The 72,089-nt window shown below is 41.2% G+C and overlaps 1 protein-coding gene across 10 annotated transcripts; it reads right to left on the bottom strand.

The window, feature by feature from the left end:
• Positions 1-23,469: 23,469 nt before the first annotated feature.
• phldb2b (pleckstrin homology-like domain, family B, member 2b) lies at positions 23,470-66,818 on the bottom strand. Of its 10 annotated transcripts, XM_051940443.1 has the most exons (27): positions 66,486-66,818; positions 63,149-63,205; positions 59,237-59,293; positions 58,950-59,073; positions 57,074-57,172; positions 56,457-56,540; positions 49,311-49,430; positions 44,866-45,050; positions 42,925-44,154; positions 39,385-39,762; positions 38,194-38,358; positions 37,837-37,974; positions 36,382-36,510; positions 34,642-34,797; positions 34,352-34,462; positions 34,143-34,217; positions 33,970-34,035; positions 33,433-33,573; positions 33,080-33,280; positions 31,964-32,107; positions 31,763-31,862; positions 30,368-30,518; positions 27,810-27,900; positions 27,486-27,632; positions 26,805-27,024; positions 26,605-26,690; positions 23,470-26,473 (listed from the first exon to the last, which is right to left on the bottom strand). In XM_051940443.1, exons 3-27 carry the CDS (start codon positions 59,282-59,284, stop codon positions 26,333-26,335), a joined length of 4,530 nt encoding a protein of 1,509 aa, XP_051796403.1. In that variant the 5' UTR covers positions 59,285-59,293; positions 63,149-63,205; positions 66,486-66,818; the 3' UTR covers positions 23,470-26,332. The 10 variants fall into 10 exon arrangements, with proteins under 10 accessions (XP_051796403.1, XP_022054607.2, XP_022054608.2 ...); XM_022198915.2 differs by lacking the exon at positions 63,149-63,205; XM_022198916.2 differs by lacking the exon at positions 63,149-63,205 and having other exon boundaries at positions 38,194-38,355.
• Positions 66,819-72,089: the final 5,271 nt, after the last annotated feature.

The following is a 72,089-nucleotide window of genomic DNA, read 5'->3' as shown; positions in this document are numbered from 1 at the left end:
AAGTCAGAGAAAATAGCTTTACAGAAATGAATACAAACATCCTATGTTTACGTAAAGGTGCCTACAATTTGTTTCATCCACCTCTTTGGCACTTTCACACATGATAAAAAAACTAATAAATATTAAATTACCTTGTGAAAGACAAGTTTCTCAACTGCATCAGAGGCGCTGATTTTTAGAGACTTCGGTCCCCCTGGTGATGGCGGAAGGAGATATAACAGCAACAAAAGGGAGGCCATCTCTCTGTCATAAGCTATGGACAAAGAACAGACAAGAATGAATTAACTGCAAATATTCAGAAATGTATTCTTTGAATTCTTTAAGTTTTTCAGTTAAAATGAGATCAGAATAAAGAGCATTTTCCTGTAGAGAGCATGTGAATGCTGAAGGCTGAATACCACTGCTGCAGCAATGATTAAAAGCATAAAGCTGTAAAAAGAATGGTTTGTAAAGGGCTAAAAGCAATTACAATGTTGAAAAGACTGAAGAAAATTTTGAAAATCCTACATGTTTAGAGTTGAAATGTGCTGCAATAAATTGTAAACTGACAGCTAAAGGAAGTTCGCGGTGAAGCAATACCTAAGAGACTTAATACATGCCCCTAATAATCTGATTTAAAACACCTGCCCTCAAGTGTTGCCATGGTGATTTTAATTATTTAGATTTTATTATCATCAACTAACAACTGACCTTAAGCATTCACATTAACTAGCAGGCAGTATACTTCATAATCTTGTAAGTCATTCACCTTTTTTTTCTTATTCATATAAAAAATAATTTGATTTACACAGAACAAAAAAAATTCAGTTGAAAAAAATCCTTTGGTCTTTATTAATAGAGTATTGGACTGTAACTGCTTATAGCAAATTCTATAGAGCAAAACTCACGTGTTGCCTCATCACTTCCTGGTGGACTCTCTGCTGACTGCACCAACTGACGCAGCTCTGGTGTTGAGGTGAGCTGCTTGGCCTCTTTGATGACGTTACACCTGAAGACCGGATCCCATTTCTGAAGCAGCCTGGTGGATACCTCTTCATCAAACAGGAGAGTGAAGTCTTGATTCACCTATGAGAAAGAAAATATACTACTATCACATTCAGCACAAAATTCCAAGTCATTCTCAACATACCACTGGATACTTACCAATCCTTTTGTATTCAGGAATCTTGGGAAGATGGACAGGATATCAAGACTTTTGTCAGGGTCATTGATACGTTTCTGACGATGCTGAGAGGTCTCTCTCATCTTTTGGAGAATTAAGGAAGTGTCTGTTGCATGGTTGAGCAAAGAGATGGCCTGCTGGCAAGCATCTCTGTCAAGCTGCTTCTCAACAACAATGGATCTTTGCAAATTAGGGCCCCCCGAAGAAAAGAACCCAACACACACTTTAAAGAAATTAAGTCCTAATTGCAGATCAGACAGTCCATTCAAAGTCTCCAATATTGTCAGGCTTGATCAGAAATGACCGCAAAATAAATGTTAGGATGGTAGTTAACGATTTGACCCGTTTGAAGGGGGGATACAGATTTTTGCAGGCAGGCCAGAGATGGTCTGAAATAATTTGTACCCCCCTGTAACTTAGGATAGAAATGAGCTAGTCCATTCAAAGTCTCCAATATTGTCAGGCTTGATCAGAAATGACCACAAAATAAATGTTATGATGGTAGTTAACGATTTGACCCGTTTGAAGGGGGGATACAGATTTTTGCAGGCCAGAGATGGTCTGAAATAATTTGTTACCCCCCCCGTAACTTAGGATAGAAATGAGCTAGTCCATTCAAAGTCTCCAGTATTATCAGGCTTGATCAGAAATGACCACAAAATAAATGTTATGATGGTAGTTAACGATTTGACCCGTTTGAAGGGGGGATACAGATTTTTGCAGGCAGGCCAGATATGGTCTGAAATAATTTGTACCCCCCCTGTAACTTAGGATAGAAATGAGCTAGTCCATTCAAAGTCTCCAGTATTATCAGGCTTGATCAGAAATGACCACAAAATAAATGTTATGATTGTAGTTAATGATTTGACCATTCTGAAGGGGGGTACAGATTTTTGCAGGCAAGATATGGTCTGAAATAATTTGTACCCCCCTTGTATCTTAGGATCAAATAGAGTTTACCTGTGCAAACTCTCCATTGTTTTAGGCTTTATTAGAAATGACCATGAAATAACCATAAAAATGGTTCTGAGGGTAGTTCATGGTTTGACATGGCCAAGCAGGAAGAGGGACACAGTTTTTGCAGGTTAAAAAATATGGTTGTAATTATCTGCATCCCCTTCAATAATTTTTCTGTGAGCCTGAATTGAACTGTGGTTAATCTGCATATTCTGATGAAAAACAAAACATAGCAAATGAAACATAGCTAATGAACTGCACCAATAATTTTTTTTTTTCATTTTTCATTTTCAGGGGTGGTAAAAATGCACATCAAACGGTTGCCAGGTTTATATATGCAAAGAAAACGTGGAATTAGAAATACCATTGACAAGGCTGTCTTTAATTTCTTATGAATAACATTTCCAGTGAAAAATGCAGTCGTAATAGTGCGAGTAATATACTAAAATGCAGCAGTGATATTATTATTATTATTATTATTATTATTATTATTATTATTATTATTATTATTACCATTGTGCTGGCAGAGCTTTAAAGTTAGTGTTCAAACTGTGTCTCAAAAAATACAATTGTTTACAAGCTTGTGTTTGGAGTTGTCTTACTTTTAGGTCGAGTCCTCACGTTTTTCATGGATACGTGCTATTATTTTGAAAGTGTGGACACAACTTCCGGATGATCGTACATTGCAGTAGCAGGCTAATCGAAGAAAAAGTATCCCAAAGAGCAGTCAAAGCTCAGCGTATGACCATGGTATGAAGAGAGATAAAGCATTACTTGTGAAGAGTATAGATCCTTTGGAAGAGCTTTTCTTCACGGCGCTACACAGTGTAATAAATGACGACAGTTCGACAACTTCAAGAATTTCAAAAAACGGACTTGTTTATTTTGATAGATACATTTTGTACTCTCAAACAAAACAAAACTGAAATAAGATAACACTCACTCATCCATACAACAATATGCATAATAGTATTTGCCATTTTATACCGTAAAATTCCATCCTTATAGCGCTTGACGTGCGCGCTCCCGTGGACAGGGGATACACTTCCTATCGGGGTATGAGTACCTTGGCACAACACCGGCGGTGACGTTCGATGATGACCTTTTCGCAATGACATCAGAATCTGGGACACGTGACCACACCTTCCTTAGCAACGCACGCCGCCATTAAAAGAGGGGGACACAAAGTCCGAAGCAACCGTGATTTGACCGCCGAAACCACGCGGTTTTGACCCGGAGAAAAATGTCTGGTGATTATTTCGGAAATCTTGAGCCAAAAGCCAAGCTACGGTATAAAGAAAAAATAAAACTGGTTGGTTTGCAGTCATGTCCGTACCAAATTGCACTGGGATCATGGGAAAACGAACCTACTACGTGGCCAGATCTTCAATGGCACTCCATTTACTAGTACCTTATCAACAGCCCAGGCATCCACACAATGGAGAAGATGAAGACTTATAAAAGCCTGGACTCATACGTTTTCTTTGAGGTATGCTTATATTTATATGTTTTTGTGCATACAGGTCAATGTCAGAATGATAAATGCCTTGTAAGATACGGCTACACCAGCTCCGCTATGCTAAGCTAATGTTAAGCTAACGGGGTGAGCCATTACACCTTTTAATTTCAAGTGGAAGTAGTGTATGTATATTAGTTAGATGTGCATTATCAAAACTAGGAGTCAGATACCTGTAAATGAGCTCTACCCACCCTAGGCCCAAGGGTATGAGGTGCTAACAATAATGAGGACAATGCTGCTGATTACAGCATAGTAGTTAGCAGAACGAAAGGGAGGAGAGAAGGTTTAAAAATAGCAGTGTGAGTAGAAAGACCCCTGACTTTTTGTGGGAAGCACAGCTAGCACTAGCCTAAGCTAGGTAGCTAGCCCTCAACATTTCAGATAATTATAGACATCATAAGCTGCAGTCAATTCTAGCCATTTCCAGTACAAAAAATCGCTAATATTGTATTTGTAAATAAAAATATGACGAGGAATACAGGGAATATTGGACGCGCATCATGAGGTGCATTTTCCTTGAAAACGACCTATTCGTGGATTATATACCGACTTCAAGACATGTTTTGGACAAAATATGTTACTGGCTTGTTTCGTCTGGATGTCCAAGGTTGGATTATGGCCGTTTTTTGTGGAATATTTTCATCTCTGTGGAATAATGAACCCGGAAATGTGAGTCGCGCTGTGTGCGTTGAAGCCGAGTATAGAGAACAGATGGATGGATATTCGTTGTTTGTCGGACAAATGTGTTTATATTACCCGCTGTGGTAATCACATCTGAAAGTGGTTTATACCGGCGGATTCATGAGAATCTAAGCTTTCCATCGGCGTATAGTGTTTGTATAATCGCGTTTGCAGTTTCAGACACTTAGCAAATTGCTTATGCAGATCTCAAAGTGTACCGCGGGCGGGACACTGAAGCGCAACGGGTTTTAAGCTTATTAATTAATAATTTCAGAAAATCAGTTAAGGGGTAATACTTTCATGAAACACAACATACCATTGACGAAATGCTGACTGCAAACATAGGACCATTTTGACTGTGGGCTCCATGTGGTTCCATCATTGTTAATCCGCCTCAATGCTTTGAGCCATAAAGTCATTTTCTGGCCCGTTCCAGTCGGAATTCTGTAAAAGAAAATGTTCTTGTTGCTCCATGAGTGAGAACTACAGCCAAAAACAGTGCAGGTTTTGGGCATATCTGCTTTTGGTCGTTAAAATCGGGTGGGAAAGGTGGGAAAGTACTGGTTGTCAAGGCAATAGCATACCCCTCTTAAAATGGCGGAATCGCGTTGCTAGGGGCGGTGACCGGCGGTGACGTTCGATGATGATGTTTCGGAAAAAGGTCTATTCTAAAACATCTACAGGTTGTTATTGTTACTATGGAGATGGTAAAATGATTTTGTTCAAAGGTAAACAACATTGCTATGGATTCTATGTTTTTATTTGGTGACTTGAGCATCATCAGCCATTTTGAGACTGAACTCAGAGAGAGAGCAGGTTAGCATTCAGCTGACTGATCAAGAAAAAAGGAAAACCAGGACAACCTACAGGACTACGGGACTTCTTCATACTGCCAAGACATGGACAAGGTAAGAATATTAATCACTGATAACATTTAAATGTATTTCATTTATTTTGTTCTGTTTAAGATTTCAACTTGTTTGTATGCTATCTGCTCGTTAGCATAGACTGTAATGCTTGTTGGCCAACTTATTAGTGTTAGCTAGCTAAAATATAAAATTAGCCTCCCTGAGTCCAAAATGCACATTTATGTGTAATTATTATTATATAATTATTATTTTTTTATTCACTTTTCTTTAATAATTAAGATACAGTCCTCAATAATGTTTTTTTTTAATTTAAGATATGTAGTAGCATTAATCACATTTCAAATAGTCTCTTTTGCTGTCTGATTTTTTAAAAAATTATTCTGTTGAATTTAATCTAGATAATACAGTGCTTAAAAAGTTTTTTTTAATTGTTTAAGGTATTTTGTAACATTAATCACATTTCAAATGATCCCTTTTGCTATGTTGTTTTATTCTGTTGTCTTTAATGATTAAGATATAGTCCTCAATATTGTTGTTTTTTTTTAATTTTTTTAAGGTACTTTGTTTCATTAATCACAATCCAACCTGTCATTTTTACTACCTTTTTTAAAAATTATTATTCTGATGTCTTTAATATTTAAAATATAGTTCTCAAAAATCTTTTTTTTTTTGGAGTATTTAATGTATTTTGTGGCATTAACAGCATTTCAAATTGTCAGTTCTGTTATGTTTTTTGTTATTCTGTAGTCTTTAATATTTAAGATATAGTTCTCAATGTTATTTTTAAAAGTTTTTGTAAAAGTTTTTTGTGGCATTCATCACATTTCAAATGGTCTCTTTTGCTATCTCTGTTTTAATTCTGTTGACTTAAAACTTTAAAATATAGTCCTCCATGATGTAAAATTTCAAAATTATTTTTGGCAGTAATCACATTTCAAATAGTCTCTTTTGCTGTCATATTTTTTCTTTTATTCTGTTGACTTTAATCTTTATAGTATAGTCCTCAATAATGTTATTTTTTAAAAGTTTGCACAGTTATTTTGGACCATTAATCACATGTCAAATTGTCCGTCCTGCGATGCTTTTTTAAATTATGTCTTTATTAATTAAGATATCGTCCTCAATAATGTTATTTTTTGAAGTTTTGAAGGTTACCCCAGTGTTTATCACATTTCAAACTCTTTGTTTTGCTGTCTGAATTTTTAATTCTGTTGAATTTAATCTTTATAATATAGTCCTTAAAAATGTTGTTTTTAAAACATGTTTTAAGTTATTTTGCAGCATTTATCACATTTCAGATTGTCTCCTTTGCTATAGCTGTTATTATTCTGTTGACTTTAATCTTTAAAATATAGTCCTCAATAATGTTAAATTTTAAAAGTGTGTAAGCTATTTGTTTAAGCTATTTTGTGGCAGTAATCACATGCCAAATTTGTCTCTTTTGCTGTCTGATTTTTTTTATTCTATTGACTTTAATTTTTTTTTAAAGTTTTTTGTTGCCTCAGTTATATTTCAAATTCATGCTTTTACTAGCTGATTTTTTTTTTCATCTGTCAACTTTAATCTTTACAATGTAGTCCTCAATAATAATATTGTTTTGATGTTGTATTTTTAAAATTATTTTGGACCATTAATCACATGTCAAATTGTCCATTTTGCTATGTTTTTTTTAATTCTGTTGTCTTTAATAATTAAGATATAGTCCTCAATAATGTCATTTTTAAAGCTTTTCTGAAAATTATTTGTGGCATTAATCCCATGCTGGCTTGTTCCTTTTATTATGTTTTTTCATATCTAAGATATTGTACTCAATGTTTTTTTTTTCAAAATTTTTAAGGTATTGTGTAATGTATTGTAATCACATTTCTACTCATTTTACTAGCTGTTTTTTTGTCTGTTGAACTCAATTTTTATTATAATATAGTCTTTAATATTGTTTTTTTAAGTTATTTTGCAACATTCATCACAGTTCACTCAGAATGTAGGACTACAGTCACTTTCTGACAAGTGATGAAGTGCATTACATTATTTGAATTGATGATGTAAAGCTTTTTAAACAGGTAAAAAAAAAATGGACTGGTTCAAATTTAAGGCACAGGGCAGATCAAACAATGCAGAGACATCGCCTAAGGACAGCCGCAAAAGAGAAGACTTCTTTCTCACCGTTTTACTCAGATAAAAGCAGTTGTGTATGTATATGAACTGGGTAATCAGTTTATAACAGATTTACTCTTTTAACTCAACACCCTAACAGAAAATGATCAATAATCACAGTCGTGTTTTTTTTTCTACATCATGTTTAATAACAGAGTTGTAAAAAAGTGTGAAATCAAAAATATGCAATACCAACTTGTTGAAACAGAAAATGTTTTAAATGCCACAGAAATCCTTGTGAAGCACCACCTGCTGTCATGGTTTGATCTGAGCATTTTGCTCCCCAGATATGTGTTGTTTAATGATGTAATTTGAATGTCGTTATGTTTCAGGGTTGTTTTAATGGCATTGAAGGTTTTTGTTTTGAAAATTAACACATTTTTTTCTGATAAACTGTCTCCCTCTGTAGCTGAGACAGACCGGTGACCTGTCCAGGGCGAACCCTCGCCCTGAGTCAGCTGAGATGGGCTCCAGCCCCCCACGATCCAACAGAGGATTGAGTGGTTTATAGATTATTCATAGATGGATGGAATTCTTAATTATTTCAAGAAAAATGCACAAGTTTTTGCTGACTATTAAATAGTAAAACATGGAATGCATTGCTATTATATTTAGATTGAATTTAGTAATGTAACAGATTTGTAGAATATCTTTTTCATTTTAATCTAATACATCTAATGTATACATTTTTTTGACAAACAAACCTTGAAATGAAATGACAAATTTCCTCCAATTTCTCCCTTTCTTCCTCTCTCACCAGCGGAAGCGAGACAGCAGCCCAGCAGCCCACCAGGAGCCTCCAGCCAAGCGGCCCTGCACCACCTCTGGCTCTCAGCCTCACCCTCCAGAGCCTCAGATAAGTGTCACCCCCCCACCATACACCTCATACTCAGAGTCAGACTATTATTCTGATTCTGGTGTAGAGGGAGATGTGGATACTGACTCTGACTCTGATTTCCAGGACGAGAGGCGCTCCAGCTCCCCGATGTCCATCTCTGCCGAGCAAGCCTCCGCCCCAGGAGAGGTCAGTAGCACGCTGAAATGTCTACTTTGAGAGAAGTGAATTTTGTCAAGTTAGTCTATAGTCATTTTTAAAAATACAGGAAAGGGCTATTTGAAGAGTGCAATCAGGCTTTTTGAGAGCACAGTGTGTTACAGTCACAACTCGATGGTGTCAGGGACGTTTGCAAGTCATCATAAACGTGTGTAAAATGTAAAATGTATTCAGGAGCACATGCGGAAATAAGAAGTGCTACAAAATTCAGACCAAGCTGCCTCAGTTACGATGTTGTGTTCACTGATCCGAACCAGTGTTCCCGCCAAAACTGCCCCAAGAATTCGGCTCAAACCCTTTCCATCTTGTACACACTCTGCCTCCGTTTGCCAGTTTGGATGAAGGAACCGAAAGAGTGTCTTTTAAAATACCAAACCTTAAGTGGGAGTAGATTATAAAGCCCTCCAGCGCTCAGTCTGTATTGATGCAGGTTTTCTGAGCACACTCTTCACAAATACAGCGCCTGTTGTTTCCCACAATGGAGGTCCTCCTCTTCATGATTTCAGATTCATGATATGTGTTTGAAAGCAGCATCTGTGGAGTAATGATTTGTTAGAATCGGTTATTTTGATACTTAAAGAGCCGGTGAGTCTTTCTGTGTCTTTAACACAGCAGCCACAGACTGAGAAAAGTGTCACCTAAAAATATTCTTCTCCAAGTAAAATGGTGAATTTATGAACAGTTTACAAGTTGATCTACAGTAAAATAACGTCATCTTATTTGTTCTCTGTATTGTTTTATCTTCATCTACCACCAGTCTGAAGCAAAAATAATTAGACAAAATAGTGTAGCGTTTGTATTGAAATAGATTTTGATTGCACATTGTTTGATACATTTTCAGTGGGCTCCTAAAGGTTTTTGCTTATTTTTCAACTTCGTAACACTTGTGCTCATTAAGGAAAAAATCCCTGACAACAAACTGTCCCTCACAGGAACCTCCAGGCCAGCCAGGGACGAGCTCCGGACCTGAGCCACCCCCCCCTGGTGTGCAGGATGACAGCCTTCCGGTGGTCAGTATTCCACGCTGAACACTCTTCTGAAAATGTTTCTGCACAGTGAACTGATTTCTGTGAAGGTTTTTAAAATGCGGGAAATAACAGGTTAAAGCACAGCAGTTAACAACGAGCTCCGTGGATGTTTTTATTGCCTCAAGAAAATATGGGTCATGATGTTTCTGCTATAAAAGTGACACCACGACCTCTCTCCATACAAATGACACATTTTTCAGTGTGAAGCAGCTGAACCTGTTTCTTCATTTGACCTCTCTGCTCATCTCTCCACAGGATCCGATCAGCCTGTTCAGCCACGGAGGTGTTCGGGTCGAGGAGACAGGAAGCCTGCCCATCGTGCACGTCCCGTCTCATTTTACACCCGCCCAGGCTGCTGAGGTAATGTCATTGGTTTGGACGCTTTGGACTACTTCTCCTTTTAGACATGAGGTGTAGCTTTTTTTCAGTGTCTAGTTGGTCAAGTATAGTGCACTTAGTGGCATATTCCATCGCCACACACCTTTTACTGTTAGTTTATAGCACTTTCTTCCCCTCTCTTTTAGAAATTGCATGTAGAAGTTGTAATGATAAGTTTAGAATCTGTCATGTTAAGGATAGCTCTTAGTTTTCCTCCTTTGAAAAAAACAAAAAAGACCAAAAAAAATCTTTACACTGTAGAAACTGTAATGATAAGGTTAGGACTCTATGAGTTAAGCATTTCTGAATCTTTCTGCACAGCTCTTTATTTTCCTCATTTCAAAAAAAAAAAAAAAAAAAAGACCAAAAAAAAATCTTTACTCTATAGAAACACTAATGATAAGGTTAGGACTCTATCAGTTAAAGATTTCTGAATCTTGCTGCACAGCTCTTTATTTTCCTCCTTTAAAAAAAAGACCAAAAAAAAACCCGTTATAGAAACACTAATGATAAGGTTAGGACTCTCTAAGTTAAGGATTTCTGAATCTTTCTGTGCAGCTCTTCATTTTCCTCCTTTCAAAAAACAAAAAAGAACCAAAAAAACACTACTCTATAGAAACACGAATGATAAGGTTAGGACTCTGCAAGTTAAGGAGTTCTAAATCTTTCTGTGCAGCTCTTTCTTTTCCTGCTTTTAAAATAACCAGTTTGAAAGTTTGAAAACAGATGGAAAGAGCTTGAAGAGGGTCTTCAGAAATGTTCCATTCAAATCCATTTAAAGCTGTGTTTAGTTTTATTATACTGACTGAAGCACAGAAGGAGGAATTCTTCCATAATCCTCATTTCTAATATTCATTTTACTGTTTCCATCTCCATTTAAGATGTGGTGAGAAATTAAATTTAAAAATAAGAATTCATAGACCACTTTATATTGTTACTGTTATGTTTGCATGGAACATTTCAAAAGGGTCAGGGTTCTTCTGCTGCTCCACTGAACATCTAACATGATGGATTGATTGCTTTTTCCATGTGTGTGGCTACACCTGTAGCACATTTAGGGATGGTTGTGTTTTTAGTTTTCGGACCCAGCACAGCTCTAGAAAATTTGAAGTTGTTCACTAAAATATCTGTTTGATGCAAACAGTCATTTCACCTATTTATGAGCCATTTCTTTGTAAAATGTACATGCAAACTTTGTGCAAAAAAATCTGCAAATGTTTGAGGTTCAGTGCAGCAGCAGAGACGGGGTAGGGTGGACCCTCTTCAAGCCCTTTATATCTGAGGAGATTGTAAAAGCAGGATAGACTTTAGGAGGGTCTTCAGGAAATGCTCCATCCAAATCACTTTTTCATTGTTAGTATCGTATTTCTTCAAATGACATTTACAATATCTGATTGATTTTTAACATGTAAACAATGAGAGTCATATTAGGATGGAGCATTTCCAAAGGGTCGAGGTTAGGGAGGGTCAGACCCTCCTAAAGTCTTTATCCTCTTTTACAAATGTTTCTGTTTGATAACATTATTGTTAAGTGTTTTCTGTCAGTTGTACATGTTACTGTAAATTTTCAAAGAAAAGCCATCCAAATTTTGTGATGAAGAAAAATGTTTAAGATGTCGCCCATTCATGGCACGTTTTGAAAAACATATTTAGATAACAGGAGTATAAAAGCAGGAGATGACTTTAGGAGGGTCTTCAGGAAATGCTCCATCCAAATAATTTTTCATTGTTAGTATCGTATTTCTTCAAATGACATTTGCAATATGTGATTGATTTTTAACATGCAAACAATGAGAGTCATATTAGGATGGAGCATTTCCAAAGGGTTGAGGTTAGGGAGGGTCAGACCCTCCTAAAGTCTTTATCCTCTTTTACAAATGTTTCTGTTTGACATTATTTTTCATAATAAGTCTTTTCTTAAGTTGATTGTAATTTTTGGTGTAAAATCTTCAAAGAAAAAACATATAAATACTTCAGGCAAAAAAACAAAAAAAAACGACAAATGTTTACGATGTTGCTTAGTAATGATAGTTTTAAAATGATTTTTTCTGTGCCTCTTTCACAATTTAAGAAAAGAACATATTCAGATAACAGGAGTGTAAATTCAAGAGATGACTTTAGGAGGGTCTTCAGGAAATGCTCCATCCAAATCACTTTTTCATTGTTATTGTTGTGATTCTTGAAATTACATTTTCAACAAGTAATCTATTTTTAACATGTAAACAATGAGAGTCATATTAGGATGGAGGATTTCCAAAGGGTTGAGGTTAGGGAGGGTCAGACCCTCCTAAAGTGTTTATCCTCTTTTACTCCTGTTACCGTTACTGAGTGATCTACAGAAAATTACAAACAAGTGTTCAGTTTAAATAGTTTCTGTAAACATTTGTAGACACTGAGGAATATTTTGAACAAAACTTTTCCTCCAGAATATCTGACTAACATGAATAATTGTAGGTACTCCAACACTTTTGTTTAGATGTCCTACAAAAAGTCATTTTACATCATTATTTTAAAATGTCTTTTAATGATGGAAAGAGCTTGAAGAGGGTCTTCAGAAATGTTCCATTCAAATCCATTTAAAGCTGTGTTTAGTTTTATTATACTGACTGAAGCACAGAAGGAGAAATTCTTCCATAATCCTCATTTCTAATATTCATTTTACTGTTTCCATCTCCATTTAAGATGTGATCAGAAATTAAATTTAAAAATAAGAATTCATAGACCACTTTATATTGTTACTGTTATGTTTGCATGGAACATTTCAAAAGGGTCAGGGTTCTTCTGCTGCTCCACTGAACATCTAACATGATGGATTGATTGCTTTTTCCATGTGTGTGGCTACACCTGTAGCACATTTAGGGATGGTTGTGTTTTTAGTTTTCGGACCCAGCACAGCTCTAGAAAATTTGAAGTTGTTCACTAAAATATCTGTTTGATGCAAACAGTCATTTCACCTATTTATGAGCCATGTCTTTGTAAAATGTACATGCAAACTTTGTGCAAAAAAATCTGCAAATGTTTGAGGTTCAGTGCAGCAGCAGAGACGGGGTAGGGTGGACCCTCTTCAAGCCCTTTATATCTGAGGAGATTGTAAAAGCAGGAGATGACTTTAGGAGGGTCTTCAGGAAATGCTCCATCCAAATCACTTTTTCATTGTTAGTATCGTATTTCTTCAAATGACATTTACAATATCTGATTGATTTTTAACATGTAAACAATGAGAGTCATATTAGGATGGAGCATTTCCAAAGGGTCGAGGTTAGGGAGGGTCAGACCCTCCTAAAGTCTTTATCCTCTTTTACAAATGTTTCTGTTTGATAACATTATTGTTAAGTGTTTTCTGTCAGTTGTACATGTTACTGTAAATTTTCAAAGAAAAGCCATCCAAATTTTGTGATGAAGAAAAATGTTTAAGATGTCGCCCATTCATGGCACGTTTTGAAAAACATATTTAGATAACAGGAGTATAAAAGCAGGAGATGACTTTAGGAGGGTCTTCAGGAAATGCTCCATCCAAATAATTTTTCATTGTTAGTATCGTATTTCTTCAAATGACATTTACAATATGTGATTGATTTTTAACATGTAAACAATGAGAGTCATATTAGGATGGAGCATTTCCAAAGGGTCGAGGTTAGGGAGGGTCAGACCCTCCTAAAGTCTTTATCCTCTTTTACAAATGTTTCTGTTTGACATTATTTTTCATAATAAGTCTTTTCTTAAGTTGATTGTAATTTTTGGTGTAAAATCTTCAAAGAAAAAACATATAAATACTTCAGGCAAAAAAACAAAAAAAAACGACAAATGTTTACGATGTTGCTTAGTAATGATAGTTTTAAAATGATTTTTTCTGTGCCTCTTTCACAATTTAAGAAAAGAACATATTCAGATAGCAGGAGTGTAAATTCAAGAGATGACTTTAGGAGGGTCTTCAGGAAATGCTCCATCCAAATCACTTTTTCATTGTTATTGTTGTGATTCTTGAAATTACATTTTCAACAACTAATCTATTTTTAACATGTAAACAATGAGAGTCATATTAGGATGGAGGATTTCCAAAGGGTTGAGGTTAGGGAGGGTCAGACCCTCCTAAAGTCTTTAACCTCTGTTACTCCTGTTACTGTTACTGAGTGATCTACAGAAAATTACAAACAAGTGTTCAGTTTAAATAGTTATTTAAACTGAATATTTTGAACAAAACTTTTCCTCCAGAATATCTGACTAACATGAATAATTGTAGGTACTCCAACGCTTGTATTTTTAAATTTCCTACAAAAAGTCATTTTAAATCATTATTTTAAAATGTCTTTAAATGGTGGAAAGAGCTTGAAGAGGGTCTTTAGAAATGTTCCATTCAAATCCATTTAAAGCTGTGTTTAGTTTTATTATACTGACTGAAGCACAGAAGGAGGAATTCTTCCATAATCCTCATTTCTAATATTCATTTTACTGTTTCCATCTCCATTTAAGATGTGGTGAGAAATTAAATTTAAAAATAAGAATTCATAGACCACTTTATATTGTTACTGTTATGTTTGCATGGAACATTTCAAAAGGGTCAGGGTTCTTCTGCTGCTCCACTGAACATCTAACATGATGGATTGATTGCTTTTTCCATGTGTGTGGCTACACCTGTAGCACATTTAGGGATGGTTGTGTTTTTAGTTTTCGGACCCAGCACAGCTCTAGAAAATTTGAAGTTGTTCACTAAAATATCTGTTTGATGCAAACAGTCATTTCCCCTATTTTTGAGCCATTTCTTTGTAAAATGTACATGCAAACTTTGTGCAAAAAAATCTGCAAATGTTTGAGGTTCAGTGCAGCAGCAGAGACGGGGTAGGGTGGACCCTCTTCAAGCCCTTTATATCTGAGGAGATTGTAAAAGCAGGAGATGACTTTAGGAGGGTCTTCAGGAAATGCTCCATCCAAATAATATTTCATTGCTAGTATCATATTTCTTCAAATGACATTTACAATATCTGATTGTTCTCATTCCAAGCATTCGTTTCGATGTCTCACTATGGGATACGCCCCCTGCGTATGCCTCAGAATCACTTATCTCATTACGCCAATCCTGATTGGCTGGTGATCGCGACGCCTGCGTCAGGTGGAGCCACCTGCCCTTAAAGTAGCCTGCGCTACCACGCAGCATCACTCAAACACCTCTTCTCACTTCGTGTAGCATATCTCAACTTAGCGCTGGCTTAACTGTTCATAGACTGGAGCTAACTCAGCTATTGCTCCGTCGCCGAACGCTAGCTGCCAAATTTACGACCCTCCAGCTTGGAGAGTCGACAGCCCGACCACACCAAGGTAAGGCTTTTACACGGTTTAGCACACCAGCTAACACCGTTTCGGTGAATTAGCACACCAGCTAACACCGTTCTTCGTTAATTAGCATACCAGCTAATTCACGGCGTCTCCTGTTCAGCAATCCAGCTAATCAGGATGGATGCCCATGCACCTCACACCAGAGGAAATGGAGACTCCGGGGCTCGGCTCTGTACCTGTGGCAATAAAATATCGAGCCGTGACTCACACCAGGTCTGCTTGTTTTGCCTCGGGCTGCAACACGCCCAACAGGCTATCGAAGCCCCCGGTTCATGCGTGCACTGCTCCCGCTTCACCATGAAGAGTCTCTGACGATGCCTAGCACGCCAAGCTAGCTTGTCTGACCGAGACTCCTACTTGTCCCCGGGTGACCCACTAGTCACCGGAGAGACCAAGGACGGGACGGCCGCGGTCACCGCGCACTGCTTATGGAAGACGTACTGGAGTTGGATTACAAGGATGACGACGAGGCTACCTCTGAGCTCCTCATATCCGAGGAGGATGAGAGTGAGGACGACGTCCTCATCCCCTCCGCCACACCAGGCGCTGTAGCTGCCCTCAGGGACGAGGAGGGAGAAGCGGCCGCTTCCCCCTCCATCAGCATGGATATGCAGTCCGTGTGCAAACGTGCTGCATCCCGGCTGAACATCCCTTGGCCTGCTGTGATTAACGGAGACCACCAGATCCCGTTATGAAGGGAAGAAATTCCCCAGGCTACGAGGGCGGCAAAACAGTTACTCCCTGTCTTCCCTGAGCTGCTCGACGAGGTGTCCTCCTCATGGAAGGATCACCCGTTCACCAGCAAAAGCCCGATAGACGGAGCTTCCTCCCTGGATTGTGAGGGCATGGAGAAGCTTGGCATTTTCCGCATGCCCCCCACGGAGCCGTTAGTCGCCGCGCACTTGCACCCGTGACTGACTACCTCCTCCAGGAACCCACACTGCCGTCCAAAGCAGACCGCTTCCAGTCCGCCATGACGGAGCGAGCTTACAGGGCTGCAGCACTGACTGTCAGAGCACTGAACGTCTCCTCCATGCTCGCAGCATACCAAGCCGAGCTATGTGAAGATATGACGACCAAGCCTGACCCAGCGGTGTGAGACGAGATTACCGTGATAACGGATATCTGCCTCCGCATACAGCGCTGTGCGGTCCAAGCCACAGGAAAATCTCTGGGAATGATGGTGTTGCAGGAAAGAGCCAGATGGCTCAACCTGACCAACCTGTCTGACAGAGAGAAGGAGGACATTTTGGACATGCCGGTCATTCCAGATGGCATATTTGGCTCCGCTCTCGCCTCAATGCAGCAACGCTGTGAGGCGAAGGAGGAGGACGAAGCTCTCCAGCTCTGTCTCCCTCACAAAGCCGAGCAAACACCGGCCCCAACCCCGCGACAGAGTTTCGCGTCGGCTGCGGCACGGCCTCCGATCTCTGTTTAAAATCCCGACACGACCTAAAGCCCATCCTGCCCCTAATACTCCAAGCAGACAGGAGGCGAGGACCGGCTGGCCCAGAAGGGCCCCCGCAATGACGGCAGCTCCGGTGGTACAGACCGCGCAGACTACCAGTCAGCAGGCCAGGAAGAAGAAGAGGGCAGCCTGACGGCCTCCCCTCTTCCCACCGGTGCCGGTGCTGCCTGTTCCTGTTCACCAGCTCCACCGGTTCCCTTCCACAGTGTGCTACTCCGGGTTTCTTGAGCCCACGAGTCCCCCCTGCTGCGTGCGCTGCCAGTGTGGCAACAACGCATCCCAGCGGAGGGGGAAAGAGACTTCGTTGTGAGGCCAGCAGGCTCTGTCCCTCATCTAAGTCACACAAGCACACACCATTGTTCTTGTTTAATATAAAGGTGTTCACTGCCGCATCCAGACTTCTGGTCAAGGGCGCAGTCACAATTAACAAACGAGAACACAATAAGCGGTTCGATTCCGGGTCCGGAGTGGACTACATCCCAGCTCCGAGCCCGGAGGGGTACCGAATCTGCCAATGCACTAACACCCGGCGCATGCGTAGTGACGCCCAAGCGTCACGGCCATATCCCACCACTAGAGGGCCCCATAACACCGTTATTGGAGGCTCCGGTGACAGGCGGTGTGTCAGAGGCTGTCACATCTCTCTCTCTGATGACAGAGAGATGGGCCGCGATCACAAGCTCAGCCTGGGTTCTGAGAACGATCTCATGGGGTTACAGGCTTCAGTTTGCCGCTGTTCCCCCTTGCTTCTCAGGTATAGTGCATTCTCAGGTGCGCGGAGAGTCAGCTCGTGTTCTTCAGGAGGAAATTCACTCGCTGTTGTTAAAGAGAGCAATATGCGTAGTGCCCCCCGAACAATGTCAGAGCGGCTTTTACTCCAGGTATTTTCTGGTCCCCAAACGAGGAGGGACCGGGATTCGCCCAATCCTGGATCTCCGGGCCCTGAACAAATACCTCAGAACATACAAGTTCAGGATGCTCACACACGCATCCCTGCTTCGTATGTTGCGTCAGAACGACTGGTTCACATCAGTCGACCTGAAGGACGCATATTTCCATGTTCCGATCTATCCTCCGCACAGGAAATATCTGAGGTTTGCTTTTCTGGGTGTCTGTTACGAGTACAGAGTGCTCCCTTTCGGTCTATCACTGAGCCCGAGAGTGTTTGTACGCTGTACCGAGGCAGCCATCGCCCCGCTACGACAGCAGGGCATCAGGCTGGCCATGTATTTGGACGACTGGCTCCTCCTGGCACGGTCCAGAGAGGAAGCCATAGTGCAAACACACACCGTCATAAAACACCTGGTTGACCTGGGTTTCATCATAAACCCAGAAAAGAGTGTGTTATCTCCAGTGCAGAAAATAATCTTCCTGGGATTATCACTAGACTCGGTGTCATTCACAGCTTGTCTGTCAGCAGTGAGGGTGAAAGCTTTCAAAGCCTGCCTCTCACGCTTCATCCTACACAGTCGGGTTCCTTTCAGATTATGCCTCCGACTACTGGGGCTGATGGCCTCAGCCATCCTTGTAGTCCGGCTCGGTCGCCTATACATGAGGGAATTCCAGCGATGGGTGTCCTCCCTCAGGCTGGACCCTGTGCGTCATGGCGCACGGAGGGTGACAGTCAGCGTGCCATGCGTAATGGCGCTGCGCCGCTGGCATCACCCGGCTTTCCTGGTGAAGGGGGTGCCTATGGGCCCCGTTCTGTCCCAGAAAGTGGTCACTACAGACGCGAGCATGTCCGGCTGGGGCGGTATATGCGAGGGCCGATGTGTGAGGAGCATCTGGAGCAAAGATCTCCAGCGCTCTCACATAAACTATTTGGAGCTCTTAGCGGCGTTTCTCGCGCTGAGACGCTTTCTTCCGTTTCACAGTGGACATCATGTCTTGGTAAGAACGGACAATACAACGACGGTGGCATATATCAACCGTCAGGGGGGTCTGCGCTTCCGGCAATTAGACATGCTGGCACGCAGACTGACCCTCTGGAGCAGCAAGGGTCTCCTGTCTCTGAGAGCCACCCATGTCCCGGGGGCTCTGAACCGGGGGGCAGACCTGCTGTCCAGGGGCACGCCGCTCTACGGGGAATGGACACTACATCCAGCCATCGTAGAGCAGATGTGGGCCTGCTTCGGCAGAGCTGCAGTGGATCTGTTTGCGTCGAGAGAAAACGGACAGTGTCCGCTGTTTTTCTTAATACGCGATCCAGGTGCGCCGCTCGGCGTGGACGCGCTCGCGCACTCTGGCCGCCAGTCCTCCTGTACGCTTTTCCCCCGTTGGCTCTGATACCTCCGACTCTGGACAGAGTCAGAGAGCATCGCCACACACTGATTCTGATAGCTCCGCACTGGCCGGCCATGCACTGGCTGGCGGAGATATATCAGCTCCTGTTGGGACAGCCATGGCAGATTCCCCTGTGCAGGGATATGCTGTCCCAGGCAGGGGGAGCAGTATTTCACCCACACCCCGAACGCCTGGCCCGTGAGTGGTGTAATCTAAATACTACAGGGCTCCCGCAGAGTGTGATTAACACTATTCAGAGCGCTAGAGCATCCTCCACCAGGTCTCTTTATGACTGTAAGTGGAGGGTGTTTGAGGAGTGGTGTCAGAAGAGAGGACACATCTCCTTTCAGTGCACTGCTAGTGTAATTTTGTCTTTCTTGCAGAGCTTAATAGACAAACAAAAAGTCTTCTCCACAATTAAGGTGTATCTGGCTGCTATTGCAGCATGCCATGTGGGACTTGAAGGAAAGACGGCTAGCCAACATCCTTTAGTCTGCCGTTTTATGAAAGGGGCACGCAGGCTGCTTCCTGTTTCCAGGTCGCTGACCCCCCCCATGGGACTTGGCAGTGGTCTTGAATGGGCTCTCCGGGGCTCCATTTGAACCACTGGAGGAGGCTAGCCTGAAGCACCTGTCTCTGAAGACAAGGCTGCTGCTGGCGTTGGCCTCTGCCAAGCGTGTGAGTGACATTCATGCACTCTCAGTGCACTCTTCGTGCACTCAGTTTGCTCCTGGGCATGCCAGGGTGTCACTGAAGCCCCACCTTACTTTTGTGCACAAGGTGGTTGGCTCATGCACTCCCATTGTTCTTACAGCATTTTCTCCACCGCCATTTTCTTCTCCTGAAGAACAGCGGTTGCACATGCTGTGTCCAGTCTGTGCCTTGCGGATTTATATGGACAGGACAAAGGGTTTTCGGAGGAGTGACCAGCTCTTTGTGTCCTGGGCTAGCCCCTACAGGGGCAGACCCATCACAAAGCAGCGGCTCTCCCACTGGATTGTGGGAGCAATTGCCCTGGCCTACACGTCTCAGGGCCTGCAGGCTCCTGTGGGCCTGCGGGCTCATTCTACACGTGGCCTGGCTGCGTCCTGGGCCCTTTATAAAGGGGTCTCAATTCAGGAGATTTGTGCAGCAGCAAGCTGGTCTTCACCTCTCACTTTTGTCCGCTTTTATAAGCTGGACATCTCTGCTCTGAGCTTGGCTCATGCAGTACTGAGTACTGGACCCGCTTAGAGCAGAGGGCCGTTCCCAGAGTGCTGGTGGTTGACTTGAGATAAGCATGTCTGGCAATACGGGAGTTTCCATATCCCATAGTGAGACATCGAAACGAATGCTAGGAATGAGAACTATAGGTTACTTGCGTAACCCCGGTTCTCAGAGTAGCATGAGTGAGATGTCTCACCAGACAGCTCTTCTTGCTGGGCGAAGCGAGAAGAGGTGCTTATTTTGAGTGATGCTGCGTGGTAGCGCAGGCTACTTAAGGGTAGGTGGCTCCACCTGACGCAGGCGTCGCGATCACCAGCTAATCAGGATTGGCGTACTGAGATAAGTGCTTCTGAGGCATACGCAGGGGGCGTATCCCATAGTGAGACATCTCACTCATGCTACTCTGATAACCGGGGTTACGCAAGTAACCCATAGATTTTTAACATGTAAACAATGAGTGTCATATTTTTATGGAGCATTTCCAAAGGGTCGAGGTTAGGTAGGGTCAGACCCTCCTAAAGTCTTTATCCTCTTTTACAAATATTTCTGTTTGACATTATTTTTCATAACAAGTCTTTTCTTTAGTTGACTGTAATTTTTGGCGTAAAATCTTCAGACAAAAACAAAAAAAACGACAAATGTTTCAGATGTTGCTCAGTAATGATAGTTTTACAATGATTTTTACTGTGCCTCTTTCACAATTTAAGAAAAGAACATATTTAGATAACAAGAGTGTAAATGCAGGAGATGACTTTAGGAGGGTCTTCAGGAAATGCTCCATCCAAATCACTTTTTCATTGTTATTGTTGTAATTCTTGAAATTACATTTTCAACAACTAATCTGTTTTTAACATGTAAACAATGAGAGTCATATTAGGATGGAGCATTTCCAAAGGGTTGAGGTTAGGGAGGGTCAGACCCTCCTAAAGTCTTTATCCTCTGTTATTCCTGTTACTGTTACTGAGTGATCTACAGAAAATTACAAACAAGTGTTCAGTTTAGTTTCTGTAAACATTTGTAGACACTGAGGAATATTCATCCAGATCCTAGAAAATAGAGCAAAGTTTAAAATGTTCCTCAGTAACTGTAACAAATTTTTCTGTGACTATTCAGCAAAGGAATTAAAGTACATATCCGGGGAGATTGTAAAAGCAGGATAGACTTTAGGAGGGTCTTCAGGAAATGCTCCATCCAAATAATTTTTCATTGTTAGTATCGTATTTCTTCAAATGACATTTACAATATCTGATTGATTTTTAACATGTAAACAATGAGAGTCATATTAGGATGGAGCATTTCCAAAGGGTCGAGGTTAGGGAGGGTCAGACCCTCCTAAAGTCTTTATCCTCTTTTACAAATGTTTCTGTTTGATGACATTATTGGTCATAATAAGTCTTTGCTTTAGTTGATTGTAATTTTTGCCACAAAATTTTCAAAGAAAAACTGTATAAATATACTTCAGACAAAAACAAATAACAAAACAACAAATGTTTCAGATGTTGCTCAGTAATGGTAGTTGTCGAATGATTTTTTTTCTGTTCCTCTTTCACAGTTTAACTAACAAACATATTTACATAACAGGAGTATAAAAGCAGGAGATGACTTTAGGAGGGTCTTCAGGAAATGCTCCATCCAAATCACTTTTTCATTGTTATCATTGTGATTCTTGAAATTACATTTTCAACAACTAATCTATTTTTAACATGTAAACAATGAGAGTCATATTAGGATGGAGCATTTCCAAAGGGTGGAGGTTAGGGAGGGTCAGACCCTCCTGAAGCTCTTTACCTCTGATACTCATGTTATCATTACACATCATCACTATTAATGATGACTTTTCCTTCTGTTGTTTTAATAACTTCAAGGAAAATTCATCCAGATCCTAGAAAATAGAGCAAAGTTTAAAATGTTTCTCAGTAATTGTAACACATTTTTCTGTGACTATTCAGCAAAGGAATTAAAGTACATACCTGAGGAGATTGTAAAAGCAGGAGATGACTTTAGGAGGGTCTTCAGGAAATGCTCCATCCAAATAATATTTCATTGTTAGTATCGCATTTTTTCAAATGACATTTACAATATCTGATTGATTTTTAACATGTAAACAATGAGAGTCATATTAGCATGGAGCATTTCCAAAGGGTCGAGGTTAGGGAGGGTCAGACCCTCCTAAAGTCTTTATCCTCTTTTACAAATGTTTCTGTTTGATGACAGTATTGTTCATAATAAGTCTTTTCTTAAGTTGATTGTAATTTTTGCCACAAAATTTTCAAAGAAAAACTGTATAAATATACTTCAGACAAAAACAAAACGACAAATGTTTCAGATGTTGCTCAGTAATGGTAGTTGTCGAATGATTTTTTTTCTGTTCCTCTTTCACAATTTAAGAAAAGAACATATTTAGATAACAGGAGTGTAAATGCAGGAGATGACTTTAGGAGGGTCTTCAGGAAATGCTCCATCCAAATCACTTTTTCATTGTTATTGTTGTGATTCTACAAATTACATTTTCAACAATTAATCTATTTTGAACATGTAAACAATGAGAGTCATATTTATGTCACTTGCTATGATTCCCTGTATTAACTGGTGAGATCTGGAAACTATTTTCTGAAATGAAAACTAATAGTCTAAACAGTAAGAGTCATCTTAGCATGGAGCATTTCCAAAGGGTCGAGGTTAGGGAGAGTCAGACCCTCCTAAAGTCTCTGTGCTCTTTTACAAATGTTATTGCTAGATTTCATCAATGTTAATGATTCTTTCTGATGTTTTATCATCTATAAAGAAAAAAAATACCGAAAAATTGACAAATGGTGAGGACTTCCTGTTATGTTTCATGTTTTGGGTTTGGTTTGGTTTGGTTCGGTCCGTCTCTCGTTTTTCTCTTCTCTCTGGTTTCCTTTCAGTGTGATCCTGAAGACATGGCTCGTCTCCCCGCAGTTCATTCCAGATCATCAGCTCCTCCATAAAACCTGGACTTTTCTCTTCTCTGGTCCCAGATTGTTCTGCACGTTTGGTACAACAACTGCAACTCTCCTGCTTCTCCGGTCATTCAACTGAGTATTCTCCTTTTAGTGACTCAGATATTCATATTTTCCTGACAGTTTGTGCTCTCCTGTGTAGATACTACCTGCTGCTACCTCAGTCCTCCAGAGCTCCAGTGTTCCCTGTGCTCGGCCTTCAGCTCTACCTCGATCACTCCAGCCGTCCACCCCCAAACCAGCCAGTGGTCAACCTCCACTTACTGTAACTTTCTGAGACTTTTGTTCAAATAAATCACTCTTTTTACATTACACCCCTCCATGTTCTCATGTCCACCTTAACTAAAGTACATATTTTGATAACAGGACTGTTGAAACAAGAGATGGAAGAGAAGTGCCCAACTGAAATTATGTTTTTATTGTTAAGTGTGTCAGTGCAAAGCATTGAAACACACTGATTAGACCGATTACTGCTCCTCAGGATTATTCTTACGGATTCTTCTGACACAGTTTTCAGCAGGAATCTCATGCCACAGTGTTGAGAATGTTCATACAAATTAAATAATTCAGTTAGGGTTTGTGAAATATACTGGCTTTTCAAAATAGAATGTACTTATGTAAATTCCACCTTATGTATGATTGTTAGCCGGACATATCAGCAGTCAGAAGATGCATTTTCACACTCAAACTTCCTTCAGAAATGTTCCAGTTCAACTTGCTCTTCTGCCCAAAAGTGCTCGCACTTTGGAGTAAACAAGTGGAGTAAGTTAATAAGGGACTGACAATCCAGTTCTGCAATTGTCTGCCCCATTCTCAAAAAACTTAAATGTGTTTTGCACGGGGATCCACCTCTTTAGCCTTTCAAAGAAATCTTTTCCATTTTGTTGTTACATTGAAAAGGATGACGCATGACTAACTGCTAGTAGGTGTAATTCAGGAGAAATAAAACATTCTAATGGGTTTCCTTACACAGCTGCTTCACTAACACTTTGAATGTCTCTGAAGTTCATTGTACCACTGACGTCTGCCACACAGCGGTGCTCAGTCTCCATGTAGTTTCACGAATCCCCGTGAGACCGGGTTGTGCTGAACCTGGAATGCTCAGCACAGATCAAAGAGAAGTCTAAATGTAATGTAGAAAATACAGCGTTTTAACAAGATTGTTGTAGAGATAACACACACACTTTGTTTCCCTTTTCTCCAACAGCATGTTCTATGCAACTTTATGCATTTTAAGAAACGACAAATGGTTTCCCCTTTAAAGATTTAGTGATTTGAAAAAATAATAATAAAATGGCTGCACACTTTAGAAACCTCAAATTGAAAAGTCTTAGAAAATATAAAAGTTCTCAACAAGTTATTTGCATATTGTTCTAAATCTACCTGTCATTCCTTAAATTTGAAATGAGTAATTAGCATTTTAAACCTGATGTCAAAGTCACAGTCATAGAGACATTTTTTGGAAGGGATGCGTTTTTTTTCTTTTTTACCACTGACAGTCTCACAAGCTGACTTATTTAAACATAAAAAAGTAAAATATATTTAATTATTCATATAGAAATACAAAATTAAGATACATGCATTGGTAATGGCATAAATACAGTAGAATCAACATAAAAAATATAAAAAACAAAATGATATGATGAAAGAAACTCATAGAAGCTTGCACTGTAACTTGGTATGTCATGTTGAAAGAGACAATATATATCTATACTTTGGATCTTACTATATTTAAAGAGAAGTCGAAGCAAAGAAACCACATATACATCATATTACTTAAACATAAACTTTGGTCAAAAAAAGAATAAAAGCAAAAAGGCAAGATGATAAATGCACATATCAGTGGGCTGACATGGTCTAATGTAGTCTGGAGTATGATACAAAACACAGAAGCAGCTTTAGTGATCAAGGTGGAATAGTCATTTAAACAAACACATTAAATTAGTGCTAATAAATGCAATGTAGTGACACAATAATCAGTCAGTCTAGATGACTAGTGAATGCGTGTACCATTGATTTTGTCTGCTTGGCATCTTTGTGTGAGACCTTTCCCACACAAAACAACCCACATGTGTTTTCTCCCCACAGACATTTTGGCATTCAGTATATAGATACAGAGCTCTGAAAAGTTTCGATAATACGCACGTAAAAACACTGTCACATGAAATATGATTGGAAAAAGGCACAAATAGGACTCTTGTGTTGATAATCATAGGCTTAGTGTCAAAACTACAATGAAGCTAACTACAACTTAGAAACAAAATATACAGCTACTTTAAGTCTTATTCAAAGTCAGAATTCCTCGTACTGATATAACTCCTTATACTGGAAAACAAGTCACCTGACTAAGTTTTGAGTTTGTTTCAGAGTCTCTGGTGATACTATCATAACCCAGCACATGAATCTGTTTTAAAAAAGGACGGGTAATAACTCGTGTTGAGTGTCTAGTATTAAGTCTTGGAATATTAGTGTCATTGACCATGTGAGAATAGCACCTTGGAGCCACATTAGGGGCCCACAGAAAGAACATGTGTACATATAGCATGCACACAAAACAGGCACTTATTTCCATGCACCTACTCCAGACCTGAGAACGCCACAGTAGCAACACGTGAAATTAAATTTTGATTAAAAAGAAAATTAAAATGCATTTCCTAAACAATAACTACATTTGTGTGCTTTGTTCCTTCTGCGTATGGAGATGGTGTTAAAATAGTATAAAATCGATTAAACCCGCTGGCAAATGAGCTCTTCCGTGTCGTGGTAAAACTGTTCAGACTTTGTTTAAAACGTTGGAGATGTCAGGAGCTGAAACTGGTTAAGCCAGCACTGTTTTTTTCATTATATTCACCTTTTGTCTGAAAAAAAAACTAATTTAACAAAGCTTGTAGAAAAGTTCAGTCAGGTAAACATTTTACTAACAGTATATTTTATATTTGAACAATACTTTGCGGTACACCGAGGCAGAGTGGTGCACCGTATCAGACACATCTCCAAAACAGACTGAATAAAAATGTAAAAATCATCTTTTACCTTTCCACATCTTCACATGGATGCTCCCTGCTATCATTTTGAACGCTGCTGTGTTGTAAAGAATGCCGATAAACTCGTTCAACGCTGCTGTCTCAACGCAACACAAACTGAATTCTTCAGCATAGATGACATTAACATCCATCCAGACACTTAAAAAGTCCGAGGATTAAAAAAAGGAATTGAAATATTTGTCTTTAAAGCTGGCATGTAGCCGCCAAAAGCCCTTCACTACACCATGAACTGAGTGTATCCCTCAGCACCTGTGACGATCACATCCATCCAGATCCTCATGGCCTCAGGAGAGGGAGCCACCATGTAGTAGACTCTGTCATGGGTCTTCACGCTGAAGGTTAGGGAGGGGTTTGGGCTCTGAAGGAAGGAAAGAAAAGGAGAGGATAAAGAGGTAAAGAAAAGAAAGGAAGAAAAGTATTGGATGAATAAATCATACTTTTCACTTTCTCCTCATGCATAAATTTTATATGCAGGCATGAAACACGTACCTTATGTGCATTCTTCAAGTGATCGTAATAAACTTCTTCAATAGCTTGAAAGTAAATGACTCCTTTCAGCTTGGCTTCGTGCTTGTCTGCAGGAGACAGAACAGTAGATAAATAAAATGTGGGAATATAAATGTGTGTAAATGTACTGGAACAACTTCCATTTCATATTACATTTGCGGTTCCTGTTAAGTGTGTCCTACCTGCATAGTAGGAGAGCGTGCGTCGGTTGCGGTCAAAGACGAACCAGCGTTTCTTCCAGGTTTTGATCTTCCCTCCCATCTTGACCAGGTAGCCTCGGCACGTCTTTTCAGAGATGGACAAGTGGAAGCACGTGTCTGTGCTGTGGCCCGCCGACTCGATGTGAGCCCGCAAGTCGAAGTCGTCCTTTCTCACCGGCAGATACCGGGTTAGCGGCCGGGACTGGAGGTAGAGCAGCGAGAAAGGAGTGGAAATACGTTTAAACAATAACATGATGTCTATGATTCTATTGTGTTTATAGAATCCATACAAATCAAGCTAATGCGTATCATATGTTAGGAAATATTCAAGTGTACGGTTCTTTCTTCTGCTGCCAACAGTTGATGGTCCACAGAAAAGAACTAAAGAAGATAGATGAAGCTTATAATGAGAGCTGTCAGCAGAGGCATGATTGAAACCACACAGAATGAGGGAAATATGCAGGAAAAGTTAGCTACAGATGGAACACGGGAAAAAAAAGTAAAAGGTTAATTCACTTTAGGTTCAAAAAAAGGAAAGCTTATTACACTTCTCCTAAAACCTTTACAAATGTTAGTGTCCAAGTGGTTAGGAAACATGCTATATCAAAGAATATTCACATAGTTGTTTGAGTGAACAGTCTTGTGTGTAGTTTTCTTTCTTACCTGTGCCCTCTGTTTTTCTCGCAGTTTCACCTCTCGGTCGATGAGTTTCTGTCGTCTGCTCGTCTCCTCCTGCAGCCTTTTCTCCAGCTCCTCCCTTCTCTTCCTCTCCTCGTCCAGAGCCTGCTTTCGCATTTCCATTTCTCGCTCCTGAAGAAGAATTTTTAAACCACAGACCCACACAGCTAAGTCAAACTGGTACCTCTTGTGGTAAAATTTATTAGAGGCAAATTGAGGGACATCATTTTGCAAGAAAAAGATCCCCAGCCAACTGATATTGGCCGTCTCTGCCTTCAACAAGCTGCAGTGAATTTATCTCATAGTGACCTTGTGTTCGAGGAGGCGGTTCTTCTCGACCTGTGCCTCTCTCAGCAGGCGCTCCATCTCCTCCAGTTTGGCCACATTTGACGTACTGGCACTGCAGCACACAAACACACATCAGGAAACAACTTATTCTACACTGCTTGCCATGCAGCCACGTAAAAAGAAACAGTGAAACGGACTTATGTTGCTAAACATGAAATACAGTGTAAATGTAATTAAATCCAGCCATTGGGAAAGTAATCACTTAAACCTGCTACACCACCAGCAAGCATGACAACATGAATCAATTCAGTTTTTTCCATGTGTTTTCTCAAGCGTTTCATGTTCTGACTTAGCACTAAATCACTCAGACTCATTTTCTGGATAACAATAATCCAGTTTGTGTGAAAACTGCTGTGTAATGTTGCACATACACACATAAAACCACAGTTCTGTCCAGCATTCCCACCCAAAGGCTGCACTCTCCTGAGAATAGTCCTGATTAGTCACTGTTTATGCATGTGTGTTCATTGGATCAAAGAGGAAATCCATTAGGAAGAAGGCAGGATGTCAAGGCAATCTAAGGACTTTCTATTCTCTCTGCTGTGTCACCATCTATCTCCAGTTTTACAAAAGCGGGCCGGGTCTAGCTTAGAGACTCTCAGACTGCAGATGGTCCACACATGACACACATTTTTGTCTGACATCACAGGGACTTGTGTATATGTTTGTCTGTGTAAAGCTTTGTTGTGTTAAACAATAGGGCTGCCTCACTCTTTCTAATTTTATTCTGTTTTCTGTCTTTTTTAGATACAAATACCCACACTCACACAGTTTGTTTCCATTACTTCTGGGGACATCACAATCACTTAGAATCATTTTCTGAAGACTTACACAAACCAAAACACAACCACTAACTCTAACTGTAATATTATACCAAGCCTGAACCCTGAAATGAAACCACTTCCATCACAGGGACTTGCTTTTTGTCCTCAAAAGGGAGGTAAGACCTGCAGATTTATGTCCCCATAACATAACTAACACACACACACACACACACACACACACACTCTGCTCTCTTATCTGCAGCCAAAAGGAAATGGATACCCAGTGCTGATGTTAATGATGTCACAGCCTTGTTCAGATGAATGGTACACATTAGACTCAAGCATAAACAAATCAGGAAGCAAGACAGGGGAGAAAAGTAGGCCACCCCAAGAAACAGAAAAAAAGGGATTGGGAGGGAAGGTATGAAAAGATGCAGGGGAAAAAAAACACAGCAAGCAGAGAAAATAAAATGCTTTTCCCACTCTGGTATCTTTTCATAGTTGGTTCATTGGCTTGTAGTTTGATATGAAGACACAGCTGTAACTCAATATTCTGCCAAAGTCAACTGAATGATTGTAAAACACTTCTGTGGGAGTTTATTCAGATGGCATCCAAATGAAATAGACCTACGTCAGATCCCACCGCTGCCTCAGATGACAGAATATAGCATAATTTGCACTCTGACTAACTTAACCTCACATATTGTTTCCCTGACAAGATCAAGACAAACACCAATCCATCCTCGCTCCAAGATTAAACCAACATTCATTGTTTCCTGATTCTTCCCATCCACGTTTTCTTACCTTAATCGATGAGAGGGAATTGTACTCATGGTCATTGTAAACCAGCCCAGTTCAGATTTAATCCTTCAAGTACCTGAATGACTTCAGAAGAACTTTCTTTATCTCACTCCGACACTTATATCTCCAAAAACTGGACACATCACTGATAGGATAGCAAAAAATTCCAGTTTTTCCATCAAACTATTTTTTTGTCCAACACTGATCCAAGTTCCATAAAGTGCCGTCCAATCCATCCTAAGCTGGTACAACCCAGTCCAGATGGAGCCATGCTGCGGATCACACACGCAGCCCGTTCCAGGAAAATTTACTATGCAGAGAGGTCAATCTGCAAATGGTTTCAAATCTGCTGCAACCAGACCATACCATTCAGAGAAACAAGAGGAGGGGAGACAAAAGATAGATGCAACCACTGCAGAAAAGAAAGGAGGGAAAGCGAGCACACATGGTTTGAGTCCAGACGGGGGGCTGAACCCCCGACTGTACCTCCACACTGGTTCGCTCAGCTCATCTAAACCTGAGGGGACTGACTGTGAACACACAAACACACACACATACACCTTCCGTCTTGTGTAACCTGAGCCCTGTGAACACCAATCAAGGGTACCCCTCAACTCATACACACACACACACACACTTCTACACATCCTATTCTCCATGGAGGGACCATGAAAGGCGGGAAACGTCTCCACACACTTTTTACATTAACTCACTTTCTACTCTTTGTTCTCAAAGTAAAATGTTTCACATTACAAACACAAAGGGACATTTCTGAGTTTCCCATATTCTGCCTCTGCTCATATTTCATCCTTTCTGAATCAAGACAGCAGCTTGTGTTTATCAGCGCATACGTGACATTACAACACACGTCGACAGGTTTCATGTTGCTTCTGTCATTAACTGCAGTCATGCAAATGTCTACGAGCAAAAACAACACATGCCAGCGACACCTACCTGGAGACGTTGTCAGGTGAGCAAGCAGAGATGCTGGTTTCAATGGAGTCGCTGCTGTCGACACTCATCGTGTCAAAGGCCTGGTTGTCACGGTACCCAAAGGCATCGAGGTAGACGTTGGTCTGCGAGGCTGCCCGGGAGCTCGGCTGACCTGGATACACAAACAAACCCACGGAAAGACAAGACAAGCTTTAGAAGCTGCTTACGTTAATTACTCTTTGTCATGTATGCATCCATCCAGGAGCTGTACCTGTCTGTGTCCCTTCTTCTGGGACAGATTGCCCAGATGGCTTCAATTTTTCATCACAATGCCCCGCCACTGTGACACGTGCTCTTACAAGTCCAAAGAAAAATAAATCTACACCGTAATAGTACAGTTACTTTAGACGAAATTGTGCCCAAATAGTAGGGCACAAAACCACGAAAACAGACCAATAATAATTTTTAAAAAAAACAATCTGGAAAAACAAGTCAGGATTTAAAGAAGTCCAAAGATGTCTGGAAAGAGAGTGAGATACTCTCAGAAGTAATGATGATAAAATAACAGTCTGGACACTTTGAAGAGAGAGCGACTAACTAACTGAGCTTCTGGGTACAGGAAGAAACACACAAGAAACTGATAGTATCTGCCCCATGCAGCAGACCCACCCATCTGATGAGCCAGATCAAGGGACCAAAGGGACTCAGGGACCCAGTACACGTGCCAGTTCCCAGACAACAGCAGCACTATTACAACACAACGCACACGGGACTCAAAAAATTATTTTAAATACCTGCCTTGTTATTTAACCATCTGTCTTAAGAAGGGCAGTAAAATCTATCCAGGAAAAATCAAAACTGGTTGATGCTTGTGGCTACTGAGAAAATGAGTAAGTCCATGAGAAAACTGCAAAGAAGAAAAGGTACAGTGTCCTCGAGTTGACAGACCAGCCACCAATTGTATCCTCTGTGGTGAGTAAACAGCAGATATTCTTAATGATGGGAAGCGGCTACTTAAAGAGGAAGTGGACAATAGAGACAATTAAAAAAAAATCAACTACTAAGTATGTCTTCAAATGCTCATGAAACACTGACTGTCCATACACACCCAAACACGATACTCTACCACTTGATGGAGCAGCCCTCTTCCACTCACATTCCTCCACTATCTCCACCAACAGATAAACAAATGAGAAACTGTGTAATTTATGGGAACACAATGAGGTGCACACCCACAAACAAAACCTCCAGCAGGGATATGTCTCCATATAAGGTGCATTTTTAAGTTACAACCCAAAAATGAGTTTTACACAAGAGAGAAAAATAAGAATTTACAAGTGAAGTTCTGTGCATTGCCTTGTATTCATGTGCTCAGGTTCTCAGCAAGTTAGTTAGCGGTTGTGTGTGTCTGTGTACCTTTATGTAGACGTCGAGATTCAGTTTCCTTGCTGGATAAGGAGAGAATTCTTGGAAGTATGCTGCCACAACTTGCACTCTGCACCAGAGGCTGGTGGGACTACAAAGGGCCAAGAATAGGCAGAGTGTCACTTCAGAAACAACACATACAAATGGATTTGTGTCGTTCTAACATACGTGTGGGTCTATGTGTGCATGCACCTTGCTGGGGAAGCTGCGTCCGAGTGTTGCGCATGTGAACTGAGGGTTCATGCTGGGTGCAGTTTTCTTCCTGGGTAATGTATCACTTAAATGCGACCCACCGTCTTTCTCAGATCGCCTCCTCTCCTCCAGCAAGCGAAAATGCTAAATAAACACACACAGAAGGAAGGGATGCACACGGTTATCAATGATTCATCATTTAATTCTACCTCAATCCCAAATTAGGATGACTGATTTCACTCTTTTGGTCATATGGCAAAGAAAGAGAATGGCCTAAAAGCTGCTGCATGTTAGCCTAGCTGCGCTAGACAACCCACGGCAACGAATTTAATTCTCTGCCAGGGTGGGTCTAGTTACCCTCCATAAGGCTCGAGGTGGGATGCTCCTAAAACTGGCCGGACCAATCACCATGAAGTGTAGAGTCAGAAGGCGGGCGTAACAAAGTGACGACAGAGGCGTGACGATTCTGACAGAAACAACCGGCGCACAATAAACAGTTATCTTTCGACTCGGCTTTGGCCACAGCCCTTAAAGATTTGAAGCTAAAATTCAACTTGAAAGATAAACAAAGGACGGCACTGAAGTGTTTCATTGAGAAGAAAGACGTATTTGGACTTATACCGACGGGATATGGCAAATCCTTAATATACCAGTTGGCTCTGCTGGTTGGGAAGCTAACGGGACTTAGCCACAATCTGGCGCTCTAGGAACTACGTCAGCCTATTCGTTGCGCTGATTGGTTGTATACCTACCCAATTGCTGCAGAGTGATTTGAAAGACAACCTTTTAGTCCGCCTCCCTCCCTGTCGAGCGGCCCTAGACCCTTGTGTCTTAAGAGCTGGGTCTAGCGCGGCTAGGCTAGCTGCATGTAGGATTATTTTCAAATAATTTTTTACTTTGGTGCCATCTTGTGGTAACTAAAAAAGACACAATGGCATGTTGCCGTTCTTAATGTTCTATTTATGTACGAGTGTTTTCATATAGATTGGTCAACTGTATGAATAAATAGTCATTTCTTCACATGGTTGATCAACATTTTAAACTGTGCAATTATTTTTATAATCAATATCAGTCAAAGCAATAACTAATGTGCTTATCTCCACATACACACATTACCTGCCTGTGTCGCTGATGATTCTTTTTGACAGGAAGGGGAGGTGGGGGAGAGTCGGGGAGGGGTGAGGGGTCTCGATATGTCACCATGTTCTCTGGCCAGTGCACAGAGGGTGTTTTGGGGAGGGGACGGGGATTCAGATGAGAGGAGGAAGAAGAGGAGGAAGAGGAGTGACAGTCGGCAGGTGAGGAAGAATGACAGAGCTTGGAAAAAAGAAAGAAACATTGTCAGGAAACTGAAAGGAGGGAAAAGAAGGAGGCATAGAGGAGGACAAAAATACAAGCACAGGCTTTCCATCATCTGCTTGTGTGTAATAAACTACACGTGAAAACCGTTTACACCTCTACACACACACCTCATCCTCCGCTGGTTTGGGGGAGTCGTCGTCAGGGGAGGGGTTTACCTCGGACTCAGGGGAGGCTTTGGCAGGGGCAGGTTTAGGATCCTGCCCAAGCTGTGAGTAAAGCTCATTGATTTCACTGACTGTGACATAGCCCTGGAAGGGATCATGTGGAGAAATGAGGGAGAGAGAAGGGGTGAGGCAAAGCATGAGGTGAATCAGCCATATTAAGATGTCAAACTTGGGAATTAGTTGTTAGAATAATGCAGAATTTCACTTACACAAGTTACTTTACACACTGTACTGTTAAAATACACAAGACAACTGACACACTGATAAAGTTACAGCGGCATTAATAGACAGATTGTGGGTTTAAGGTGGGCATACAACGAAATACATCTCAAATTCTTGGCGGTTACAACAACAAACCAACGTGGGCAAGCAGCAGAAGAAGAGAAATTAAGTGCAGTGAGGAAGAATGAGATGAATTTGAACAGTTTGCAGCGAGAGGACAACAGATAGGGAAGTATTAGTTCTACAAGACGACAGTACCTCAGTGTTCTTGTGAAAAACAGAGCAAAGGAGGGAATGACACACATCAGCCAAAGAGACTGTACCCTAGCAAGCAGAGAAGGAAACCCCAACGATTAAAATCTTGACGATTTTGCCCACTTTTGGAACTGAAAGAGGAGAACTGCTCTCATTTTCCTGTCAATCAACCTTACCTCTCTCAGAGTGAAACTCCGGCCACCAGTGAGCTCAGCATATTTTCTTTCCAGCGAGGCAAGACTTTCTTTCTCCTTACAGACAGAAGACGACCAAATGCAAATAAAAATGATGTTAAAAACAAAACTGAAGTCTTGGTTGTCTTTCTTCTTCTTGTTCATACACAGTGGTATCATCCATACACGTGCAAACATGAATATCCTCGTACTCTTTGCAGCATCGATTCGAGGTTGCTCCTTTCCTTCAAGAAGCTCTCCTTTTCTCGCTGAGCTTGCTGGGTAATCTGTGTTGCTTGTTTCTTCAGAGTTAACAGTCGCTCCTGAAAGAAGAGTAAAACAAGCATATTAAGTGCTTCATGTTGACTTAAAGAGTTGTACTGAAGCCTTAACATTAGTAAAGTTATTGATCTGAAGATATTCTCAATCTTAGATAAAATAGCAACCATGTGGTAGTGTAGTATATGCAGGTTTTTCCCACGTTTGATTGGAGAGCGGTTACCTTGCGAGTGACAGTGCTGCGCTGGTAGTCTGCGATCTCCCGGAGAAGCTGCTGTGTATGTGTCTCCTTCTCCTCGTCCTGCCTACTCTCTTTCTCAAGCTGCTGAAACTCCAGGTCCTCAAATCGTTTTGTCTCTGCCTCAAGTACCTCGCAGTCCTGATACACACAGAGAAAAAACATAATGCACAAGTAAACACTGGTAATGCAAAGAAATGCACTCACACAGGACAGATGGAACCACACATGCTTTTACTGTGCATACATATGAGAGAGAACACCAAGAGTGCATGCAAGCATACATAAACAACCACACATCAGAACCTCCACCTATGTATCTTACCCTAAAATGGCCAACGGAAAGTCTGACTGATGAGAATTTGCTCTCAAGGCGATAAATGTATTAGTGTCATTTAAATTTATTGTGCAAAATCTCTGAGATGAAACTGCTTTGAGACAATCAGAAAAAAGCAAGCAGTTACGTATCAAACAGCACTTCATCACCCTGCAACACGTCGACACACAAAGAGATATCTGGTACGTCATAAACACAGTCATGCAAAAAACCAACGCAAAACCAAAGTTTAGGCAAACATGCAACAGGTTACAGACTATCAGCATTCCCCTGAAATATAAATGATTTCAAAGTGCTGTCTCCTCAAAGAGTCTCTTTAAATCACATGACTGAAGCCTTAGACACTATGCCCAAATTTCAGCATAATACTATGAGAACCAAGCAGGTCTTAAAGCCCAACCCTATAAGACACTTTGAAACAAAGAGATTTGCAAACAACAAAACCTATAAAAGTTAGATGGCAAGAAGAGGGACCATAAATCCAAACAAAAGAGTAAGAAAGATGGCTGTAGGGTATTTGAGGAGAAGGTTTACTCACAAAATGTGAGCATGTTCACATGCAAGTTCATGTCAGCAATTGTGTTCTCGCTTTTATATACGTATGGTGTAGACACTGTCCACATATACTAAGTATTATGAATGTGCATCAGGGCTGTAATGTTCAGGTCCGCTGGTCGATTAGTTGGTCAGTGTGCTCTAATCAGATCTTACTGGTTGGACAATTGTCAGTGTAACTTCATAAGGAGAAAAAATGCTTCATCAGTAGTATTCCTGGATGAATCCTACATTTTAGGTGGCTGAAGGAACAGACTATCTGTGAAAACTGCCACATTTACAAAACTTTGAACTCGCCCAACGTAATGGTGACTGCTAGGTCTAACTCCTTTAACATTTACATTTGCTTTGAGTCGACTCCAAACTATTTGTCATGAAAGAAGTTGTCAGTGTGGCTATACTTTGTTAAAATGGAGGGCCAAAAAGTTGAGTGTAAACTTTGCAGCCAGCAGACTGCATAGTGCAGCTTAACGATCAACGTTGCAAAGCATCTAACTTTTTTTGCATTACATTTCTCAATGTTTTTTGTCTGCCAGTATTAGCAATTGAGATAATGTTTGCGGAAATCCTTTCAATATGGGCAAGTGCATGCTGGTCTGCTCAGTGGGAGCATACATTATTAAGACATAAACAAAGATATATATAAAGATATTTTTGGTTGACTACAGTCCTAATGTGCACATACAGTACATCTGGTTTTCTTCTTTCAGTGTATGCCGTCACAGCATTTTTGTTGTGTTCTAGCGACATGGATCCAAAGGTTTTAAGTACAGATTTTCCTGCCAGTGTGTGTGTGCAGCATGTGTGTGTGTGTGTGTGTGTGTGTTACTGACCCTGGCTAGCTGCTCCTGCAGGGGCTCCTTGGTAGCTTCAGGGCAGCTGTCCAGCTGGGAGCGCTGCTCACACACAATCTGAGCCAACCTCTCTACTCTGCCCCTTTCTGCCTGCAGCAACTCACACGCCTAGCACACACACAAACACGTGTGCATACACACAGACGTACACACATTCCCACACAAGGACATGTACACATTTGTTTATGTGTACATGTAAATACAGAGACATGCACGCACACACACAGGACAGAGAGAGGATGGCAGAGTTAGTGGGGACTGGGGAGCCACAGTTAGTTACTACGACGACCAGGTCAGTCAGGCTAGCCTAGAGGGAGGGGAAGGAGGGAAAGCTGGAGAAAAACATCTACCAGAGCAATGGAGAACTCAGTTTAAAAACTGAGCAGAAATGGAGGCATGGAGGTGTAAATAGTATCATGAGTGTTGTCTTCTGTCTTTTTCTTGCTTGTTTGAATGGAAATGATTGAAGGAATGAGTGAGAAGGGAGTGGCGGGGCACATGAAATGACTTAGCAGAGGGTTACGATTGCATTAATGGTCCTTTCTATAAATACCACAACATACACAGGCATCCATAAGCTGTACAAGCACTCAATTTCATCTAGTCTTCAAGTCATAGTTTTGAAAAAACTCAGTGCAACACTTATCTGTTTGATTGTTCTGTCTGTCTTTCCCTGTCTCCGTCAGTTTCATGATGACATTTTATTATATATGCTATTTACCAACTGTTGGTGCATGGAAATTTCAGCTTCGGGCCAGGACTCAGCCAAGGATTCAGCACATCGTAGGAGAACGTTCTAGTGCCAAACCAAAGCGTGTGCAGAAACGCACCTACACACAACAAATTCCATCCATTTATCTACACACACTTTCCACCCTGTCACTGATATCATATGGTGGTAGAAATGCAGAAAGACACAGATATGCATGCTTGCATACACCCCTGGTTGTCTTGGACTAGTGTGTGTCAGATAGGATCACTTGGTGACCGCTATACCCTGGGCAGTATTAGCAGATATATATTTGGAGCAGAGACAGCATGAGAAGGATTAACACCTACCAGTTAGTCACATGACCCCTAGATGTATGACAGTCTCTCAGTTGCTTATGTATTTTCAGTACCATGGAAATACATGTTGCTGGTAATATAATACATATATATTAAGTGAACATATGTGGAGATTTTTTGCAATTATTTCAAAGTCTTTCGCCCCTTTGCGTGACTACTAATATTACTTACCATCATGTCAGGAGATCAGCTTTAATAATGTTCTGAAGATGCAGCTTCATGCACCTCATTCTCCAGATACACACTGTCAGTATCTCGTCTCTTCTTTTAACCCAACTAGCTCTTGTTCTCAGTCAGCCATTATGAATTTCTGAAAAGTGCTCTTCACTCTCACTGTATTACACTGAAGCACGGTCCGCTACATACCTTTTCTTTATCCTGCTGGGACTTGGTCTCCAGGTCAGCCATCTTGTTGTTTAGTGCCTCCAAAGCATCTTTTTCCTGCTGGAGAGCAGCGACCTCAGACTCCTGCTCAGCCTCAACCAGAGCTCGCTCCACCTCCACCTTTAAGAAATACACAACATGATAGTTGTAATTCAGATTGGAGCTCATTTTAAGTCTTTGGTTTATTGTTAGTTTTACATAAAACTTGCCCATAATGGAACTAATTTATGGACAATTTTTTTAACCGACAACAGGTCACTAAATTCCAGGAATTTTTCATTTGTATTTAAAAAGGACTTCTAGACTCTTCATGAAACTCGTTCTGTCCTTTTTCTATACCTCTCGAGCAGATTCGTCCATTTGGTTGTCCAGCTCTTTGATTTTTTGTTCCAGCTCCTCCATGTTGTTTAGCACCTGGATCCTCTCCTCTTCCACACGCCTCACTTCCTCCTCTGAAGGCATCATGTCCTGTCCACGGCGGCGAGCCGCATCATTTAGAGCCTGCTAACAACATCATCCATACAGTCCGTAATTTGCCCACTGTTAAGATGCAGTTACAATACCAACCAATGCCATATTGAAGGAGGATTTACTGTAATTAGCCAACTGACATTTTCCATTACTGTAGTTTACAAAAGACTTCCACTTTTGTTACTTGTTCATTGTTAACAATGTTTAAACAAAAATCAATATCCTGTATAATAGATAAATAATATTTGCCCGTGCAGTGCCAGAAAGCTTTCTTTTTTCCGTTTTAAGTTTCACTGTGATGAAGCAGTACTTCTTCAGGGCATTGAAAATTTCTGTTCTACAAACAAATGTGGGTCAAGACAAGCACACATACACCCACACATGCAAACACCAGCTGTCAATTCTAAATGGTAACATTTGGCCTCCTCTAATCTAATAAATGGGCTGTAAATATCTTCCATGTGTGTACGTGAAGGATGTTTATGTCAATTCTTTCCAAGTATTAAGAGCAGTGATCCTTGTCACTCTCAAGTTTAAAGAAAGCATATAACACTTTCAGCATTAATCCTGATTAATATTTTAAGAAGCTGGCCAAAGTCAAAGGTGCTACTTTAGCAGGTTTGTACCTTTGACGCAGGGGATGAGCAGACATTTATCATTTCCTCAACTCAAGAGAAGCTGGTGCTAGAGAATAATCTCCTGTGATCAGTCTACACAGTAACTCCAGTCTATAGTTACATTCAAATTACTGCTGGCATTTCAATTAATGTTATTTCTTGCCCTGAGTCAGGGTCAATCAGCTTCAAGACGCTGGTCTAAAAGAGCTATTTACACGTCACTTCACAATATCCCCGGATGAACAGCAGCGGATTGTATACATTTATGCGAGTCTGAAAATAGCAAACCTATTTGTGGATGAATTAAGTCCCTAATGCTTGACAACCATTCAAAGATGTGATATTAATAGGGGTACTCCATACTAGCATGTGGGGAGCTTCTGTATTTGCATTGAAAAGAGACGCGCTTCTTCAATCCAAATAAGTGTCCTTCCTGTAATACCTCATTTATCCTCGATCCACGTGGAGACGGTGAGGGGGCAAAGCTTCGCAGACTGACAGCAGGGGATTCTGCCCTGTTGTCTCTTTGACCACTACTGCGCCTCCGTCGTACCTGGAGCTCATCATCGTAGTAACCATTTTCTGATCCAGGGGAGGTCAAGTGTCCATTTCCAGTTGTTCCATTAACAGCTGAGGAGTCTGAAAAGACAGACGGTGTGTCGTCATCGTCGTCGTTCAGCTGGAGCTTCTCAAGCTCCTGATTGATCTTCTGGAGGTCGGCCACAGCAGAAGTGGGATTTGTAGATGTGCCACCTCCATCCCTTTCAGTCCGGCCCAGCTCAGAACAAAGAGACAAAATAGTCTCCAGCCGTTGACGCTCCTGAGACGACCAAACACACAGACACGAGTTACAGCACATACTCATACAGCCATGTCACAAAATCTACCTTAATATGTTATTAGCATTCTGATGCAAAGGTTTTTAAAAAGGTGTAGCTACAACTCATCTGTTACTGCCTTTTAGCCACTGCATAGTGTTGGGAGTGCTACACAAATGCAGTACAACCCACTGATTTCAAACCTTCGCGAAATTTAAGTTACATTTTTATCTGAGTTAGATGTTAACATTCAAAATGAAAGAGTCACAGCAGCTCAGCTAGAGTATTAATTCGTTCCATTCCATAAAATCAAGTATCCAGTGCTCAGGTTACCTGGGGAAGCATCGCAGAAGTTGATCCTTCTCGTTAAAAAGTCCTTGTTAAGTCCAAAATAAATCTTTACTTAGTACTCAGCACCATCCTTTCTTCTATGTAACTGAAACACTCTAGTTTAGTCTATCTTTTGCATATTTTGGAAAGAAAATGAGAATCTTTGGAGCAAGAGTTTCCTTTTCCACACTTCTGCCTGCCCGAACACAGCTATATGTGGAGAGCTACGGAGGCTGCAGAGAGTCAAACTGCCCCCTTGTACGTTCAGCAGTAACTTTTCTGGAAGGGGACATATACGAGCCACACAGCAAGCCTGTGTAAGTAATATTAGACACAGAGAGAGTAAAAAAAGGAAACAGAGGTGTGTGTGTGTGTGTGAGTGTGAGAGTGCAGAGAGAGGAAGGGTGAGCTAATGAGAAGGTGGACAGCTGTCAACTATGATCGGAAGTGTGCATGAGAACAGGCCATGACACCAAACACAGGAATGCATCTGTGTGTACCGCCACTGAGGAAACAAGACACTTTCCAGGGAGTTGCACTCTAGGAAGGAATCTGAACCAGGTGAAGTTTGGAAAAATGAAAGTCTTCAGACTGTCATCTGCCTGTTTAGAAAGGAAAGAGATATCCTCCTTATGAAAAGTATGAATCACACATATTTCATGGTGCCTCCTTTTTGAGTATTTTAGAAACAAAATATAGAAAATTGCTTTATTCGAGTCAAGATACATAACATAAATCGATAACTACAAACAAATTGCTTAATAATGGCATAATCTATTTTTTTGGCAATGCGTGAAAGTGTGCAAACAGACATACACCCGTCAGTTCTAATGTGTAATGTGAACCAGGAGCTGATTCAAAACAAGCCTGTGTCAGTTTGTCACCTTGTTCTATTCTAATAGACACAAGCCTCTGTGGAGCTCCTATAGTAATCACCTTTCAACTAGAGAGGGAGAGAAAGAGACACACTGAAATATCAAGGGCAGTACAGAAAGAAAAGTTGACAGAAAAACACAAAACCAAAGACAGTAAAAGAAAGGAATAGAGTGAAAAAATAGAAACAAAAGTTATAATTGGGCAAATATGAAGTGGTTGTTTTGCAAAAAGGGAAGCATTGGAATTCATTTATTCTCTGCTTCCTATCCTGCTCTAATTTTCATGTGAAAAGTCTTTTCTAACGGTAACTGTCAACAGGAAGAAAAAACATTCGCTTGCTGTCAGTTAAAATAAACATTCATTTTCACTCTGAACTTCACTTTATTCCTCATTATTACTTTTCAGCACTGTCTCATCAGTAGCAAATGTATCTTATTTAATTCTATAAATTTGAAAATATTCACACAAAGTGAACAATCTACATGTTATATGTAATGTAGCTCACAAGCAAATAGCATGTTAGTATGTGTAAAATGAAGTTTCCAAAACTACCACAAGAGGGCAGACCAAGTTAAGACAAAGAGATGCTTTTCTAAGCTTGAGCATTAGTTTCAACTGTCCTGCTTCCAAAGACAGATTAGAACAACTAAAAGCAGGTTTATTAAGTTTAGTTGTCCATTATTCAGAGCTTATCAATCAAAAACATATCCAAAAGATGCAATTTTAACACATAATTATAAAAATTCTAATCAAAATCTGAATCCATCCATCCATCTATACACCGCTTTATCCTCACTAGGGTCGTGGGGGGGCTGGAGTCTATCTCAGCTGACTCGGGCGAAGGAAGGGGACACCCTGGACAAGTCGCCAGTCTGTCACAGGGCTACATATACAGACAAACAATCACACTCACATTCACACCTACGGACAATTTAGAGTTATCAATTAACTTCAGCATATTTTTGGACTGTGGGAGGAAGCCGGAGTACCCGGAGAAAACCCACGCATGCACAGGGAGAACATGCAAACTCCATGCAGAAAGATCCCAGGGATTTGAACTGGGGATCTTCTTGGTGCAAGGCCAAAGTGCTAACCACTATACCACTGTGCAGCCCCAAAATCTGAAAGAAAGATGAAATAACATACAAACTAATTTCTTAATATTATAAAATCAATCCAAATATTGGACAAAGTGCAAATTGCCTCTCTAATCAGAACACAAGAGGCAGGTTTTAATGATCATAACTCCATTGAAAATATTTGGAGGTTAGCTGGAAGCCTCAGTTTTGCTTGTACGTGATCCAGAAAACCATTTCTCACAGTTACAGAGACGCTCAGCAGAGTATGGCTGTGTGAAACAGAGGCATGTAATGAGAGTAGGATAGTGATATTATGCGTCCAGTTGTCATTATATGCTGAGCATCTGTGTGTTTGTCCACCTGCTACACTACAACTCTGTAATCTCGTTGGTTTCTCTAACCCACATCTGACTGATGTGTTCTGTGGCTCCTCAGCAGTACAAACCACTCTGGGCATACCTCCAGCTGACTGACATAAACACGAACCCAATGTACACACACAGACACACACAATCCAAGCACAGGGTTAAGAATAGTCCTGTTAGTATGGGCTAACTGCCATAAGAATCTGTCGAGTGGTGAACCTCACTATGTGTGTGTGTGTGCATTAAATTCCCTGGGAGAGTGTATTAGAGAGGCCAAGAAGTATGTTACTCTGAAGGGAGGCATTCCTATACTCATTCCTTTTCTTGTCTGTTTACATGTGCAGAATAATATCGCACTCTTCTTTTGCAACTATTAACCTGCAGCACTGTTTTTTTATTATATTTAGAGCAACACACTCTTCAGCTAATAACAGCTGATTTATCTGTCTGTAAGTTTAGCTGATGTGCCCGTTTGATATAAACAAAAACGTTCTACTTTGAATCAGATACTCACCAGTCTCTCCACCTCCTGCTCACGGAGTCTCTCTTCTTTTTGCCTTTGGTGGTAATCTGTCAATTCTTCCTTCCCACTCAGTGAGCTGATGCTCCCCCGTCTTTCCCTGAAACCCCCAGGTGGGGTCACCCCTGCCTTTCCAAACGACTGCCTCCTCTCTCCTAGACCAATCCCAGGTTCTAGTCCCGCCTTCCCAAAAGAAGCCCTCCTCTCGCCGAGTCCCAGGCCCAGGGTACCAGTGTGTTCCAGGCCTCCTGCTCGTTTCTCCCTCTCCCCCAACGACACTTCCATTCCTGATGAGACTCCATGGCTAGCTAGATGCTCTGGATCTGAAGGGCTGGAACCTGTGGTGCTGACAGAGCCCAGTGAGCTAGTTGAGGTCAGGCTGAGTTTTTTAGCAACACGAGGAGAAGAGGAGCCCCCTGCCCTGGATGGGATTGTCACATCAGGTGGGGCAGTTGTGGTAGAGATGGTGTGGGTGGTGGAGGGTGAGCTCTTAGGGGAGGAAAGGGAGATAGACACAACACCTTCACCCTGAGTTGTAGTCTGGATTTGGTTCCTGTTCAAGGCTTGCTGGCTGGAGTTACTGAAATTATGGTTGAGGTCAGGGCTGGCGTTGTGGCTGTTGTTATAAGGATCTCTGCTATATTTGTAACCCCCCACAACATCAGACCGTCGTGGAGGCAGCGTTGACAAAGTTAGCCCTCCATTGTTGTCGCGTGGAGACGGAGAGGGACAGAGACGTGGCAGCGAGCGACTATGCCCTCCGACCATCATCCCACTCAGTGAGCCTGCTGAGTACTTCCTGGTTCGAGTGCTGGGCGATGGCTCTTGGTTCCCAAAAGTACGGCGGCCTAGACGGGGGCTTGATGGCATGCTGACTGCGCCCCCTGTCGATGGCGAGCGGGATGAGGAAGAGGAAGGAGGAAGGGAGAGGAGGAAGCTATCGCTAGCAGCAACAGAACTGGAAGAGCCTCCGCCATTCCACGTGGACAGTAACGGAGAGGAGCCTTGGCTGTGCAGTCGCCGGCTATCGCTAATGCCAAAGTTGTCCTGACTGCGGCCAGCAGATGTGCGGGAAGTCAGAGAATAAGAAGGGTCAGATCGCCGTCCGGGGGAAAGAGGTGAAGCAGACTTAGGCGGACGATCTGAGCTGTAGAAACGCCTTGCCTGGTCCTGATAGGCTGATGAGGATGTGGTCGGAGTGGAGACAGGTGTGGTGGGTGGAGACTAAGGGGCAGAAAAGAGAAAAAACATCCTGTAATTAGCATACTGTGGAAATACCTCAAAATTCTGTCTCACTGTAATATTCAATTACATATAATGCATAAAATTAAATCAATATGACAGAAGTAGCTGAGGAGACAGTAACACACAGAAGTGATGAGGATTTAGTAGACTTATGTAATAAGTAAATCTTGACACCCCTTGAAACCCCTTGACACCTGAATTTATTTACAATGAAATTTAAAAAAAAAAGTGTTTTTTGCTTTCCACCTGATGCTAAGACAAGTGGAGATAGTTAATTTGTCTATTACACACATAACAGATATATAACAATAATAACAGATGTATAATAACTAGGCCCCACTCTGACCGGTCCTACGAGAAACCAGTGCTTGCAAAAGGTTCCGAGGTAATCATTCAATATGCACTATGCAATATGTACCGGCACTGGGGGAATGGATACGCCATCTCGGCTGCAGTCTGAATGAAAGTGGTATGATGCGAATTTGTGACAAAAGGCGTCAAGGGGTTAAACTGAGGATAATGGGTAAACCCTACTTAGCCATGGTTGATATTGTTGGCAATGAATAAACCTTTGTTAACCCCGTTTACCCCGAGAGAGACCTCTAGGCTGGCCACACAGACTAAACAAGTCCTGCTAAAGTGTGCTGTAAAACATAATGAACCTTGAAGTGGAGCTAAAGGATGCCTGACCTGTGTGACACTGAAGTACGAGGGGTTGGCATTCCCGTTGGCTCTCAGGCTGTTTTCCAGGGCAATTTTCTTGCGTTGCAGCGTGTCCATCAAGTCTCGCAGCTCAGAGGCTGATCGCATGCCCCTCGCACTACTGGTGCCCCCCACCACAGCATGGCTATAGTCACTACTAAACTTCAGGTAATCTGGAGGAAGAGAGAGATTCATTGGAACATAAAATAAACGGATAACATGGAAGCTTGTAGATAAGGAGGGCTGAACAACTAATTGATTTTAAATCAAACTGGAATTTGAAACAGTGCAGAAAAGCTGCATTTTAACATATTAAGCAGCATGTCTGATCCAGAGTTTAAACTGTTATATGCATGGCTTTATAAATTCATGCTATCCTCTTTTCCTCATGCGATAGTCACACTTTTAGTAGTATCTCATGTTGTAATGCTCTACCATATGTTTTAAATCTAATACACACGTGGACAAAATTGTTGGTACCCCTCAGTTAAAGAAGGAAAAACCCACAATTCTCACTGAAATCACTTGAAACTCACAAAAGTAACAATAAATAAAAATTTATTGAAAATTAAATAATCAAAATCAGCCATCACTTTTGAATTGTTGATTAACATAATTATTTTTTTAAAAAAAAACTAATGAAATAGGGCTGGACAAAAATGATGGTACCCATAACTTAATATTTTGTTGCACAACCTTTTGAGGCAATCACTGCAATGAAACGATTTCTGTATTTGTCAATGAGCGTTCTGCAGCTGTCAACAGGTATTTTGGCCCACTCCTCATGAGCAAACAGCTCCAGTTGTCTCAGGTTTGATGGGTGTCTTCTCCAAATGGCATGTTTCAGCTCCTTCCACATATGTTCAATGGGATTCAGATCTGGGCTCATAGAAGGCCACTTTAGAATAGTCCAACGCTTTTCTCTCAGCCATTCTTGGGTGTTTTTGGCTGTGTGTTTTGGATCGTTGTCCTGTTGGAAGACCCATGACCTGCGACTGAGACCAAGCTTTCTGACACGAGGCAGCACATTTCTCTCCAGAATGCCTTGATAGTCTTCAGATTTCATCGTACCTTGCACACTTTCAAGACACCCTGTGCCAGATGCAGCAAAGCAGCCCCAAAACATTACTGAGCCTCCTCCATGTTTCACCGTAGGGACAGTGTTCTTTTCTTCGTATGCTTGGTTTTTGAGTCTATGAACATAGAGTTGATGTGCCTTACCAAAAAGCTCCAGTTTGGTCTCATCTGTCCAAAGGACATTCTCCCAGAAGCTTTGTGGCTTGTCAACATGCATTTTTGCAAATTCCAGTCTCGCTTTTTTATGAGTTTTTTTCAGCAGTGGTGTCCTCCTTGGTCGTCTCCCATGAAGTCCACTTTGGCTCAAACAACGACGAATGGTGCGATCTGACACTGATGTACCTTGGCCTTGGAGTTCACCTTTAATTTCTTTGGAGGTTGCTCTGGGCTCTTTGGATACAATTCCAACGATCCGTCTCTTCAATTTGTCATCAATTTTCCTCTTGCGGCCACGTCCAGGGAGGTTGGCTACTGTCCCGTGGGTCTTGAACTTCTGAATAATATGAGCCACTGTTGTCACAGGAACTTCAAGCTGTTTAGAGATGGTCTTATAGCCTTTACCTTTAAGATGTTTGTCTATAATTTTTTTTTGGATGTCCTGGGACAATTCTCTCCTTCGCTTTCTGTTGTCCATGTTCAGTGTGGTACACACCTTTTCACCAAACAGCAGGGTGACTACTTGTCTCCTTTTAAATAGGCAGACTGACTGATTATGAGTTTGGAAACACCTGTGATGTCAATTAAATGACACACCTGAGTTAATCATGTCACTCTGGTCAAATAGTTTTCAATCTTTTATAGAGGTACCATCATTTTTGTCCAGGCCTGTTTCATTAGTTTGTTTTTTTAAATAATTATGTTAATCAACAATTCAAAAGTAATGGCTGTTTTTGATTATTTAATTTTCAATAAATTTTTATTTATTGTTACTTTTGTGACTTTCAAGTGATTTCAGTGAGAATTGTGGGTTTTTCCTTCTTTAACTGAGAGGTACCAACAATTTTGTCCACGTGTGTACCCAGTGAATCCTGAGCTGAATCTTGACTTTAACAAATTATAGCGCAAATGAAATTGATCTGCTTGAAAAATTGGTTCAGCCCCAGTAGATACATAAATAGAGGTGAGCATTCATGGGGGACATGTACAAGGGGTGATGGGAAACCGGAGGGACAAATGGGTAAATTATGGCAAAAGAGAAAGAAAAACAGTACAGCAAATTCAAAGCAGGTGTATAATGTGGTGGATGGGCATTTTCTGGTTAAACAGGAGAAGAGAAAAGATGGAAAAAAGGGAGGAGTACATGGTCATAACCAGGGAAAGAAGAAAAAGAGAGAGGCTGTATGTGTACCTGAAGCTGTAGTTATTCATAAATGGGGCTCTTGGCAGAACAAACCCAGCCCAAACAATCCACAACTGGCAGCGGATCCCCGAGAACAGGAGGCAGCTCACACACACAGACACTGCATGCAAACGCACACTCACACGAAACCATCTATTAGATCCAAGACAAACAGCTTCACTCAACTTCAGTTCCTTAGTATAGGATTTTGGTAAATGAAAAAGACCACAAAAAATTCTGGAATACCCTCAAGAGACCCCCGCCCTTCCTAAAGCCTTTTATTTAAAGCAGTCTCAGCTGCGTGGGGGTCTCTTTCCAAACCTCAACAAAGTCCATTTTTTATTTCCTTCCTGCTAAGCTTAACTAAGAAATATCAGTGAAAAAAGACTGCTGAAATTAGTAGTTTAATAGTTCCATTTTCTATGCAGAATTCCAAAACGTTTCACATCCTGTCATTAGAAAAGCAGGTGAAAATTACTTGGGGGTAAAGCAACATGGGAGAAACCTGCCCATTTTTCAGATTCATCCGTGGCTTTATGTGGAAAAAGAGCTATTACAATGTTCAAACCTGGACCACCCAGTGTTTAACTGCCACACACACAAAAGCTTTCCTACGTCTAACAACTGTGCCTTGCGCCTGAGAGAAATACAAATGTGCGCGTTCCATGTGTACAAATGCCATTAATGCACAGATGTGTTGACAAATCCATGCATGTGTTATTATTCAGTCACTTAGTTGAATAATTCTGGAAGGCACGCGTCATAGCTGAATATAAGCCTGTGTGAGAAAATGCCAAACCTTACAAGGAGGAGAGAAACAGGGCAGAAAGTGAAATGCATCATAAGATCTAGAAATACACACACTCACATGCACTAACACACACACACGGGGTGTTTGTGTCCATACATGGGCAGATTTATACTGGAGGCCTGGTGTGCATCAACTCTCTTCTATTGTGATCATTCTCTTCTATGCCCAGCTATTCTTGCTTTGTGGGAGTCCCTCATGTCAGAGTGTGAGTCTTGGCAGTTAGAAGGAATAACGGTAAAGATTCTGGCTGCTGGTAATAATAATAATTTCGCTGTGTGTGCATGTGTGCGTTTGTGTGAAAGAGACGTATGAAAACATCAAACAGACAAGCTCGGAGGAGAGAGGAGTACATACTTTGAGCGTAGGGGTTTGAAGAGCAAGAATTCCACTGAATATGGCGCACGCACGCACACACACACACACACACACACCTTGCTCACAGTCCGATCAATCACTACGGAGTCCAGCTGTATCACCATGGCAACAGAGGGATACCAGATGACAAAAACATTCCAATATGCTTTGAATTTTAAGTTGAGATGTGTGTGACAGTGAGTTCGTGTGTTCAGGAGGAGCTGAAGGAAATAGCTTCCGTCATCCTCACACTGTCTTTCTCATCCCGTTGTCAGACAGCAGACATGCACATGATTGATTCCTCATTTTTGATCGGCCACCCGTACACATTCTCTATATCTCGGTCCATCACTTTTTTTTAAGCCAGTCAGTCAGATGACATTGAACCTTTAGTATCTGATTTTTTTACATTCTTGACAAAAATGTCAGGTTATCCAAACAGGTCAGTGTCAAACATGGTTGAAAGAAAGGTCGTGAAGAAGGGTCAGCTAATGCATGCTTATTCTGTGTCACTGTAAGTGTCTGAGTGAAGTGTAATAAGCACATTCAAAACTAACACCTGTGCAGGTCATGTCTACATGTAACTCTAGCCTGTCATCGCTGTCACTGGATAGGAGAGAAGCTATCTGTTGCAACAGATGCTGCATAAGGAGAAGAATCTGACGGAAAAACTGCAGATGGCGATGAAAATGAAAAGTGGCTAAACAAGAATAAGAACAGAAAAGGTGGACCAGGACATGGTGATGTGGCAAAACAAAGGCAAACGGGAGCAGCAAAGAAAAAAGAACAAGAAAGAAGTACAGGGTCAGAGAGGAGATTTACCGCTACCCCACTACTCCCTGGTATGCATACCTGTGTTGTAGGCTAGGGCGGACACATGGCTCTTTTGTGGAAGCATGCTCTTCATTCTGCTAGCCTCTTCAGGATGGTTGAAGCGGAAGAAATAGGACTTACCCAAACACAGGGAATAACCTGGAGAGAAAAGCAAGGCCAAATTTAAGATGCAATTCAAAGCTACACGCACAAAAGATGAGGAATTTACAGCAAATGAGAGTATCTGTAGACAGTAGATAATAGATTCAGAGCTGGGCCAACAACTAAATGTAATCAAGCAAATCTTGGCTGTTGGTTTAGTGTGACAGAAACACAGAATCTCAAACAGCAAAACCTTACATCATTATGAAGTCCATATTACATTACATATTTCTGTTTTTACATGCAGTATATGACAATGCTGTATGAAGAGATAGTCTTAGCCCAGCTTTAAAGTAGTGTAAGCCTGGAATATTTATTCACAGCAAGACACACACTCATACATGCTCGCGCACAGCGACTCCAGGCCACAGTGTTTGCTCTGGCCATCAATTAGGCTGAGAGGGCCAGGTATTAAACAAGATGTCAGGGTCACAACCTCTGTAATACACACAGCCAGCCACAGCTGTCCAAATACCTCAAACAGTAAGAGAGAGGACAGCAGTGCTGACACATACATAGAGGCTGTGGTTGTCTTAATCTGTGTTTTCCTATAATAAATTGTATAATGCTTTTATCTTGTACTTTATGCTTCATTAGTAGGGTTTTTTGGTTATCATGATACATGTTGTACATACTTGTGATTTAAATTAGTACTTCTCAGGCATGTACAATTGTTCTGTGACTCTTTAGTAGCTCCTGTTTTAAATAGAAAAGGTAAGTTGGCTTTATTCGACTTATGCAGGAGAAACACAAAGAAATACAAAAAATAAGAAGAAAGAAAGGAAAACAGCTGGGCAGAGAGAAATTCTCAAGATCTGCTAATAAACAAACTATTACATACTATATATATGTGTGTGTGTGTGTGTGTGTGTGTCAGCAATCACTGCTCCTTCTTGTTTCATTACAGTATCCCCTCTACAATTTTAGCACATGAATAAAGGGCTAAAAAGCACCTCTTTAACAGCTCCATTACAGTTACATCAGATTCCTTGGACCTGAAGTCAGGCACAACCACTGAGGCAAGAGGGGGGATAACGAGAGGGCGAATGGAAAAAGACTGAATGGAAAAATGTCCAAATTGTTTTTCTTTCTTTTCCTTTCTCTCATTCTCGTCTCATTTTTTGCCCCCTTCTTTCTCAGTTTCAACCTCATGTCCAGCTTCATGAATATCTCAAGCAAAAATAGTCTACTTTAGGATTATCGTCCAAATAAAAGAGGTCGTATCTGTCTAGATGCTGCCTTAAGAGCCTTTTTTCTTCGCCTTCAAAGCTGTAATTCTCGGCACAGGGGGGGAACCTGATTGCGGCGGTGAGGTGAAGCGAACACCACACATGCATGAAAACAGTGCAAAAAAAAAGTGTTTAGTCTACGCAGCTGGACTGTGAACTTCTCAAATCCATACTCGTGTAAACACAGTTTTTGCAGGTTTGGGCAGAAACTGCGAGGAAGTGGCATCGTGACAGAAAGATCAAAAGTTGCGTCTCTCTGTGAGGAAAAGAGGAGAAGCACACTTACGCAGACGCACAAGTCACCGTGTCAACAAGTGTGAGTAACTGCTAATAATGTGTTTCTCATCACCAGACATGAGTAATGAAAGTGTGCATCTTCAAAATGTTGTGTTTGCTTCGTGTATCTGTGTGTGGGAACATGTCTTGTAGCAGCGTCTGCCTAATGAATCACAGTTCCTCTCAGTATCTAGCACCACACAGGGTCACACACAGGCAAGCAAACACACACACTTAGCCAGCAGTCAACTCTTGTAAAAATCTAATTTCCTACCCTCAGTAGTCTCACCATGTGACACCTTTAAAGTGGAAGTGTGACGCCTTGACTTGCTCAGAGCCCTCAACCCTCCCTTCTTCGTAATTTCCCCTCAACTCCTTTGCTAACAAATAACTACAAGCTAATCCTTTCTGCCCTCAGCATAATTTAATAGCAGCATGTGTGACACAGGCTAAGAAAAACAGATAAAGCAAATCAAAGGCAAACTGTAAAACTTGATCATGAAACTTAAATTTTCTCTTTCAGGCAAACACACCAGAAATGACCTTTTCCTAATCTTTACCCCTACAAACCATCTGTGACGCTAAAAGAAGGCAACAAACAACAACCCCCTACATTCAATCACAAAAAAACCCTAATCTTAACTGCTTCCACACAAACTAAAATTAAGCCGACTGTCCTAAATAAGTTCAATAAACACACCCACTACCCTCTACACACACACATATGGACACTACTTCCAAACACATTTAATCTCATTCATGTGTTCACTTGTTTACTAGCAAATTTAGTTTGCCTCCCATGGCAGAGCACACACTCTCTGACACACGCACACACACATATATATGCACAGACACCATCCAACAACAACAAAACGCGAAATTAGTCTGTATATACATTTATAGGATAATTTAAAGTTTGCAATCTACAAAGTCAGACCTCAGAGTCTTTGAGGACACAGATGTAGGAGCTGCGTTAGGTCTGGAGCCAATTTCTGTCCCCGTGTAGATCTCGACTCTCACCACAATGTTATGGGAGGGGAAACTCAAAACTGTTTCTCTGTTTGGTTAACATAAGCGGAGGAATTGCCAAATTGGGACCATTAGGCTAGAATGAAAAATAAACCAATTACAAAGATCCCATGTCAAACATGTGGCCGGATGAAGTCCAGTTACCTGCTACTTGGTGAGGTCTGACATGTTAAATAATCATACGCCAACATTTGAAAGTGGAGTCAGAAAAACGCTCAACCATTCTTATCAAAATGTACCAAAAAAAAATCAAAACTTTTGTCCTCAAAATGCTGGTCTGATCTCTAAAACCATCGTGGTACTGACACTGAAGCTAAAACTGACTTTATTCATTCATGAAATTATGCATACACACACAGGTCCCAATGGGAGTGCAAATTGGCCTCAAAACCACAAAGCTGCCCTCTCTGGGGCCCAAGGGTCCAGCAGGAACATCACAAAAAAAACAGACTAGCCTCCTCAGGGGAGTCTGTGTAGATTAGTTCAGTCTCTCTCTCTCTCTCTCTGACATGTTCATATGCATAATTTGGCCACCGGCTCAGCAGCTATTTTCACTCGTCTAAACGGTAAATCTTATCCTAAAAGCATCGGCACACCCCACTTCCCTCAGGCAAAGGATGCAGGTCTGTATAGCCTGTCTGTATAGCCTGTATAACCTATGAACAACCTCAAATCTGTATCATCAGAAATAAAGATGTCAGAATGATAAAAAGTTCAATACAAACAGAAGACAAACTCATCAAAAAGGAGAGATTTCTCTTTCATCTGTTTTTAAGGTAAAATAGACAACAGAAAAAGCCCTAAATGTGCTGGGGGTAGACAGACGAAAGACTTGTGAAGACAATAACCTCTGAAACAATGAAGCAGGTTTTGTTTTCAGGTGTCAGGTATCCTGACCACTGAGCCTGTCTTCATAACCACGGGCTACTTCTCTTTGTCATGTACACTCACACCAGTCTGTGAACTTGCCTGCTAACCCCAAGGCATGCACACAATGGCTATTACCATCAAGAGGTGCAGGAAATATGCTACAATCAACAGGTTTTGATGGAACGTTGCCAGTATTTGGCTGCACATAAGAAATTTAACTTCAACCACAAAGTGGCTTTGGTTGTATTGAATAGCAATGATGATTCACACCTTCAATCCTGCTGTAACAATGAGGCACGTGAAGCAACGCTTTGCCATTTCACCAGTCAATAAACCACAAGCACAGTTTAAAAATAGTGCATTAAGTTTAAAAAAGAGATCTCAGCTTACGCATTAATTTTTGCAATGACAACCAGAACTGATATCTAGAGTGGCTTTCATTACGGACAATGAGAAGGTTGTGGAAAAAAATGTTATTTTTGCTGGTTAGTAAAAGCATCCTACTCTGCTTATTTGAGAATTTAATAGAATAGACAGATTAATTGGTGATAAATGAGAACACTGGATGCTGATCAACTGCTACAAAGAGCATGATAGACTGAAAATGTGTTCACAGAAGACAAAAAAGTGGTATTTCTATTAAGGTGATTAAGAGTGAGTGATATATGTGGTTAACAAGCACTTTACATACAGATTTACCTTAGCATACAGACAAAGAAGCAGAGGTCCTAAAGCTTCAAGTGAGTACATGGAGCACATGAAGCTTTTTTTAAATAAAAAAAATACAAAGACAGATGCTAGTTTACAGATAAGCTAGATGCTAGTTATAAGCTAGCTATTTGTTAATTTCATGCTAAAATATCGCAACACTGATGCGTAAAGCGTTGTACAACAGCCTTGTTTAATACTGAAAAACTGTGTTAAAGTGCAAAGAAGCATAAATGGATAAAGTTAAAGTACAGGAGACTTGAGTAAATATAATGCCAATTTGTAAAGGGTGAAACAAATCTGTTACAAACCTTTTAAGTCCCATTCAGTGAGCACTTAACACGACAGGAAAATTTATCTCTCTCTTCTAACGTCTACAAAATTAGCATGGTAAGACTTCAAAGGGAGTTCTTTGCTGGAAGATGAAACTAACAAACAAACAAATAAATTAAAAGTACACTACAGTCCGGCTCCGTGTTGTTGTCCGCCTCCCTCCTTCTCGGTTAAACGCCTCCTCAGCCTCCTTCACTCCGTGTGGAAGAAAGTTCACTGATTTACATCCACCAGGCTGACTCCGGGACTCTACCAAGTCTTCTCTAAATGGGGGTGTCGTATCACGGGGTTACAGTAATTTAATGATTTAAACACAGCCAATATCACAATTGAATGTGTATTCCACCTAATTTGTACTGAAAAAACAAAGCACATATGCAAGCAATAGGGAAAAAAACCGTCTATAAATTAACAGCATAACACGACAACCCCCCTATTGTAGTTGGTAGATTCAAAGACGGTTCGACAGTGAGGTATTTGGTGGACGCCCCCTTAGCTTTCTTTGTCTATCTACCTATTTTCCTCCTCTTTTCTGTTAAAATACATTGGACCAGTACAACCTTTTATCAGCCAGTCAGCAGATTAACTTGTACCCTTGGAGGGTTGATTCTGCTATGTCGACAAACAAGTTAATTTAATAAGCGATTCATTTGATTTCTAAGATTAAACAACAATAGACAAGGATTAAGAAAGAGGGCAAGGAGCATGCTTCTCAGACAGGTTCTCTGCACCGAAAGTGGAGAATTTGAGTGAGAAAGATAACACTGAACAGAAAATAAAGATTTTTTTAAGGAGAACTTTGAGCTCCAGACTGGTTAAAGGGTGCAACAGATGCTTTGTTGTCTGCAAGCATTTCCAACATAACATGAACTCATGGACTTCTACTCTTGTACTAACAGCTCTTGCCTTTGATCATGTGAGCACACTGTGCATACACGAGACCCAGAGTGGAAGAGACCGAGTGTATTTGTACAGCAGCCTAGATTTGCATTTGTTGCAGACTGGTGTGAATGCCGGGAGCCTGAGTTTTATGCTAAAAAAACAATGGAAAAATTACACAAAACAATGAACACAGTATGCAGAAATAACTGTTTTCCTATTAATAGGTTCTTATAAATGTTTATTGACTGTTGTGCTGCTTGTCTGTCAGTGTCTTGCTTGCTGTACAATGATTTTGAATGTCATAATTTCTGTTGTTATCCCAAACTACAAATCTGCAAGTGTCTTCCAGCTGTTCCAGTGAATTAGCAGTGAAGCTGATGTGATTCCAGGTCAAGCCCCGAATTCTCAAATACAGAACAGATCATTTCCTAAACATAGCTAATCATCTCCAGACTGCCCTACATGTGTGTGTGTGTGTGTGTGTGTGTGTGTGTGTGTGTGTGTGTGTGTGTGTGTGTGTGTGTGTGTGTGTGTGTGTGTGTGTGTGTGTGTGTGTGTGGTTAGACTAACTCAATCCAGAGCATCTGAGGCCAAAGGATATTCCTGAAAGATGCTCTCTTTCTCCATAATTTTCCTAACCATGCCCTTTTGACTTTTCAAACCTCCTTTTTTTTCGGTCGTTTTCTCCACCCGGGCTTCTTCACAATGGCCTGGCCTTGTGTGTGTGGACAGACCAAAATGATGTAAATATTTGAATCAGCCAGGCACAGCGGGAAGATAAATACGGCTGTCAATATTTAACTTAAAATGGCTGGCCGCACAGGGCACAATGAAAACTGGACGTAGATAGGATAGACAAGTCAGTGCGGTGCATGCTTTCTGAAGCAGGAGAGAGAAAGGAAAAGGAAGGAAAGCAGAGTGGAAAGTGTTACAGAAAGCATGAACAGTAAAACAGGGAGAACACTGTGACTGATAAGATCCCAGGAAATTGGGAGAAGTGAAAAGAAGGGAGAGGTTGGACTGTCAGCAGATAAACAGATTGAGATAAGGTCAGACAAAAAACAGACGCAGACACGTGGGCATGGATGAACAGCGAGATAAGTGAACTAATACACTGGAATGAGTATGTTACTATGCTAGTGTGTTTTGAAAGTTTCCCTGCAGTTTGCAGTGGGTTTGAGAAAGATCTGCAGTTGCTGGAAGCTGTGACTCATTGTAGCAGCTAGATGTTCCAAACCACTACGAATTAAACCGAACCAGAGGTGCACACTCACACACATCATTCAAAACACATACACATAATGCACGCTCACACACACACACAGGCTGTATGTAAAATTACACACATACAAACATACTGTACACCCCGTTGTTTCCATGCAGAACGTCAGCAGAACATTAACTGTATCCATATGACTCAGGGATGGGAATGCAAGTTAACCAAACCGCAAATTAACCACTCACCCTCTTTCACATACACACACAAGAGTTATGAAATACTTAAAGTATGTTCACTGTGAGCAATGAAATCAGCTTTCATTCAACCTCTGTACTGCGAGCAACCAGTAGGTGGCAATATCTCAAAGCATGTATGTGTTTGTGAATAAAGGAAAAACACCTGCTGTGCCGGCCACTGACCACTTCTGAAAGCACACTGTGTTATGGTGCAACATGTGTGTTTGTGTGTAGATCTTACCCTGTGTGAGCGGTGTAGGCACAGTGACCTGGACTCCATCCAGACTGCAGAGGTGACCACAGGGGTCCAAGGTCACCACTCCTCCTGTTGTATTGATAATGAGGAGAGTGTCAGGGTTAAGCATACTTTCAGCTCATTCTGTGAGCTATTTAAGGATTAAACTGTAATTCACTACAACATCAAACAGTCCAGTGTGTTTCCATGTTGAAAGATGACTCCTTATTCCACTTTCATCATAACATCTACATAAATCCATGTGATTTCCATTGTCACTAAAAGGCTTTTGGGCTGAAAGCTTTAGGCAATAATTATACAAAATGTGCCACACAAGAACAGCAACAACATTAAAAGTGCAATCAGTCACTCAGTTCCTCCGTGAGTCTTTACTTTCAACCACCTAAAACAGTGCACTGATATCCAGCTCAGTAGTTTATTCTTTTTTTTTAGATTACACTTTTAAACACAGCGTATTATGGTAATTGCATTTAATTCTGGAGCAGTTTTGTCATAATAATCATCATCAAAATCATTAGCACATGTAAACACACTAGGCAGTTCATAACAGATAACTGTGTTCGTTCAGGAAGTCAGTTTGCACAAAGTGACCTGACACCAACCTTCATTGAAAATAAGACAATGCTCCGCCTCGATGCCAGGACCCTCTATTGTAATATCTTGAGGAATTGGAGCGTCTTCTCTGCCTATACGTGTCACCCCTGAAACACAAAGAAATGCACTTTAAAAATAACTAGAAACTTAAACAAAATAGATTTAAAATAGGTGTTGACAGTGTGTTTGTTAGTCATGAAAATCTACACATCACTGTAGAACGGATTTCTCTTAGAGAGCATTTTTAAATGAAAAACTGATGCCCACATATGTATCATATGTGTGGCCTGCTTTTCATACTTTTAAGGAGAATTATGAATTTTAACTGACTGGTTATTCTTAAATAGGCACATTGTGGAGAAAAAGAGACCCTCAGTTTTCCTTAAATGTTTTGTTCACATTGTTGGCATTCCTTACTGACGTGGAAGAGCACGCCGAGCTGGGAGAAAGTGAGTACAAAGTGAAATTTAAAATGTCACAACGCTGATTACAATTAGCCTTTGTACTGTATTTGAAATATTTACCCCATTTTATTGCTATTCACACAGCTGAATGTACTGTGGTCAACATCACCCTTTTACTTACTGAGCAACCAGTTGTTTCTGCTTTACCATGTGTGGAAATATGACTTTTGGCCACAGTTCATTCTTCCTGACCACAGATGCACTTTGAAAACATATAGATCCTTCCATATAGGAAGCATACTGCGCTGTTCTAACAGCACCAGACATATAATGAGAGCTTTGTGATCTGAATGTATGAGAGTCACCACTGTTATCCATCTAAGGACAGATATTCACTACCTTTCAAAGTTTAAATCTAATCTCAGTCAGTTTGTATTCTGTGTGCTATCTGCAGGCTTCAGTATAATAATCAGCAGTACAAGCGTATCTGTCTTTATCATGTAGATCTGTGCTTGGACCGCTTCTCTATCGCGTGTTTGGCCAAGCAGCTAGAATAATAATGAGGCTGTGGCACCTGTGGCTTGTTGAGCTCGATGAGTGTGTAGGCGAGTGAATAAAGCAGGAGTGCAAGACACCTGTGGACGACTGATGATAGAGAAACTATAAATATCTATAAATACAACCTCATTATGTAGGAAACTTTATCCTGTGGGTCTGTATGAGTGCACACATACCGTACATCCTGTATGCTAGTAACTGCCGGATCCAGTTTGTTATGAATAAAAAACAGATCAAGCTGATTTAAGCAGTGCATTCCAAAGGCACACTGTGGAGTTCAGTGTTTCAGCCTAATGAAGTGGTTGCTTTCACTCCAGTGCATAAAACACAGTCATGAAACCAGGCAGTGCGTGTCATCTGTGTCACTGCTGTTTGGGTTGGCGTCTGTCGGCAAAGTGTTGTCCTCATATTTATATGATTAACTGTGGGTTCAGCGGGATCATTTTCATGCTAAGTGACAATAAACAGAAACAACCAGGGATCTGCATGGAGTAGCTTGTTTAAATACCTGTTTTTAGTCTGAACAAATCCATGCAAAGAACCGGTGTTGATTCCCTGTTGTGGCTTCAATGCAGCCCAGCATTGAGTATTGCTTTCCTCCTGCCCTACCCCCACCCCAACTCTCTAGTAACCATAGAAATAAAGCAATTGGTGCACTGGGAGAGGGCAAAAAGAAGGGAGAAGTAGAGCAGGGAAATGCCGGGCAGCAAAGTAAAGAGGGAGGGATAAGCAGGGGACTGTAAAGATCTGGTTTCACTACAGGTCAGAGCCTTACATGACTGGTGAGGAATTACATTTGAAGATTTAATGATCCGCGGACATTGGGGATGTATAGGTGAAGATGGACGGCTACTGCATGACCTGGTAATCCAACCCCATGGAGTACGTTTCTGTACTGAGTGTAAGTGTGAGTGTGTGTTACCTTCTTTCAATGGCAGCAGGGTGATAGCCACACTCAGCCTCCCACTGCCCAGGCTAACCAGATGTGGCGTAGCCGTCTGGACCTTTAGCCCCTTCCCTGTGTCGATCAGGTCCAGGGGTGGAGACTGCAAGCATCAGTCATAGCGGAAAGGTCAATGTGACAGATAATTTATTTATTTAGTACCCTCTTCACTTTTGTAAGACTAAATGTTAAAATGTTAAACTTAAAAGCATCAGAATTTGTGACAAACCTCTAAAACGTGCAGTTGTATGTGTGCGTTCTCTCACCTTGGGCTCAACTGGAGACATCTGATCTGACTCCGGCTGGAACATCATCTCCGATTCCTGTACACACACACATTCAAACATACAAATGTTCTATAAATGTAAGCACAAACAATGTAGGCATGCAGGAGTAAGGCCACACAAGCACACAAACATTTTTGCACCAAATGACCATATGTAGATACATTCAAATGCAATGCACATATACACACAAAAAGGAAGAAAAAATGTTCATGGATACTCAGCTGCCACATGAGAGGAACTTTCAATCTGAAAGTGTTCCAAGGAGAAAATACCACTTGAGAGAAAACACACACACACACACACGTGCACAAAGGATTCTCTTTTTTGCAGTGGGAAGAACTGGTGGAAATGTTCCATGAAAACAGACTTCCAACAGACTTCCCACGAATTGCTGGTCACGGCCTGCAATCACACCGCTTTGTTGCTTTGTGCTTTGAATGTGTCTGTGTGTGAGAGACAGACAGAGCAACATATGATGTGTATGAGGTAAGAGTGTGTCTTAAGGCACATGAGTTACATAAAGTTTCGGTTTTGATCCAACTTGTCATGGGACCACATGATCGCAAATGACAGAGCTGTTTAACTCTTTCCAGAGGAAGGAGCCTCGTGACAACAACTCAGCAGATTACCATGAAACTGGGTAGACAATCATAATCACCAGAGGGTGGTTCCTGCTGATTTAATGACCTTTTGAGAACGTTAAAGCCAAAATTGCAACTACAAATATCAGAGTTTGTCCCTAGTCCCTATTAGCATTCTCCTCTTGCCACAGGTCAGATGTTAAGGTACGTTACAACGAAAACATGTCCTAATCTAACGAGCAGATCATGATCCAGTCAGGCTCCCAGTGAGATAAATCTTTACGTCCCTCAAGCATCCATCTGAGAGCAAATCCACAGTGTCCTCAAGTGTAGTTTAACTGTTCTTATTTTGTATTGATTAAGTCTTAAATGAAGGTGGCTTTAAGTCAAAATGTTTTATAAAGGGTGCAAATATGTGGGAAACCAATAAAAACTACACTGACATAAAAGAAGACTGAGCAAGATGAAAGGAAAGAAAATCAAAAATGCATGAGTACTGTATGTGCGTGTTTGAGTAAACACACTCAGATCCTTTGCCAAGGACAACCCCTGCAGTACCCTGCAATTCAACAGAGCACAAACACTCTTGCTACTATTTGTGCGTCCACACACAATCAAAGGCGCAAACTGATGTACACACACCCACATGGATGAGTGAAATGCTTCTCACCAAAGCAGAGATGATTACAGCGTATAGGAAACCACAGCTACCACATCTTGTTTTCCACCTCCTGTCGTCTCTTTCTCTCTTCCTCCTTTTCCTCCATATGATCCTGCAATAATCCTTTAAAGATCAAAATCAGACACCTCACGCAAGTTGTCGCAATTTCCACAAGTTTTTCCTTCCTCCTCCTTTGCTTCACTTGAGTGCTCTTTCATATTCCTTCATTTGTTTTTCAACCGACTTGTGTCCATGTCTTCCCCTCTTCACTGTCTTTTCTGCGCTTCTCCTTTCCATGTCCTGTCTTCCTTAATCTCACTCTCCTCTTTTTCCTTTTTGCACTCCAATCACCAGCAAAGGAAATACAAATCAAACTCTGCAGCTCTGTCCCGCGTCCTGTAATTCAGCACCAGTTTCCTTTCTGAAGTCACATCCGTTTGCTGCTTTGACACCCTCATTGCCTTCAACACACACGCATGCTTGCAACTCAGCCGCCCTTATAACCCTTATCCGCACACCAAAACCCACAAATAAGGTCACACATCAGCTTTTAATGCTATCGCACAAAGATATGGGCTGCGCATTCCACTGATTTCTTTTTTCAACACTGGTGTAGACAAAGCAAACACACTGCATATGATGGCAACAAAATGTTGGAGACATGCAGAAAAATGGAGGTCAAGACAATTTTAAAGACGACTGTTTTGTCCCCCCTGCCTCTCTCCTGTTAGCCCTTCCTCACCTTTTTCACTCTCCCCACTGATTTTCCCTCACAAAGAATTTCTCTTTACTCTGTTCCATCATTCCTCCTTATTGTCTTTCTGTTGCTCATTTATTTTCTTTCACCAGGTGAGCTCCAGTCTAGGCAGGTCAAGACAAGTCTGTGGCCTTGTTTGGTTTGGTTAAAGCAAAGCACTGAAGTGTGTCAACCCCCCTCTAGATCTCCAGATACACAATCTCACAACCTCAGATTCAAATGCCAAACTGAGTACTGTCAGGGCATCTGGTTTGGAAAGCTAAAGGATGAATTACTGAATGGTTGAAGTATTTGTCTGGATGTACATCGATTAGCCACAACATTGAAACCACCTGCCTAATATTGTGGAAGACGCCAAAACACTTCTGACCCATTGGAGCGCTGACTTCTGAGGGTGTTCTGTGGTATCTGGCACCAGGATGTTAGGAGAAGATTCTTTAGGTTTGGTAGGTTTGCAGAGTGATCAGGCTTGTTCTGGCACATCCCTTGGATGTACAATCGGATTGGGATCTGGGGAGTTTGGAGGAGAGTCAATGCTTTGGGCTTTGTGCATTGTTCCTTGAACTGTTCCTAAGCAGTTTTAGCGGCATGGCAGAGCGCAGTCTGGGATTGTTGTTGCCTGTGGTCAGCTTCAGCGTTTAATTAGCTGGTATGTGTCAATGTGACATCCACATGAATAACAGGACCAAAGGTTTCCCAGCAGAACTTTGCACTGTAACACGATGGTCAGTTTTTAACTGTCAGCGGTTTTAATGTTGTGGCTGATTGTCTGAAAGTAGAAACCTGTAAATACACAAATAATGTGATGAATTGACCTTTATTGTTGCTTCTCCAGCCTTCAAAAGTGCTTTATTCAATGATTATCTTTAATGTGAAAGAACAAACCCAGAGTTATCCCCCTCGGCTTTAGCTTTCTAGCTTCTTTCAACTCTGTATTGATTTTATGGTAAGTTTACTGTTCTGATTTAATCTGACCACTCTTATCAACCTCATTTTCAACTGCAGCAGGTCTTTAAGTTACCTGTCCAGCACCAAATAGTTGACAGTCAAATTTACCAAACTGGTCAACATAAGTATTTACCAACTTAGAAACCATGTATTTTCCATCAGACATGGTGGAGACCATGCTAAGCTAAAAGGAGTATGATTAGCGGACTAACATCGACTGGGTGGCCAGGAACAAGAATCTAAATTAATTCTGCAGGATTTTTAAATACAGACTAACACTTGTGCCATAATAATTGCACTATGTGATAACACCTCACTGATGTGTTTACAGGGTTTCATGCCTTCCCCAAGTGGCCAAATGAGATGTGGCCCATTGAGAGTAAGGAAAGATAACGTCCTCACACCGGGACCAATTAGGTGCAAGAAACTGAGATAGATACCAAGGTCTCTGTTTAATAATCAAGAACGTAATTATTCTGTGTTGTACTAGAAAGTACACCAACAGATACAGCTTCTAGTTTAATGGAAAAAGGTTATTTGTGCTCTTGTGCCAGGGCGTCTTCTGTCATAACACAAGAGGGAAAATATACACATTCTTGGAAATACAGCTACTCAGTAAGTCATATACGCCGGCAGGCTGACTTGAAGAAAGTCCAGTACCGTAAACGTCAGCACTTCATCACAAACTGGCTCCTGGAATGGAACGTGAAACGCTGGGAAACTTTTCAAAGGTAAATGCTTCTTCTTATGGGAAAGTTGATGAATGGGAAAATATCCTACACGCACAGCTCTGACCTACTTTAAACACTAAGTTTAGTCCCAAATCTAAAATACACTCAAACTTTCAGTATGTGAAGACTGCCTGAAGCAAGTTCATAAATACACAATGCCTGTATAATCGCAAGGACAAAAGTACAAGAAAGTGCATACACACACAGTCTTACTTTGATCCCATCTGTGGAGCAGCTGAGTCTCCCCAAAATGCTCTATTGGCCCTGCACCTGGAGACAGAGATGAGGACAGACGGAAGGAGACAGAAATGTGGGGTGAAGGAAAAAGAGAAAGTGATGGAGGATAGAGAGAGGACTGCATAAGGACAGATTCAGCTTTCTCAGACTGTTTCATCTCATCCCTTTATTTCCTTCATCCCTCTGTTGTGTTTCTCTTCTTGCTGTACTTCCCTTACATCTGTTTTGTCTTTCTGTCTGCTTCAATTACCTTCTGCATCGTTTTTGCTGCCTGTTTCTGTTGCAGGCTGCATTCTCCAAACCACATCACGGGACAAATCCAATTGTTGCAAATGTTTGTCATTCGGAACAGATTGTTCTAGTGCACTCGTTGGAACAGGTCAGCATCTTACATATGTGACAATGTCTTTTTTATTCAACAAAATAACGGTTAGCCACATGATGCCATTTTACTGTTGGCTTCAGGGTTCAGTTTGCAATTTGGCAGTTTTCAGATGGAAATTAAGACAGGATTTTTCCCTTTTGTTGTCTGTATCTGAATTTTAAAACCATATACCTGAAATTGTGGAAATGATAGCAAGTTGGTGAACTGCGTTTAGCTTTGAAGATAAAACTACCACTGAGGGTAGTATGATAAGAATAACAGAAACACAGGACTGTGCAACATGTAGGAGACAAAGCACTGCGGCTACTCCTCTCTACTTTTAATGCGGATATTTGAAGTTTGCCATCTGCTTTCACTGAGCATATGGCTGGTTTATTGGCGCAGTTTATATTGACCTTAGGCTAGAGGGAGGCAGCTCCTCAAGATGATGGCTACAGGCTGGCACAAACCCATGAAGATAGGAATAGGAATAATGATTAGCTTTCAGTCCTATTTCATTTATTTTCTTGTTATTACCTCTATCTTATTTGTTTAAAATGCTTCTTTCTGAGCTTTTCCTTGACTTGCATTTCTCTCCTCGGTCTTTATCTCGCTTTTTCTCCATCTTTCTGTCTCTCACTGACATCCCCTCCCCTTACATTCCAGCGTTACCCTCTCCTCCTCCCACCTGACAAAGCCAGCATTGTATCACAGATGCTGTTTAATATGGAGTCCCTCTCTCAGTGTCCCTCATATGGGGCAACTCATAAGGCTAAATAGGGTTATCGTCCTCCCTGCTCTTCAGGACACAGTGTGTGTGTGTGTGTGTGTGTGTGTGTGTGTGTGTGTGTGTGTGTGTGTGTGTGTGTGTGTGTGTGTGTGTGTGTGTGTGTGTGTGTGTGTGTGTGTGTGCAATGTCTTCAACAAGATTTTAATTAGAATGATGTGTCTTTTATGCTTGTACACACACAACCTACTGTACATCTCTGTTATTGGATTATATAAAGATCTTTGAAACATCTTTGAGTGTGTCCAAGCATGTGACTCTAGTTTGTGTGTATGTGTGTGTGTGTGTGTGTGTACTTTAGTAAAAACTCTAAAAACTGATTAACACAGCTTGACCTTCAACCCCTGCTTTAACACAACAAATACCCACCACACTAAAACTCTCTCATAGCCCTTCAAGCAGTTTTTTTTCCCCTCTGTCTTCCAACAAAGTGCAAGATCCTCACAGGAAAGAAAGTCCATTGTTATTGCAGCTGACTCAAAGGTGGAGGAAATCTAACTTGAATTTCTATTGAGGGTGTGTGTGTCTGTGGAAAAGCCCAGATTACTTTAACTGCCATATGCAGGGGATCAACTGATGTTTGGGTTTCCAAGGGGCCGGATATGACAGAGAGACACAGAGGGACAGTGATTTGGCGGAGGAACATAACATAGTAATATAGCTCATGTGGAGAACTGAACTGTGACTGCTGGATAGAAAAGATAACAGGAGAAAGAAGCTGGCTGTGTGGGTGAGACCAGGAGACACATTAAAAAAAATGGAAATGGATCGAAACACTTATCTGAATATGAGGGAAAGGTGATTAATGGTGGACTGAAGAAAAAAAATCCCAGAGTTCCACTACTGGCCTCCAAACATAATATGATACTGCACTAATGAAAATACAGGCCGCTACCTTCATAAATCAACAGTACATGCAGTATTCCAAATATTTAGCCGTTGGACTGTATCTGCTCAAGAGCCAGACAACACATCTATGCACCCGAATCAACTTCCAGCTTTTTTAACTTTTAAAAACACACAAACAACTGAAAATGTACCATGTACAAGATGTTCTGATAAGTCTGATACCAGTATTTGTGTCTAGCTTCCTTGTGACAATCCTGGTTTCCACAACACGAGCAGCTTGACAGGTATACTGCTTTCAAGATTGGCTCAGTATTCTGATGGCAGCATTGCCGTTATGAAACCACATACGGAAATTTAAACTTGGAGCAAGATTGAATTTGACCAAAATTTCTCACGTGACACTGTCTGTGGTAGGTTTTTGTGGTTTTTTTTAAAAGACACAGATACTATGTGGTTTGAGTATTGTGGTTGGATGCGCGAAAGATAAATCCACTAAACAGGGATCTATAGCGATAAAGTGGCATACAATTTCTTTCCAGATTCTGACAGGACCACCTTCACACAAGCTATGCGAAGCGTTGCACATTCTTTTACTCACTGGGAAATCAAAAGTACATGTCAAGCCAATTTAGATACACATGGACTGATTGGATGCTATTCTACACAGACCACAGAGAAACATAGGCCCACACTTTGTCCATACCAGTAAATCTGAGCTGCAAAGAAGTGTCAACATTTCAGATGCTGCCCCTTCTTCTTTCTTTAATATGATTTCCAAGTTTGGCCGAGGCCTACCAAGAATGTTGTGCTCAATGAAAACTGACTCATATATCAAAGAATCTCTTTGAAATTCCAACCTGCAATATCCTACAAACCATTTATAATGAAAAAACAACTCTGACTTGTAGGCCTCATAGCATATCTTTGCAATCTATGCTCTTTTTGTGGTATTTTTTGAAATTGTGAGCAATAGTATAAAAAATCTAAGTCGTCATGTCTTTATTTTTCATTTTTATCCTCAATGGAATCACGCACAATGCACAATTATTTCCCTGAATATATATATATTTTTAAAATCTGTTGACCAGAAACAAACAAAACTTCCCCTGTATTTAATTCTCTGTGGACAAAATCTGTAATTAAAGCCGGATTAGATTACAGCTCACTTAAGAAGCAAACACCGCAGCTCGCTGCGCTCTGGATTAGACAGAATGGACACAGAGAAAGAATTTAAATGAACTTCCAAATTTGGAAACACACATTTGGATTCAACAAAAAAAAAATCGCAGTCTACTAAATAGGTTCAAACTTACCATTAATGAAACCGGACTGGCCACTTCTGTCATGGTGCAGAGAAGGGCGCAATTACGCAGCGGCTCCAAAATCGAGACTTGTGCCTTCTGACCAAACTCCCCCAAAATATTGTGCTTCTTCTGCCTTTGTTGTGATCACAGTCTCTGTCTTGACAGCGGATACATCCCCCGTGCACCATGGGCAACCTGTGGATGTCGAGGAAAGACTCGTAATCCTGTGTCACATTTACGCACACCGGCGCGCACTCCAAACATACACAAGCGCACAAAAGCCGGCGGCTCCGGCCAATCGCGACGTGTAGAGGAATGTAGCAACAGCTGGAAGTAGAACTGGAGAGAGAACAAGGGGAGGGAGTCTCTCTCTCTCTCTCTCTTTCTGTCTCTCTCTCCCCCCTTGTCTCCCTCTCTCTTTCTCCCTCGCCTCCTCACACACAGAGCATAATATGCAGGTGTTAACAGACCTCCACTTGACCTCTCATCATAAAAGGTTCAAAGAGAAAAGCCTTCAAACTGACAAAGACAGAGACAATTGGAGAGAAGGAGAGGTGAGAGAGAGAGCAAAAGAGAGCTAGACAGACAGAGAGGGGCATTCTTTCAGACCTACTTGGCAGCTGATGATAAGAAACAACCATGAGAAGCATGTTTAACTAATGATATTACAAAAGGGCTGCAGTCTAGCCTCCCTTCAGAGGACACAATCCAGTTCTGGTATGCGGTTCTCGATTAGAGAAAGATCGAGAAAAGTGTACAACAGAATGTAATCATGCAGCAGGAAAAAGGAATGCTAAAAGGGTCATAAAACTAATGAGCAGAGGCCTGCTTTCCTTTGGAACATAAGACTATAATCCCATGCAAAGAACAACAGGCCTATTACAAAATATAAAGTCATACCAACAGTAGCTGTCACTCCAAAGCCAACTAAATAGAGCCACATTTTAACTGATGTATCTTATTACCATCTCGAAGTGAACTTGAGTGGTTTAGTCCCTTCTAGAAAATGTCAAAAGAATAAGCTTAATAGGAAATAGCTGGGATATGGGAGGAAATTTGAAGGGCGCATATTCTTCAGCCAAGTGAAAAAGATGTGGCTTTTAATTCCATCATAAATTGCCACAGGAGGCGTATTATTTTGTGTGTAACCAAAACCCCTGGCATACCTCAGGGGCGCAGGTGCAAGACAGATTCAATGTGAACGCCCCTCATGACAAGAACACACCAAACAGCCCAAGAGAAAGAGCAGTTAATGGGCTGAGCTGCATCGATGTTTTAACAAGAATCTGCTTGTCTTTTCCCTGATAACACATGTTGAAGTGCGTTATGTAAAATCTACATGAATATAAATTATTCTTTGGATATCACATCTGTGTAATAGTGTTCGGCTACGCTAAGTTATGCGCAACCTTTTAAAAATCTCGGCTACATGTCGAGTCATGCTTCAGTCTGAGGCATGAGTGGATGCCATCAGGTGTGTGTCAGAACCAGGCGATTTTATTTGGCAGGGTTTTCAGCGTTCTTCCCTGTTCACTACAGAAATTACACAAACAGCATGATCTATGCAGAACCATAAAATGACTGAAGCCATGCAGAGCTTTGTTTGGGCTGCGCACATGAACCAGCTGAGGCGTAATGCATGAAGTGCTTTTATGGCCGGAAAATGATAAATGTAGATCTGAAAATGTTCCTCTGGTTAGAAGCGAGGTCAAGGGTTTGCCTGCAAGCACAAACACTCAAAAAGTGCATGCCGACATATGCATATCCATGCAGGCAGGGTTATCTTATCTCTCGGGCACCGAGCGGATCCCTTTATGGATAAACAGGAAGAGAGTTTGCACCCAGCCCTGCCCCACTTTCTGCACTGCTCCTTTGCACTCCATGGCACCTGGTATGTGTAGACATCCTAAAGGAAAGTATGTAAACACATTGAATCATAAATATCTGGATAACTAATCCTCTTAAGTGTGAATCTTCAGCTTGCACAAACACTCAAGCTTGTCTGGAAGCAGATGAGACACCTGAAGTGGAATATTTGTAAAAAAAAAAAAAAAAATTCAGTCTTTATAAATGCTATAAATTAATGCAGCCAACAGGTTCTCATCTTGGAGAACATCTGAAATTTGCTTCCCTGTCACTCATGACCACATGGCTTGCTCATTTCTAGTCTTGACTCCACATTTACTGTGGCATCTCTGGAAAGCCTTTAAAGGGAGAACCGCTACATGTTATCAGGATAATACTGCCTGAAAATTGCCTCGCAGTTCCTTTTAACTTTCTTTCTTGTCAAGTGTTTCCAGAGGCTATTAAGCGATTATGTCTCCATGGTTGCTTGCTTGCAATGAGAGCTGCGGAGCTTTCCCAGTGACATCATCCCAGAGCCAGTGGGTTTAAGAGGGTCAGCGAATGTTTGACAGCATTCCCAAATGAATTCCACAATTCCCATGTGACTCCAGGAGGCTGAGCAGGAACTCTGGAGCTCTTTGGAAAGGGATTCCATTTGGTGTCGGGAGAACCTGCCTCCAGAGACCAGCTTCATTCAGACAAATCCTCCAGCTTACATCTCTAATAGCTTTTTAATAGCCATTGCAAGAGTGTTTGAATTTCTCTTCTTTGGAGCTTGTTTTTCCAGTCTACTGTACAAAAAGAATTTTGTAGAATCCTTTCCAGCAACATTTTGAATTGAAACCACTACAAAGGGAGTTATTTTCGATTATCTGACAGCTAATTTAATCACAGTGGAATCTCCGGTATCATCACTGCTTTGAGGATTTCAGCGGGTACAATGATTCAGACCACATGCTTTTAATCACACCTTAATGGCAGATAATTGCATGAAACTGAGTCGTTGTTTGTGGCTTGAGGGTGAAGTCGATTTTCACCAGTTTGCAGTGGTCTGCTGCACTGTCTCTGCACAAGTTTAGTCACGTCTTTCTCCTTCATTGCTCACCTCGTACTCAGTCGGAGGTGCAATACTCATAAGATACAGTGTCAGTTGTTTTTACAGCTGTTTCAGTCCCCTAGTCATCCTGGTCTAAAAGAGAGCACCAACAAATCTGTGTGTAATGGATGTTAGTGGCCTGGTCAGCTCTGATAACTGACATCACTTCACACCATGGATATAGCAGAGATTTAATGAACTTTACTCATCAGTTTAGTGTTAAACCGCTACTTTAGGCGAAGATAAATGGTTTTCTTAAAATAGCTGCATGTCTTAATTTCAGACAAACAAAACATGTGGCCAAAATTTAAGTACACCAGTATTTCTGGGGCTGAAATGCCAACATATTTTGTGATGACAGACTGGAAACTGCACCATGTTTGACCACGATGAAGTCTGCTACTGACTCATGTGGCAAAGGGTTTCCACTGGACTGTTTGTTATAGCTTGTGGTGCCAATTGGGAGGGGACTGAAGTGTTGAATTTGGTAAGAGGGAAATGACATAATGACATGATGGGACAGACATATTAACGGAACCAGTGTCCAGTTGCAGATGAAGTTTAAAGCAAAAATCACCTTCGATACTGTTCACAGAAAAACTAAATTGTGTCTGGTAAACAAATGTACACAGAAACGGAACCACTTCTATTGCTTTAGGACATTATTACCATCTGTAAGATCACGCTTGACTTGTAATCTTCTCCTCTGAAACCCGGGAAGCCAGCAGGGATACAGCGAAGTGAGGGACACAGGGAGAGAAAAAAGAGAGGACCAATCCAAACAACAGAGGAATGCTCTCAGTCCAAGCTGCTGTTCTCTGCTCTCCCACTTGCCTGCCTTGGTATGTGTAATTACTGCACAATTAAAGTGCCTGTGCTTGTGTATGCGTGTGGACCTCGCTGTGCTCGGTGACCACACTCAACCTTGTCAACAGTGTGGCCTGGACAGAACTGGCGGTTTCACACGTGCGAGTCAGGGAGTGAAAAAAAGAAAAGCAAAGCTAATGTGATGAAAAAAACAACTTTTATTTCCCTTTAAGATGACACTGCTGCTCCGTCTGCTTAGCAAAGTTCAAGTGTAGCTTTCTGATTGAATATTCCCTTTTTGTCTCGGTCCTCATCGGAGTCTGTAATCTCTCTTACTCTTCCTTCTAAGCCTAGATTCTGTTTTTCACTCTTTCTTTCTGTCTTAGCTGTGTAAATCACTTCTCCTCTGCTATCTCGCTCTCCTCTTCTTTCCCCACTGTGACCACAAGAATGCAGGGTGGCTGTCACTGCACTACACTCTATGTCATGCGTAGTAATCAGTGGGCCCACAAGGCACGCACACAGAGTAGCACATACTGACGCAGACGCACATGCAAAACCTTTCAGACAACAATACTTGGGTCATTTTTCCCATTGCTGGTCTGCTTTAAGTATATATGTTGTGTTTTATGACTCCACGTACGCTGTGCATGGTCATATACTCTGACTCGTCTTTGCATTTTCCTAACTTACCTTTAACTGGAGTTCCTATTTCTGCATCTGTAAACAGTGGAAGCGAAAAATACCAAGCAAACATACTACATACATAAACATTTACAGCTGTGTGTTCATATCGGTGCATGTGTTTTATGGGAATTGTGGCACCGGCTCCCTGCATTTTTGGCTTCCCTCTCTATATAATCCCCCCTAAAGGTGCCACTGTCTGCATCGCTTGTTAAATGTCGTACGTGTTTAGACAGCGTTGGCACAGTGGGCTCCTATTTCACAATAAATTGCTTTCGAAACAAAAATATCCAGAAAAACTGCAATCAGTACTTTTCCCTTAAGTTCATTTCATTGCTAGAAAAACACCATGTGCTCGGTTAAAAAGCCAACTTTAGCTCACAGGCCAAGTGTTAACAATTATTAGTGTGCTTGAAATGCATTGCAAACAAAGTGCCTTGCCATCATGTTGAGCATTTTCTTTCAAAAACTCTAAACTAAATATAGTGCTAGCCTCTAAACACAAAATTTGTCCAAATCCCTTTATCCCAGTATATTAATTTGTGCATGAGTGGTGGTGCCAAAAATACTTAGAATACATATAGCATTTCAACAAATGACCCTGGCCCTCGTCATAATTACAAAAACTAAACAATGGAATCAAAACATTTCAAAAATAAATGTAACAAATGCAACAACTGTTATATCAGTAGCCAAATTTGGAAATAAAAGCCTGCCACTGAAGGACCTGAGATGTAAAACCTTATCCAGATAGTCATGTACACTCAACAAAAATATAAACGCAACACTTTTGTTTTTGCTCCCATTTTTTATGAGTTGAATTCAAAGATCTAAAACTTTTTCCACATACACAATATCACCATTTCTCTCAAATATTGTTCATAAATCTGTCTAAATCTGTGATAGTGAGCACTTCTCCTTTGCTGAGATGATCCATCCCACCTCACAGGTGTTCCATATCAAGATGCTGATTAGACACCATGATTAGTGCACAGGTGTGTCTTAGACTGCCCACAAGGTGCAGTTTTATCACACAGCACAATGTCACAGATGTGGTAAGATTTGAGAGAGCGTGCAGTTGGCATGCTGATAGCAGCAATGTCAACCAGAGCTGTTGCTTGTGTATTGAATGTTCATTTCTCTACCATAAACCGTCTCCAAAGGCGTTTCAGAGAATCTGG

Source organism: Acanthochromis polyacanthus, chromosome 20, assembly GCF_021347895.1.
Source record: "Acanthochromis polyacanthus isolate Apoly-LR-REF ecotype Palm Island chromosome 20, KAUST_Apoly_ChrSc, whole genome shotgun sequence".
NCBI classification, from domain to species: domain Eukaryota; kingdom Metazoa; phylum Chordata; class Actinopteri; family Pomacentridae; genus Acanthochromis; species Acanthochromis polyacanthus.
Note: the sequence above shows the minus strand (reverse complement) of the source record. Positions and strands in the feature narration are given on the sequence as shown.

What these genes read in the sequence shown, in the direction of transcription:
- phldb2b (XM_022198915.2), bottom strand. Translation starts at nt 66,518, where the DNA reads ATGACAGAAGTGGCCAGTCCGGTTTCATTAATG. An exon ending in TCGAATCGATGCTGCAAAGA is followed by an intron (nt 34,218 to 34,351) that starts GTACGAGGATAT and finishes TCTGTCTGTAAG; the next exon opens with GAGAAAGAAAGTCTTGCCTC. An exon ending in GAGAAAAACAGAGGGCACAG is followed by an intron (nt 27,025 to 27,485) that starts GTAAGAAAGAAA and finishes CTCTACCTCCAG; the next exon opens with TCCCGGCCGCTAACCCGGTA.